The sequence below is a fragment of the Sphaeramia orbicularis genome, chromosome 24, assembly GCF_902148855.1.
Source record: "Sphaeramia orbicularis chromosome 24, fSphaOr1.1, whole genome shotgun sequence".
NCBI classification, from domain to species: domain Eukaryota; kingdom Metazoa; phylum Chordata; class Actinopteri; order Kurtiformes; family Apogonidae; genus Sphaeramia; species Sphaeramia orbicularis.
The window spans coordinates 2914326-2986414 of NC_043979.1; the positions used below are offsets into that span (position 1 = coordinate 2914326).

At 37.4% G+C, this 72089-nt stretch overlaps 2 protein-coding genes and 1 long non-coding RNA gene across 5 annotated transcripts in view; all 3 read left to right on the forward strand.

Moving 5' to 3' along the window:
- Positions 1-941: 941 nt before the first annotated feature.
- Positions 942-46666, forward strand: slc5a6a (solute carrier family 5 member 6a). Of its 3 annotated transcripts, none has more exons than XM_030128697.1 (18): positions 942-1042; positions 28856-28957; positions 30251-30494; positions 30582-30803; positions 32028-32093; positions 35306-35357; positions 35464-35531; positions 37665-37819; positions 37898-38038; positions 39430-39559; positions 39639-39727; positions 41243-41355; positions 41448-41515; positions 41638-41724; positions 41817-41998; positions 42106-42209; positions 44049-44170; positions 45217-46666. In XM_030128697.1, exons 3-18 carry the CDS (start codon positions 30369-30371, stop codon positions 45412-45414), a joined length of 1923 nt encoding a protein of 640 aa, XP_029984557.1. In that variant the 5' UTR covers positions 942-1042; positions 28856-28957; positions 30251-30368; the 3' UTR covers positions 45415-46666. The 3 variants fall into 3 exon arrangements, with proteins under 3 accessions (XP_029984557.1, XP_029984559.1, XP_029984558.1); XM_030128699.1 differs by having other exon boundaries at positions 28856-28953; XM_030128698.1 differs by lacking the exon at positions 942-1042 and adding an exon at positions 1766-1831.
- A 621-nt stretch (positions 46667-47287) lies between these two features.
- On the forward strand, positions 47288-48689 carry LOC115415223 (uncharacterized). Its single transcript, XR_003934777.1, has 2 exons — positions 47288-48336; positions 48544-48689. It is a non-coding gene; the product is annotated as an uncharacterized LOC115415223 (long non-coding RNA).
- Positions 48690-71666: 22977 nt separating this feature from the next.
- The window catches only part of LOC115415546 (uncharacterized), a 2294-nt gene continuing 1871 nt past the window's right edge, over positions 71667-72089 (forward strand). The window contains exon 1 of the mRNA XM_030129142.1: positions 71667-71759. Within this exon, the coding sequence (XP_029985002.1) occupies positions 71667-71759 (93 nt within the window). The remainder of the gene's footprint in view (positions 71760-72089) is intronic.

Here is a 72089-nt window from a genome sequence, read left to right on the forward strand (position 1 = left end):
TTTATCTCAGAATTTTGACTTTTTTTTGTCAGAATTCTGACTTTTTTTCCCCCTGGAATTCTGATTGATTGATTGATTGATTTTAGAATTCTTACTTTAATCTCAGAATTCTGACTTTTTTCCTCAGAATCCGGACTTTTTTTTCTCAGGATCTTGACTTTGATCTCAGAATTCTGACTTTTTCCCTGGAATTCTGATTTTAGAATTCTTACTTTAATCTCAGAATTCTGACTTTTTTCTTTAGAATTCTGACTCTTTTCTCAGAGTTCTGTCTTTTTTCTCAGAATTTTGACTTTTTTTCCTCAGAATTCTGACTGATTTCAAAATTCTGACTTTTCTCAGGATTCTGTCTTCAATCTCAGAACCTTGACTTTTTCCCTCAGAATTCTGACTTTAATCTCAGGATTTTGTTTAATTGTTGAATTTAATTGTCAGTCCTCTCCTGTAGTTTCCCCTGGAGTTATTAAACAAAGCTGCACCACCACAGTGAGGAAATTACCACTAAATACATACGCATTTTAGCCTAAATTTTCAAGAATACGAATGTCTTCAATGCTAAACATCATAAACTGAACAGATAAATAACAAAGCTAGAATTATTCCTCAAAGCACTGTAGCATTTGCTCGTGGTTTTGTGCTTCCTGGGGTGTTAGGTGTACAGTTTTTTTTTTTTTTTTAGGTGTACAGTTTTTGTTTTGTTTTTTTAGGTGTACAGTTTTTGTTTTTGATTTTTTAGGTGTACAGTTTTTGTTTTGTTTTTTTAGGTGTACAGTTGTTACAGTTAATTCAACTCGACACATGAGTCACCGCTGGAGGAGGGGGAGGAGGAGGGGGAGATGTGGCAACCCAGCTTCTACAGATGCGCACTGGGAGAAATGGAGGATGTCGACGGGGACATTTCATGAATGTCACTGATGTGTTCCTTAAATGTGTTCCTTAAATGTGTCCCTGAACAGCGGCTGGGTTCATGTGGTGGACAGGCTGACACGTTGAAAGACAAACTGTCACGGTTGGCTTGAAGGTGCAGGACGTCGCAGAGTAGGTAAGAAATTGTCTGCGTGTTGGTGTTTGTGTGAAAGCAGACGTATGGGGTCCATCAGCGGCCATCGCCATGGCAATTAATTACAATGATAGAGATTCCTCTGAGCGGCTGTGGCTGCAGAACCGCACCGTTTATTAGGGGTAATTATCATGAAAAACTGACATTATCTTCCGCTGTCATCTTGTGTCATGACAGAAAAAAATATCGTGGCTTTTGTCAGTGACATTCCTGCTATGTGTCCAATTGCACAGTAGTTTAATTCTATTTAATTTCCAATGGAGCGAATGTACCAGTGGAAAACCTACATTCATGGGTCAATATAATAATCCATATTCCAGCCGAAGCACGTGTTGAGCTGCCTTCAAAAATGTCGGAAAGGTCGTGACTTGCGATAATGACTTGCAGATTGTGACATATAAGAGCCGAAAGCACGAATCAGTCAAATAACAATAAACTCTTAAGGAAATAAAAGTATAACCTCTACAATGGTAATATTCAGGTGGTATGTGAAGTTTGTAACAAAATAAACATTTTTAAGGAAACAAATGTAAGAATAACTCGCGATATTTGGTTGTTTCCGTGAAAAAGGTTTTTAAGTGGTAGAACTGTAACGGTTTAATGTACGAAGGAGTGCGCAATATGTGACAGTGGAGTTTACGAGGCGCACATGAACGCAGCACCATATCTTATGTCAAGGAGAATGGGCGGGGCTTCAATGCCACACACACCACGAGTGTAGGTAGAAATGATGTTCCGGAGCCGCAGTTCAGCAGCAAACCGCGGCCAAAGGTAAGTTAATTTCCCTACTTTCTAAGTCAAGAACATACCCATTGAAGAATCCCATTTGAGGTGTGTTTCATCATCGGTAAATAGTCAGAGGTGACCGGAAAGCACAGATTAGGTTGACGTTGGCGCACGAGGCAGATGGGAAAGTTAGTGTGATTGGACAACAGAACCACACCGAACCGGTTCCGTCCACGGCCACTGGGTTTTACTGAGATTTTAATGAGGTGTTTAACGGCTGGCAACGGTCTGACGGTACAGCCCGGTCCTCATGCTAACCGTAAAGGCAGGTTAGCGACCGAAAGCCGGTTTAGCTAGCACACCGCGTCCAAATGAATGACCTGTGGCAGCGCGTGCACAGGCTAACAGCCCGCGTGGATGGAGGAGCGTGTCACCGGTACTGTTTATTATTCTGTCAATAAGAAGGAGTGTAGGGGTCAGGACAGGGCTGACCTGCCATCTGGAACCAAAATGTACACAGAGGAAGAGTTTATGCAGTTATTACAACACTCTTATAGTGTCTTGTGTAAGATAACACAGGCATAGTCAACATTAGAGCTGCAGCTACCCATTATTTTTGTAATAATATACTAATTAACCCTTTCAAGCATGAATTATGAGAACCTTTGTCAAGGTTTTTTTTTCCTGAGAGTTTTTATTCTTCTGTAGGCATTTAAAAAGAAAAAATGTCCACTCAGCTGGACACCATGCGTTTAATTTTAGAGGCACAGAAACATGTATTTACTGATATACTGTGTGAAAACTATGAAATAAAAACATTTTTAGGGCTGTTAATCTGATGTTTTCTCACATTTTAACATACCTGCATGGAGATAATATGCAAAAAAAAAACACTTTTTGTTTAAAAAATAAAATAAAACAAAGCAAAACTGTTAATTACAGTCTAATAACAATTAGCAATTTTTAAAACTCAAACATGTTAGTGCAGATCAGGTTTATCTAGAGCAGCACAGTTACAGTAGTGGTTTGAATGTCAGTGTATGAGATGATGCATAAGTGTCCACTGTGTTGGCTGATATGGAACTAAAACAACAAAATCCATGAATATACAAGAGAACACCTTAAACAGCTGTCCACTGTGGTGACCACTATGCATGAAAGGGTTAAATGACAAGTTACAGCAGGGGTGTCAAATATGCGGCCCACGGGCCAAAACCCGCCCACCAAAGGCTCCAATCCGGCCCACGGGATGAAAAGATATTAACATCCAAGGGTATTAAACTTGTTTTAGTTCAGTTTCCACATACACACCAATGTGATCTCAAGTAAAATAATAACATAATAACCTACAAATGACCCTAAATCTTGGTTTAATGTGGAAAAATAATATTACATTATGCCTATAAATAATGACAACTCCAAAATTTTCTTGGTGTTAGTACAAAAAAAAGCATTAAAATATGAAAATATTTACATTAACAAATTATCTTTTAACAAGAAAATGTGAATAACCTGAAGAAATATGAACAACCTGAAATGTCTATAGAAGATTAGGTGCAATTTTACCAATATTCTGCCTATTACTAAATGTTTTGTTCCTTGGTGGATCTGATCCGTAATGCACAAGTATAAATGGCAAGTTGAGGCATAATATTGTTAAAATTGCAGTTAATTTTCTTAAGGAATTTCAGTTTTTCAGGTTATTAACATCTTTTTTGTTGTGATAGTTTGCAAATGTAAATATTTTCACAATTTAATGGCCTTTTTTTTTTTCCTTTTTTTTTTCTTTTTTTTTGCAGTTAAACGAAGGAAAATTTGGAGTTATTATTTATGTTATGCTGTTATGTTACTGGTCCGGCCCGCGTGAGGTTAAATTGTGCTGAATGTGGCCCCTGAAAGAAAATGAGTTTGACTTCCCTGTGTTACAGGAAACAAAAGACATAGTGTCTGTGTTTCCAAGATGCATTTTGAAGGTTGGAAAGTCGGAAAAATATCCCCAATTTCAGATATTAAGTGATTATTATTATTGTTATTGTTATTGTTATTATTATTATTATTATTATTATTATTATTATTATTATCCTTTGACATCACAGTCTATTGACACTAAACTGCCTCTTTTATTCACTACAAACCAGTTGATGAAAATGTGCCTGACACACTTTTTTTGTATTTTTGTAGAGCTGCAGCTATCAGTTATTTTGTAATCTCTTATCTATTGTTTATTTCCTTAGATTAAACAATTATTTAAATAGATGAAAAAAAAAAATAGTAAAAATGTGAAAAAGACATGTCTGATAATGACAACTTGTCCTTTATTCCAGAACCAGCTGAAACAACAGCCACAAAAAGTATAAAAGTAAAATGATGTATAAAATATATCTATAAAGAAATAGCAACAACAACAGTATGAAAGTATATATAAGTATATCTATAAATATAAACCAGTCTAATGACCTCTACAAACTGTATGTGCACTACAGTCTTCAACACATTAGGATCCAACTTATGAACAACTTAACATGGAACTAACGAACACCTTTATGCTGATTCTGGCGTTGTGTGCGTCACAATAAGCGTTTGTGTGAAACGCAGCAGTGGAACCATTGTTTAGCTACAGCGAAATTAAAGAAACTAAGCTTCAATTCAGGAAAATTGTGATCTAATTTTTTTAATTGATTTGAGTCGATTAATTGTTTCAGCTCTAGACCCTGTGCTACTTTTGTGGCAGTTTCCGAATGATTTTTTCCCCTCTATTTAACCTTTTGTAAGGGATTTATCACCAGTTATTGTCATATAATCCTCTGTATTTTGCTTTTTTCTGTGAAAATCTGGTATTTTCCTATATTGAATTTATTGATCATGTTCATACGGAGTCTCTGAACGTCCAAATGGGTCATATGTGATGACCATGGAAAAAATGACAAACTGCAATTTATACCAATTATTTACATGTATTGATTGGATTAGTGGATCAACAATATTTATTTTAATTTTTTTTAGTAGATGCTTTTGGTTGCAAGTGACAGTTTTGGTCTTTAATTATTAATATTTAATCACTACCTGAGACTGTCAGATATCAAGTGTTTATTCTTTTAACCTCCTGAGATTCAGGAGAATGCACATTTCTGAATTTTTTTATGAAAAATTGTCTAGACTGAAAACATCATGACACTGGTGCATTTTTTCAGATAGATTTTCTTTTTTTCCACTGAATGTCCTTTGCAGTGGCTTTATTTAATTTATTTATTTGTTTGTTTGTTTGTTTGTTTATTTATTTATTTGAAGATAAAGCTGTGGAACTCTTGTTCACAAACATGGACAAAAAACATAGCTGGTTCTTAGGAGGTTAAGGTTGGTTTGTTTGTCTGACAAATAATGACAATCCTAAATCTTTCCAATTCTGCCATAACATCAGTTGACTTGATCCTACCGTCAACTCTCTAAGACTGAACATATTGATTTCTGCTGAAAATACATGTTGAACCTAGAATCATTTCATCAGAGTCACTGTTTTTGTCTCATTTGGAAATTCTGAACTTTATTATTTATGCCAAAAGATACAGTTTTTGTTTTTTCAACACTAATCTTTAAGTGCTTATCCATGAGTATGTTCCGGTAAAACCCAAACTTTGCTTATCCCATGTTTTTATTCCACATGATATACTGACACTGGGGGTTAGCTTCATGTCTTTTTTTTCTTTTCTTTTCAGGGCTGATACTGATTATCAAGGCCAGTAACCAATATTTGGAACCAAAATACATTTGCAGTAAAAATGAGCAGTCATGGTGTCATCTTGTAAAATAACTCCAGCATAAAATGTCTGATAAAGAAAGTACAAAAATAATATGCAAAGACAATATGGACTACAGATTCATATGTTTACTGTTTATGTTTACCCTCAAGCAGACTATAAATTACTACATGTAAAGACACAGTTGTTCTTTTCCAATATCAGCACTGATGGGTTATTATTTGTGACTATAACCAATCGGGTAACGCTCATTAATTCTACAGAAATGATGAGTGTCACACATTGCTTATTAAACTGGCATTATTGGCAATTGTTTAGCACCTATGAATCACTACTTAATGGTCTATTGCGGATTAATTTAAATGTTTCATTATCTCATTTCTCACCTATAGATGTGAAGAAAACACAAGTACATTTTCAGCAGCCCTGGCTACCAGCAAAGAAATAACTCTGAAGTATAATATATCACATCATCCAGAGACGACCAAATAGCTGTTTAGATCTCAGAAAACTGTCACAGCTACTGCAAGCTATTATTATACACCAGTTCCATTCAAGCACCATTCTTCTATAGTGAAATGTATGTGTTATTTTTAAGAGGCCCTTCACAGCGAGAGAGAAGCAGATACTTGGTCTTTTTTAGTCCATAATTCCCCTCTTCTCTTTCTCTGCAACACGGCCCATAATGGAGAGTTTTGGGGGCAACTGAGAGGATTTTTACTAAAAATGTCTGGTCAAATTTCAAGGACGATACCCATTTTATGAGACTAGGGGTGTCAAATTTGTTTTTGTTGCAGCCCAATTTGACCTGACGTGGGCTGGACCAGTAAAATAATAACCTAACCTAGAAATAATTCAAAATTTTCTTTGTTTTTAATGCAAAAAATTTTAATTATGAAAATGTTTACATTTACAGACTATCCTTTCACAAAAAATGTGAACCTGAACAAGGAAAATAAATGAAATATTAAAGGGCTCATATTAATCTAAACCCACTTTTATTAGTCTTTGGTTCATTTATTTGTGTATTTGGACCCTAATAGTTCATAAAGTTTGAATTTGAACCCTCCAGCTGCTGCAAAGCTATCTTTATATTCATTTGAGCATTCATTTTATAACTAGTTACATCACAACATTTGCACATATAAGGTCCAGCCTTCAGACCACCATTTCTCCAGTATTTCTCCATAAGTGTTTGTCAGCAGCAGCAGTTGTAGTCCAGACTGAAAATATGTCCAGACTTGGAGCCCATTACCTCAAATGTTCAGTTGTTGGTTGAACAGGACAGAGCAGCACAGCCAACAACCTGGAGGGGGCGGTGCCTGAAGTGGCTCATTTGCATTTAAAGGGCCAGCGCTCCAAACCACCTTTCTGGTGTCATTACTGAGAAATAGGGTTGAAGATGGACCTGTGGAGTTGAATGAATGAAGAATTCAGACCCAAGCAGAGCATTTACAGTTTATGGAAACCACAGGGAAATGTGGGAAAATGCAGAATTCCATTTAAAAAAACAAAATATCACTCCTTTTAGAATATTATGCCTAAAGTTATTAATAATCATTAGCCTCCATAGCATCATTGCCAGAGTCATATTTTTGGCCGAATTGTGATATCTGCGTAACTTTACTCTGTAAACACTGCTGCTTCATTATGTGCAGATATCACAATTTGGTCAAAAATGTGACTTCTGTAATTATGCTATGAGACTAACGATGTGCATTATGGATCACAATGGACCTACAAAGGCACAAAACATTTAGCAACAGGCATAACATTGTTAAAAGTTTGGAACTAAAATGAATTTGACACGCTTGACTGTTAATATCTTCAGTATAATTGTTACACTTTGCAAAATTTCTCCCACAGGCCGGGTTGGAACCTTTGGTGGGCTGGTTTTTTGCCCACGGGCTGTATGTTTAACACCCCTGTATTAGACTGCTCAAACAGTCCAATATCATAGTAAGTGTATATTATGTAGATAGTTAGAATTGTAGTTTATGTATCCTATCATTTGGAACAGAGAGAACAGAAGATTTCAGTTTCAAGACAGACTCTTATGAACTTTGACTTCTCTGTGAACACCATTAAACATTCTCAGTGTTTCAGTTGGTGTATCAGCCTTCAGTGCAGTAGCCAGTGTTAATATGTTGTCAAATAATGACACATTGATGAAGACTTAGTGTTCTTTTATTACTGTTCTTTTTTGACTTCAAAACCTGTAAACGTGATTCTCAGTGTCTTCATGTTGTCCCAGGCTACATGTGGCAGTATATACCAAAACAGGCCAGGGTTCAGCTGAAGAAGGTTTAATGATTGTTCAGATTATTGGCCTTTGAAGTTGCTGAGATACAAGTAAAGCTGCGTGCGCCTGTGAAACCAGAGAAGATGACTGAGGACCTGCTGTGTGTAGACCTGCATGGCTGTAATGCATACACATCCAACTATGGCAGGGTTTTTCAACCTTGGGGTCGGGAACCCACATGGGGTTGCCTGAAATTTCTAGTAAGTGATAAAAATAATAATAAAAAAAAACCTTTACTAATAAAAATCTGTGTTGAGTTGACAGAGACAATCCCAATCCATACCAGACAAACTGTGGTTGTGAAACTGAAGCACTGTGGTTCTGTTTATCTGTCAAATGTTCATTGTGGTCAGTTTCAGATGCTGCAGCTCTTTCATAATTCATACTTTGAATTCTTGTTTGTTCAGTATTAATTGTCAGCCTTGTAAATCCAAGCTGGACTGACTGTACATATCCTGACCAAGGAAAATCCAAGTCTCCCTTTGTGCAGTAATCTACACCTGGCTTTTCTGCCTCCATCCATAATAATAAACATTATATAGACTAAGTGTCATCTAAAATTAACATTTATTCGCAACATAGTATAGCAAACTATTACGTGATCAAACACAAATGAATTTTATAAAAAAAAAAAAGTTTCTGTTTTGAATGTCTGGGGTCAACAGAAATGTGTGATGTTAAAATGGGGCCATGAGCCAAAAAAGGTTGGAAACCACTGAACTATGGGCTTGTTTGCAGTCAGTATTTATCATATCACCAGTTTAAGGGAGATTAGTGAAAGTGTAATTTGCAGTTTATGTGTAGTTCACCTACATTCATATTCTTGCAAATTTTTTGGTCATTAAATCAGAATCTAGATAGATAGATAGATAGATAGATAGTCATTTGTACTATACAAGACTGTAGGTGTAGAGCCATAAATGAAAAGTTGTTGTTTTTTTTTTTTTGTACTATTGCTTGTGTACTGTAACGGAACTCTTGAACCACCCTGCCACACTTCTTATTTCATCCTGACCATCAGCCACCACCACTCACTTGACCTTTGCGAGAGCATGTGATAAAAAGGGCAGACGCTGCTCAGTTCTCACGAAGGAATGTCATAGCAGTCTGACGAAACGACTCAAACCCAATGCTTTAACATTTGCAGGGAACATTTTTTGTCTTATTTTTTATTTCTGTATTTAAAAATTTTTTTTGCTACTTTGTATCATTAACATGCTTGTCATCCGGTGCCAAATTGCATCTTTTATGGATCCCATTAATGCAGAATATTGTCTCTATGGAGTTCAGACTTAATGCTTTAGTTGCCAGTGTGTTGTCTGTGCTGTCCATTTCAGAGAAAGACAAAATAAAACAGTGTATGTCAATACATCCCCCTTTTAGGACACACATCTGAGCACAAACTGAAGCCGTACGCTTCTGTAAACGGAACAGTTTAAACAGTATTTGTACACTAAAAAGGATGGACTAAAATATCTATCAAATGTATCACCATATTCAGGTTGTTGTCTTTGTTTTTATTCAATATTCTGAATATTTCACTGTGTCCGTCCATTAAATGTGTTCATGTGGACTAAGATCTACTGCAGGTACAAAACAGACTGTGGGAAATTGCATGTAAATTACTGTATTTAGATGACTTTAGCGCCCCCCCAAGCCTTAAGTGGCCTCTCTAGAAGGTCTGTCATTGATGACTGTTTACATGACCATCAAAGTCAGATAACTGTTAGTAATCAGATATTTGTAATAATCAGATTAGGGCTGCACGATTTTGGCAAAAAAAAAAAATCCCGATTTTTTTCCTGTAAAAACTCGATTTTCGATTTTGATTTCGATTTTTGGGTAAAACTACAAAAGACAACAGAAGTCAGCATGTCGTTTTCGTGAGCAGCCCACAATGCAAGGCACTGCTCTGACCTCAAATCTGTGATGGTATCACGTGATGAACCCCCAGAAGTTTATTTTTTCTTAATTAAATCTTTATTGAATGAAATAGAGTATATGTATGCAACAAGAAAATAACATAAGTTTGCCGGGGGAATACACTATAATACAATGTCCAAATCAGAGCAAATACTTATGTTTTTTATAGCCTTTTTGTTTCCAGATTTATCTAACAGCTTTAAATAAAGTTCAACATCTTTCAAAAAATAAATAATATTTGTTTTTGTGTTACAGAACTTACATTTGTGAATGAAAAATTTAGCAAGTAAGAGGACTAAATTAATTATTTAAATTTTTATATATATATATATATATATGTGTGTGTGTGTGTTGTTGTTGTTGTTGTTTTTAATTTTATTTATTTATTTATTTTTTCCTGGGTATCTGGGCCCACAGAAGTGATACCAATGTAAGTCAGTGACAGGTATCAGTCGTGCGTGCGTGCGTGCGTGCGTGCGTGCGTGCGTGCGTGGACCAGGTTAATATAAGTGATCCACATGCGGTTCTGTTTAAACTGAGGGATCCGTGCGTGGAATAGACTGACCCAGGACACGCTGGAGGGATTCTATCCTGGAGCGGGTGGATGTGTGTGGGCACAGGGCTGTGTGGGCTCCTCTGCTGAGGCTGATGACCCCGAGACCCGGACCCGGATCGGAAGAAGACAGTACGGTACGGATCCGGGACAACGGAAGATGAGTGATCCGCATGCAGTTCTATTTCAGTTGCGGGATCCGTGCGTGAAGCCACGGCTTACATTGCTATAAGTACTGCGGGCTCATGAACACATTTAAAGTCCGGCCATTGCACAGAGTTCTGTGACAGACCGCTGTCACTGATAGGAGGAGGAGCCTACGGGAGCCCGCAAGCGCACGGCCCGCAGGCACGAGAGAGATGAAATCGATTTTACGATTTCCCTTTTTTAAAAATCGTCCTAATTAAAAAATCCGATTTCGATTTAAAATCGATTAATCGTGCAGCCCTAAATCAGATCTAACGCTTTTACATGCACTTAATGCGATAATCAAAAACCCTGGTTTAGACGCTCCAGTCCTTTATCTCATAGTCCCATAGTGATGGTAAACTCAAACGTCCTGTTATTGTCTTCCGCTCATGTTTGACTACATAACTTCTCTACAATTTTAATTGTTTTTACACATGCACAAGTATAAAAGAACAAAATAAATCAGATTAACCTTATACATGCAGGGAGACATCTAGGTGTGTTAATCTGATTTATTATACTCTGATTACAGCTGTTATCTGATAAAACAGATCAGATTATACTATTTACACAATCACTGGAATAATCTGGTTACTCCAGAAATCTGATAATAATTGAAATATTAATGTGAATGTTATCAGGCTCATTGATGACTGTTTGGGCAGAGAAATGTGTTTTACTGTACCATGACGTCAACAAGTGTATTATGTCTGGAAAAAAATAATAATAATTTTAGACCTATTAAATTTTGAATATAAATTACTTTGATTAGTCAGATTGAGGTGTTTGGTGGTGGTGATTAGAGCAGTGTTTTTCAACCTTGGAGTCAGGAGCCCATATGGGGTTTCCTGGAATTCAAAAGGGGGCGCCTGAAATTTCTAAATCTAAATTTCTAAATCCAACCTTAAAAATAATTAACACTATAGACCAGGGGTATGTAAATCCAGTCCTCAAGGGCAGGTATCCTGCATGTCTTAGATATTTCCCTCTTCCAGTTCACCTGGTTCAATTACTGATCAGCTCATCAACATGCCCTGCAGAAGCCTGATAATGATGTAATGGCTTCTAGGTGTGCTGGAAGAGGGAAATATCTGAAACATGAAGGATACTAGCCCTTAAGGACCGGATTTGAATCCCCCTGCTGTAGACTATAATAGAGCTGTCAAACTTATTTGAGTTCAGGTTCCACATTCAGCCCAAGTTGATGTCAAGTGGGCCGTACCAGTAAAATAATAAAACCAGTAGCTCACCTTCACCCAGTGTTTTTCAACCTTGGGGTCGAGTTATATGTTGAGTTCACAGAGACAATCACAAACATAAAAGACAAACTTAGTGTGAAACTGCAGCACTGTGGTTCTGTTTATCTGTCAAATGTTCATTGCGGTCAGTTTCAGATGCTGCAGCTCTTTCATAATTCATAGTTGGAGTTCTTGTTTGTTCTGTATTAATTGTCAGCCTTGTAAATCTAAGATGGACTGACTGTACATATCCTGACCAAGGAAAATCCAATTCTCCCTTTGTGCAGTAATCTACACCTGGATTTACTGCCTCTGTCCACAATAATATACATTATATAGACTAAATGTCCTCTAAAATTAACCTGTATTTGAAGCATAGGATAGTACGGAAGCGTATTGCATTCGCACAAAAAACTAGAATTTGGTTCTGTTTTTCCGAATTGAGATAATTATCTCGTAATTACAAGAAAAAATAAGTTAAAAAATAAATAAATAAAAATTTGGTTCTGTTTTTACGAGATAATTTTCTCATTAATTTGGAAAAACAGAGCCGAATTAAACATTTTTCAGAAAACAGTATCTCGTTAATTAGTTTTTTTTGTGTGAATGCAATACGCTTCCATAGTATAGCAAACTATGACATGATCAAAAACAAATTAATTTTAGCAAATAAATGTCTCCGTTTTGAATGTCTGGGGTCGACAGAAATTTGTGATGTTAAAATGGGGTCAGGAGCCTAAAAAGGTTGGAAAGCACTGGGTTAGAATCAGAAAAACTTGACTGACCACTGTGACTCTCTTCAGGGCTGATGCTAATAAATAGAAGACCAGGAGAACACATAGTCAATATTTGGAGCCAATGTAACTATCAAGGGCTAATTGTAGAGTAACCTCGGAGTAACCAAAATTTCAGTGCCAGTCTTAAAGCTGGACTGTTTAATCAAACACTGCCGCCTGGTTTGTGTTTAAACTGATTCTGTTCTGCAGTGAGTGAAAAGCCTCCATGTGCTGGGAGCTGTTTGATCCTTTTCATATTGTATCAAAGTGGCGTATCGTGTGCAGCTGCAGACCTTCCCACGTCCTGCTCAACCTGCTCACATCATCAAACAGCGCGTTTCAATTTTCCACCGTTTGCTCAGAGGACGAGGCTGTAGGGGTAAATTCAGCGACTCCACCAGCTCAGCCCTGAATACCTCTCATACGACGTACAGTCATTGTCCGTTCCCCTGTTGCTAGGCAACTGTGGGCTCCTTGACCTCTTTGTATGTATGATGTTTAGTGTAGCTGATGACAGTGACCCAACACACACAGCTCAAATATTAAACAAAAGCACTTTAATTTGTTGTTTTTTACATTTTTTGTTGGACTGAAAAAACAGTGTGGGAAAAATGAGACAGTGAAGCGGAAAATAGAGTTAAATATTTGTCAAGTAATGTTAGGTTTTGCTGACCTTGTGACAGAAAGTCTAAATATTGATTGCATATCACATGATCACACTCAGAGCAATTGATTGTGGCTTTGTGCTGCAGTCGTCTGTTTTCATGGTGAAGTTGGTTAGGTGTTCAGGGGAAAAACACAAAACCGTACAACAGTCAGTTATTGGTGTTATGAGAGTGGATTTTTGTCTGGTTTAAAGATTTGAGTTCTTGTACTTCTTGAAAGTTTAATTAGTATTTATTTTACTTTTTTTTCCCATTAAGATATTTAGTATTACACCTGCCTATCATTAGCCTCATAGCATAATTACCTAACTCATACACAAATGGACAAAAAAATGTGGACATTTTGAATCCAGGTGTTTCTTTTCTAACAGGGGTCTGGGATACAAAACAACAACAAATGTCATAATATAGTTTTATATTGGGATAAATATCATAATAATTATTAATATTGATTTTTCTATGTCTGATCCTCATGAACTTCTATGTCTGATCCTCATGAACATCTCACAGCTGGAGACATGATGTGTCCACATATTTATATCCATATAGTTTAGAAACATCAATATTTCCTTAAAGTTTAATGTTAGATTTTTCTTCCTCAGTGAGATGTGATGAAAGTAGATGGTCATTTGTGGAAGAAAATTATTTATAGTCAGCAGGAAAAATATATTAGAAATTTAGAGGCAGAACATTTAATGTATATTAACTCTTTCCCTCCAGAGCATTTTCCAGTGAGTTGGTAGCCAGCGCCAGCCGTTTTGGTCATTTTCTCTAATCTTTGGAGGCTCACTGAAAATGTTGTGTTAGGAGTATGTGAACACTGAATATATCAAAAGAAAGAACAGAACTTCAACTTTTAAACACAAAAAACGATTTTATTCTATCTTTATTTGTTCATGAGATATGAACATTTGAATATTGGTTATTTTCCGGAAAAAACAATTTTGAGCAAAAAGCCGAGAAAATTGCATTTTTTTCAAAGATATTGATTTTCAAGATAAAACTGATTTCCTATTTACATTGTTGACTTTCTCATTTACCAACAGTAACACTGTCTTCAAAATCACAAAATAAAATAATAACAGCAGTAATAGTAACAAACAACTCTAAGATATCCCATCATTCCACAAAATGTTAGTGGAATCAACACCAAACTTTAGACCAAACATCTTCTAAAGCACCAGGTTCCTTCTAAACTTATCACATTTACATACAGCAGTTATGAGTTTTTCACATATTAATTTAGTTTTTTGATATAAACACTTCCATGTTCCTCATTTTCAAGAAAAAAAGAAACAAATTCACCAAATACTGTAGATTTCTGGCCTTTCCTTGGCTGCACCAGGTCCTCCTGTTGGACCACCTGCTGTGTTTGATCTGGAAATAATTATATGGATAATTATATTTATCTATGTATGAATATATGTATTTATTTATTTCCTACTAAAGCCAAATCCAACAGTGTCTTCCATGTGTCCTGCTGACATTCTACAGCTGAATCTGTTCTGTGTCCTCAGTCTGAATCTGAACTCACTCTAACAGATGAACACTAGCTGTCCTTTGTCTTGTCCCATGTCTGTGTGTCTGTCTTCTCCTTGAATGTCCTCTAGAAATGTCTCTTTTCTCTTCCTCCTGTCTGTCATTTTCTCCGTGTCGCTCCGTGCCCCCCCCCCCCCGTGCGCCGCTCCGTGTTTCCCGTGTCCGTCTCCCTCACCTTCTATTTCTCCGTTGCTGTCTCTAAATGGTTCTTCTGTAGCTCCATCATATACTGAATTGTCAGACTCTGTCTCCATAATCATCTTTAAGGCTTTTGAAACTGTGTGCGGTTCCTGCACAGTCTGCATTTCCTCATTCAGTGACTGCCGCTGGATACGTTGCCATGGGATACGGAGACTCCAGTGCGAAAACGTTAAACCCGGTCCATCATTTTTCCGAAAAACCTGCTTAATTGTTTGTTTTTGGACTAAGGAAAGTAATTCACATGATCCGCAACACCTCCAACAACAGCATAATAGTGAAAACACGGATTGACGGAAAATCTCGTCATTGGCGGGGAAGCGTTGGGAAGCAATTGACGGAATATCTCGTCAATGGCGGGGAAAGAGTTAAAAAAAATAAAAATAAAAAAATGTGGAGAGAAATGAAGTAAAAACCATCTCTGAGGCATTTTGGAAGCAAAGATAATGATTTAAACCAAACTAACCAATGCAGTGATATTTATCCCATAATATAAAACTATATTCTGACATTGGTAATTATTGTTTTGTATCCCAGACCCCTGTTAGAAAAGAAACACCTGGATTCAGCAGGTCCATGTGGTGTATTACTTTGGCAATTATATATTAGGCAAACGATATATAACTTTATTTTTATTTGAAGAATTGTCTTTTACTTTTGGTGAAATCCTTGATTGATAGACGCTGAGATGATAAATTTGTTTTACAAAAGTATTGGACACTGGGCCAATAACCTTGGGAGAAAACTAAGCTGATTTTACTTGCAAATCTGTGGAACAAGTTAAGTTGTTCAATGCTGCATTTGTAACAGTCTTGTTTTTCATTTCAGTTATTAGTTTTTCTTCTCTAGTCGCTCTTCCATTGGACATCTGCGCAAAACTTTACTGATATTTACTAAATGTGTAAAAAACAGAAGTGCGTAATGTCCATTTTTCCATTAGCTTAAATCACAAATCCAATGATTTGTTTATTGGACACGAGAAGTCATTCCATAAACATGGCAACGTAAATATTGTGTTGATTTACAGATGTATTCATTATTATTATATATTACCCCTCTATCTCGTACTAAATTAAAAAATGATTGGGTTTTCTGGTGTGTCCACACATGCTGCACCATATTTCTTTTAACACTCTTCTTCTTTTATCATAATGTCCGTTAACATTTTTTTTTTTTTTTTTTTGTAATTCACGTGACTCTAGTTTGCGGAAAAAGGTCTTTCCATTGCAGTTTTGTGTGATATACCATTTGTGCTACGCCCGAAAAAAAAACTTCTTGCCAGTGCAAAAACTTTTCATCAAAAAACGAGACTTTTGGTGAAATTGTCGTTTTGTATGCATAAGTTATATTGCCGCAATTTGAGGGTCAATGGAAAAGCGACTACTGCTAGTTTTAGCTCTTGTCTGTATATTTATTATATATATTGAATAACCCTAGTAGAGGTAGACAGGAAACCCAGCTACAACCACATATGAGATGGATTGAAGGTTCTAGTTTGTTCGGTCATATAGTGTGTGTTTGTCCATTTTCTTCTCTGTGCTGAAGTAGACCAGCTCTTGTGAACTGTGCTTCGGCCTACTGATGCACAAGTAAGTTAGTGCTGTAAGCCATGTTCCTCTTTGTAAAGCTGATCTCATGCAGTGACCCATTAGCTCTACACTATTTCACATGGGCCAACCTGAGGGGATATTGCTGAGAGTACCATTAAGAAAAATACCAAGTGAATGCTCTGAGGCCCATATAGCCTTCTAGTAAAGCTGCCTCTTCTTCTTTATAGTCAGAAGTTACTGCTTAGAGACAAGTGTTGGATGTTGTGCAGGGTTTAAATGTCTGATCAGGATTCACTTCATTGTCTGCACTCTAAGAAACTTGGCTCTGGTGTCAACTTGGGCCACACCCATTAAAATACAGAAAAGAAACTTTGTGAAATTAAATCTCAGCACATTTTCTCAGTGCTAACCCTATTTCATCTGCCACTAGGCCTGTCAATTTTCACATAAACGCAGAAATGCAATTTTTGTATAATGCTAATAATGGCCTCCTTCCAGCTGGATAAAAACAGCTGAATGAACAAACAGAAATATCCTATTTCTTCAAAATTTCCCACATCATTTGCCACTGTTTGAGAATTGACTGGTGCTCTGTTGATGTCATTTCATTGGTTCTGACATTATCAGTATTTAATTTATTCATGACAAATTTTACAGTGCGAGTTTTATTAACAAAGCCTAAAAGGCAAACACAAATGTAGTTTGTAGTTCTGTGTTTGACTGTTCAGCACCAATAAATGACTAGACTTCTTTTGTAGATGTCCTGTGTGTAGAAATAATCTACTCTTAGGTTTAAACCAGTGGCATTAAAATTAACAATAGATGAATATTGATAGTTAGAGGTGTAAGAAAATACTGGATCTGCAATATATCGCAATATTTCATTTCACAATACTGTATCAATATTAAAAAGTACTGTATCAATATTTTTAGGTATTTTTTCAAATGCAGATTTTGTGGAGAATCATTTTAGTTTTTTTATTTTTCTTTTTTGTTTATATTTTTTGTATTATTATTTAATACTCTTTTATTAAATAATGTTAGTTCCTTTGTTGGGATTGCACAAAAATAATGTTCTGATGTTAGTTCTGAACTAATAGAATATATTTCAACAGGATCTTAAACTGTAATGTCTGTAAAACAGAATTTAAGCTTTAACACAGGAAAATTTTGTAATACAGCGTTAGATCCTGATCTGATTTAAAAAAAAAAAAAAAAAAAAAGAAAGTGTTTTGTAGTTGTGTATATTTCTGGTGTAATACAATTCTTCAAGGAAATAATCATTTAGAAAAAAAGAAACAAACAAAAAATTGCCTTTTTAACAGTATCATGATATCATGATCCTAGTATTGTGATTTGTATTGTATCACCAGATTCTTGCCAATGCACACCCCTATTGATAGTTAACATGAACTAAACCCTTATTATTATTATTATTAGTAGTAGTAGTAGTAGTATTTTTAGTATTATTATTAGCCCAATCTGTCAGCATTAAAGATATCTTTTGATGTTTAAGTAAGAGTTTCTGAAAGGGTGTTTGACAGTACACTGCAGGATGTAGATGCAGGTCATTTAGTCTGCATATGCTGGACTACTTTTGACTTCACTTACACAAAGAAGTTGCTGAACCAAACTATGATGCCGATGGTTACGACATTGTAGTCCACTGAAGAGACTATGGATATGAACCCATAAAGACCCAAACAGCAACTGGCAACCAAAAGCATCTACTGACATAAGCTGTTTAATACCTGTTGATCCACTAAACCAGGGGTGTCAAACATGTGGCCCGTGGGCCAAACAAACAGACAAACAAACAAAACTATCCTTCTACAAAAAAAAGTGAATAACCTGAACAAATATGAACAACATGACAGTTAACAGTATTCTGCCTGTTATTAAATGTTTTGTGTATTTGTAGATCCACTGTGATCTGTTAATTGTAATGAACATGTGTAAATGAGAAACTGAGGCAGAGTGTTAAAATTGCACTTAATTTTCTTGAAATATTTCCAGTTCATGTTATTCACATTTTTTAAAGGATACTTTGTAGATGTAGGGACGTAATGATATGAAAATTTCATATCACCGTTATTGTGACCAAAATTATCACGGTTATCATTATTATGGCGGTATTGTTAAAACGTGCTCAAAATGTTCAAAAAGTAATTATACACACACTGAAATAATTTAACCAAGTTGTATTTTGAGAAAAAAAACAACAAATAAAATAATGGGCACAATGTACTTTCTGTTGCAGAAACATTCAAATATTAACATGTGAACATCAAACATACAAATGTGCATTAAAGATGGAACCTTATGCCCATTGTTTGACCATTTTCCATATCAGTGAGTTGTTTTGTGTTTTGTCTCTCTCCCTCTCTCTCTCTCTCTCTCTCTCTCTCTCACACTGTTGGGAATTTTACCACGGTTTATCATTATACTGGTAATCATTACATTCCTATGTAGATGTGAACATTTTCATCATTTAATTGTATTTTTTTTACTGGTCCTACCCACTTGACATCATACTTGGCCTTATGTGGCCCATGAACTAAAATGAGTTTGACACACCTGATCAACATGATCAGTAAATTAAAGACAGGAAAATACATGATTTTCACAGAAATACGCAAAATACTGAGCATAATATAATAAATGGTCATAAATCATTTAAAAAAGGTGAAATCTAGAGTTAAATTAATTTGAGAATACCACTGAAGTAATACTGTGTCTTTATGGATGTTAATGGTCCAGGTCTAAACAGGTCAGCTTTCAGTACAAACACACTGGTGTTTGTACAAGGACACTTCCACTGTCATGTTTCAGCAGACCTGCTGAGGCTCCAACAGCTGAGTGGGAGAAACACACACCTGTCCATTGTTTTAAGGGAAATGAACCTGTTAGTGGGAGTTCAGTCCACTCTGTCAGCTTTACCTGATAGGACAGTTTCAAGGAAAACAGGAACATATTTGAACATTTTATAGAGTTGTGAACAGCCCAAACCAGCTTGTCAAGGAACTGACAAAGGAAACAAAACCAGAGAAGAAGATGGGTGGAAGTTATGGGTTCTGTCTAGTTTGACTGTAAATGGTGATTGTTCGTTCTGCTGCTGCTGTCTATGTCAGTTCTTTATATGTGGCAGTGGGGAGTTCAGATGAACGTATGTTTGATTGTCACTTTATTTCTTAAATAATTCATGCCTTTTATGAGGGTCAAAGTACCTGCTCTGGTCATTAACCCTTTATAGGGCACTTATCTATACTCTGAAATTCAAAATTTCAAATTTATATGTTATTGGAAGACATAACAAGACTTTATTACTTTTGTGAAATTTTTTCTATTATGTAGAAAATCAAGGTCAAATGTGGTACATTTGGTTCCTCACCCATAAGTGGCAAAAAAAAAATCCAAGAAGTATATGAACCAGATCCAGTGGTGCCACGGGGACACATGTCCTGTTCAACAGTGTCTGTGTTTGAACTAAAAAACTGATCTCCATGTTTAATACATGTATGAATAGGTCTGAGTAAGTACTGTCACATGACACATGCTACAATTTACAGAAATAAAATTTTGGGGTAAAAATACTTAAATTCCTGCTGCGTGACACAGGGACTCAAAATGAACATTATTTTATTCACTTTACTCAAATGTCCAAAACATGCTGTTCTCATCATAAATGGATCCTAAATGAAACACAGGGCTTCAACTCTGATGTTAAACTACAACTGGGATCAATATTGAATCAAAATGTTGAAATGATCAGTTTGGATGAACACAAATGTGTTGTGACACGGGGACAGGTGGGAACTGGGACACGGGGCCAGCAGTTTGGACCTTTGTTCAGTATCACAATAAAAGACTGACTGGAACTAAACACTACAAATAAGATCATAAACTTTTATTGAACAGACATATTACAACTGAAGTGATATATACAGATAATAGCAGAACATATTTGACTAATAATTGGATTGGACAGAACCTTTGAGTATTCTTGTAGTGTTGAAGAATTAGTTCAACACATTCACAGACTGAAAATATCACTGATACAAGAACAAGGCTTTACCTCTAATAGTGCATTTACATATATGACTCTGGACAAATATTATTACTAAAGTTAATAGTGCACTTACATATATGAGTCTGAACAAATATTAAAGTACATTTACATATTTTTGTGCTTTTTAGGTTTCATTTTATATTGATTTTATTTTTTTTCTACAAGTGATACTGAAATTTTGTAAACAGTTCCATAAAATAGAATTCTTAAGCTAAAAAATGAGCCTGTTTGGGAAGTGATAGGAGAAACTTTAATTTTTGACACTGGTGTTCACTTTGGCTTGGTCTGGCCTTTATATAAAAAAATACAAGAAAAACACGTGAAGTGAAAGGAACATGTATTTTAGAACATTAGAACATCACGTTTAGAACATTAGACCCCCATGTGTGCTGGTCCAGACCCCTGTCCACTTCCACATGATCCCTTTGAACATCATCCCTTACGTTAGTTCCATTACTTCATGGAACCGAACAAAGCAGGTCCACTCACTGTTCATGCACAAGTGGACCTTGCAGACCCTAGAGACCACATTAGACCTTACAGACCCTAGAGACCACATTGGACCTTACAGACCCTAGAGACCACATTGGACCTGACACACCCTGGAGACCACATTGGACCTCAGATTGTTGACTCACTGTCCTCACTGGAACTGTTGCTGTCAGTGTTGTGATGTGTGCAGAAATTGGCAGAAATAGTCACTTGCCTGTTAAAGGGTTAATGTTGCCTTTTTTTATTCTAAAGGGTTAATGTTGCCTTTTTTTTATTTGTTAACCTGCCTTTTATGTTGCTGTTTTTGCTCAAAGTTCTGTGTAATTCAGTGAAGTGTCAGGAATATTTTTCACAGGCACAAAAGCCAAATCAGTGTGGTATTTTAAGTAGCTTTACTGTTGTAATTTTCCATTAACCCCCCGTGCAGTGACTCGACCTGACGGCACAGCGTTTCATGTTTTTAGCTTCTTGAAGGAATCCTTTCTTTCAGTGGTGAATGTTCCACTAATGCTACACATGGAGTCTAACCAGTAGTGGAAGTACAACAAGCCAAGGTGCATGAAGGCACTATAAGCAAACACTGCAGCAAATGTTTAGGTTCCAGTTTAGTTAGGAGGTGGTTAAAGTTTATTTCCTTTACAGTCAACGCTACATACTGGTCAAACCCAATAATCTACAACATCATACTTCATTATTACTAATGTTCACTGAAAATGAAATGGTACAACATGTTATCACCCCTACACCAGCACTTACACATGCAAAATGTAAACAATAGCAAACACTGAAACTATAGAATAGAACAGAGTAGAGTAGAGTAGAATAGAATAGAATAGAATAGAACTTTGTCATTACACAGGTTATGCAATGAAATTACAGATTCAGACTAAGGCTCCGTTCACACAGCAGGTCTTAATGCACAATAGGGCATTAGTGACTTTTTTCAGATCGACTTATTTGTCAAAAAATTTGAAGTCGAGTCAACTTGTCGTATGATGACGTCATCACATTGACAGCAGACACACAGCTGTTCAACAATGAGCAACTTGTACTAACGTTCACTGTAACATTAACAATGTACAGTGACGAGCAGAATAAAATACTGGAAAGACACAAGCATCAACAGTCCTCAGACATTTAACCAAAACTAAACATAGGTTAACACCTTGAATTTTCTTTTAAATTTAATTGAACAACATAAAGTGGGAAAAGGTTCAGACGGCGGTAGAAAAGACGCACAGCATGTTAGAGAAAAGAGTGCATTGTCTTCATGAAATAAATGAACAGAATAATCCAAACACACTGGCTGTCCAAATTATTATTCAGTATTGGTGGTGCTTGCGTGGTTCACAGAACATTACTTAGACCAGAGTTTTCCTTGATCAGTCAGTTTAGTTCCTACTCTGAGTCGTCTTCTTCCTTCAGTCTTGGCCTTGCGCTAGTGACGGGTGCACGGGTGTTTTTTTTTGTTTGTTTGTTTTTGTTTTTTTTAACCCACTTTGTGGAATTTTTTGACCCGCCTCGCAAATAAAGTGACATTTTTTGGACCTGCACCAACCCGACCTGGGTCCGCTGATCCACACATCACTACTGCTCACTGTGCTCTATGTTTTCATGTATGAAGATGAGAGTATCGGCATGCGCTGAATGACGGCTCACGAGCTGTTGGGTGATGGAAAGGAGAGAGAGAATAACACACGACTAGTCGACTCCTCCAAAGTAAATCGACTTGTGCCACAGATGTTGATGCGTTGACAAACCCACTTTTCAGTTAATGCCCTAATGCACAATTCAAATTTTTTTGGTGAGATCCCATTTTTTTGTGTGCTTGTTCATATTACACCAGTGATTTTCAACCTTGGGGTTTTGACCCCACATGGGGTTGCCTGGAATTCAAATGGGGTCGCCTGAAATTTCTAGTAATTTCTAAAAATAAAAAAAACTTTCTAATTAAAAATCTATGTTGAGTTGACAGAGACAATCCCAGTCCATAGCAGACAAACTGTGAGTGTGAAACTGAAGCATTGTGGTTCTGTTTATCTGTCAAATGTTCATTGTGGTCAGTTTCAGATGCTGCAGCTCTTTCATAATTCATAGTTGGAGTTCTTGTTTGTTCAGTATTAATTGTCAGCCTTGTAAATCCAAGCTGGACTGACTGGACATATCCTGACCAAGGAAAATAACATTCTCAACCTGGCTTTTCTGCCACTGTCCATAATAATATACATTATATAGACTAAATGTCCTCTAAAATTAACCTTTATTTGTAACATAGGATAGCAAACTATTACATGATCAAAAACAAATTAATTTTAGCCAAAACATGTCTCCGTTTTGAATGTCTGGGGTCGCCAGAAATTTGTGATGTTAAAATGGAGTCACGAGACAAAAAAGGCTGGAAACCACTGGATTACACATTGAATGCGACTTCTATCAGTTTTGAGTATAAATTGAATTTGTCCCTGAAGTGACTCGCATGCGCAAAAGAGGTCCTGACGTAATACGTGAGCACGCAGACCTGCACTATGTTCACGGAAGGAATATGTTTTTCCCAATACTTCTCCTCCTGGAATGCAGAATTGTGACGTTTGTCGCATTTCAATGACATAAAGGTCTGATAAATGTGACCTGGCCGTTTAGACTGACGTCACATTGCAAACATATCGGATATGTATCGGATTTAGGACCACATATGAAAGTGGTCTGGGTCGGATTTGAGAAAAAAAAAAAAACAGATTAGTGCTGTTCAAACTGTCTTAAACAGATCAGATACAGGTCACATATGGGCAAAAAAATCGGATTTGGGCCACATTTACCTGCAGTCTGAACGGAGCCTAAGTGTATTGGATTTTTGAATCTGTATTAAATGAACTGGTCTCAGAAGAAGTTCACAGTCTTTATACTGATTGAGTTGTTGATCTGGTCCAGTTAAATCATCACTGCTCCTCTGGACTGAACTGCATTCACCTGCTTCTGTTCCCATCCACGCTCAGATTACACAGTCATTATGATTAAAGGGGGGTTTAATGGGGTATTACATCTTGGCCAGTGCTTGATCAGACCTGCACCCAGTCTCACACAGACAGGCCTGTCCATGCAGAACTTTCTGTGATGAACGCATTCAGACATAAACACACACATACACATACTTACTACCCCGTTAGTTTTGGTTACTATAGAGCAGGGGTGTCAAAGTCATTTTAGTTCAGGTTCCGCATTCAACCCAATATGATCTGAAGTGGGCTGGACCAGTAAAATAATAACAGTGAAAAAAGTACAATTACATTATGAAAATGTTTACATCTATAAAGTTCCCTCAAAAATCTGAATAACACGAACAACCTGAAATGTCTTAAGAAAAATAAGTGCAATTTTAACAATATTCTGCCTCAGTTTATCATTTACTCATGTGAATTACAACTTACATTACAGTTACAAATAGGGCTGTGTATTGGCAAGAATCTGGCGATACAATACAATCACAATACTAGGATCACGATACGTTATATCACAATATATCACGATACTGTTAAAAAGCAATTTTTTGTTTTGTATCTTTTTTTTAATGATTATTTCCTTGAAAAATTGAATTACAACAGAAATCTGCACAAATACTAAACACATTTTTGTTTGATCCCAACAGGATCTAATGCTATATCACAAAATGTTCCTGTGTTCAAACAGAAATTCTGTTTTACAGACATTACAGTTTAAGATCCTGTTCAAATGTTCATATTCTATCAGTTCAGAAATAACATCATAACATTATTTTTGTGCAATCCCAACAAAGGAGCTACCATTATTTAATAAAACAGTGTTAAATAATAATAAATAAAAAAGAAGAACAAAACAACAAAAATGAACCTCCACAATATCTGCATTTGAATAAATTCCTAAAAAATATCGATACAGTCCTTTTTAATGTCGATACAGTATTGTGAAATGAAATATCGCAATATATTGCAGAACTGATATCTTCTTACACCCCTAATTACAAATACACAAATATTTAATAACAAACAGAATATTGGTAAAATATTGTTTAGTACTTCTCTACAGACATTTTAGGTTGTTCTAGGAGTGTGCAATATAACGGTATTAGATTGTGAAGGATTAGAACGTATTGATGATCCAACAAAGACGTGGTGGAGTCATTTATAATCTGATGTATTCAGAGCCATAGAGTATTCAACAGCTCTGGGTGTAGTTATATGCTGACACAGACACATCACATCAGTTCACATCCATGTCAAATGGATTTCGCAAACGTTGTGTAGCGGGAGTAATGGCTGACAGTGACACGGTTGAGTTGCTTCCTAAAAAGAACTGCACTTCCATCGTATGGAATTGGTTTGGCTTTTCCCCAAATGGCAAAGCCTAAACAACAGTCATTTGCAAAATTACCAGCCACCTGTTCTGTAAACCTGGAGGATGATTTCAAACAGGCGTTTCCTCATTGATATTTTGTTCTGTTTTTACTTTTCATGTTTATTGAAAGCTACTTCAAAAACCAAGTGCAATTTAGTCTTTATGTTCAAGAGTGAACTTAATCTGAGTGTTGTTGTTTCCATTTTAGTGTGCATTTATGTTCTTGGGACATGTTGGTAAAATTCTACAAACTATTTAAATTAAAATGTTCTTGAAGGTTCTCTGGGCTAAATTGTCTGTTTTAATTTTTTTCTTTTAGGGCTATATTTTACTTAAGGAAATCGTTTGGTTGCACTCTTCAGAAACTTGCAAATTAGTCTCAAAGATCAGTGTAAAGATTCGTGATAAAATCAAGATAATGATTTTATTTTTGAAAAATTGCGAAATGATCTTTTTGCAATATCGCCCACCCCAAGGTTCATATTTGATTCAGGTTATTCACATTTTTTGTAAAAGGATACTCTGTAAATGTAAACTTTTACTTTTTTTACACTAAAACAAAGAGAAAATTTGCAGTTTTCATTATTTATAGGTTATGATTTTTCTGGTCTGACCCACTTGAGATCAAATTGGTCTGTATGTGGAACCTGAACTGAAATAATATCTTTAATTTCTTCGGTGCAATTTTTGCATTTCACAAATTTGTCCCACGGGCTGGACTGGACCCTTTTGCAGGTCGAAGACGCCAAAATGACACCACCTTTTTTCTATTTGAAAGAGTCTCCTTTCAGCAGGATGTGAGAATGGCCAGTGAAGGACTTTGCTGAAGAGTGCTTTAGGATGTCCGTGACTGATGGCCTCATTTTTTATTTTTATTTCTTTATTTTTTTTAAGGTTACTGTGGTAAACCAGCTGGTGACATTGAATTTAGAAGAACAACAATCTAATCTCAGTCAGGGTTTTCAGAAGGCTTAGTGTTGTCGGAGGTCTGGGGACAGTTGTGGATTTCATATTATTTTATTGTTATACTTGGTTAAGTTGTTAATGTTTTTAGCCATTATGCTTACGGTATTTCTAAATAAAGCTGGTAGACCTTTTGTACTTAGTCTAATTTTGTCACAGATTTACAGGACAGGGTGGATGTTTCTCAATAATCCATACTGCAGTAGCCTCAGATGTCCAGAGTCCGGTCTCATTCAGACCCTCATCCACTCGAATGTATTTTTCTTTTAAGAGTGTAACGTATACTGTGTGTACTCCTAACATCCACACTACTTTGACAGCTGAGACTTTGGAAACCCAACAGACTCTGTTTTAGTTGGAGTCGGTTTTCAGACCTGAGCTCGGTGTTGTGGTGCAAAAGTATAAACGGATTCAGCGCCTGGATGCTCCTCATCAGTCACTGAGCCTGTTTACATGTACACCAATACTCCAACCATTATCTGATTTCTGGAGTTATCAGATTATTCAAGTGATCGTGTAAACAGGATAATCTGCTCTGTTTTATCAGGTAATGGCAGTAATCTGATTATGAGAAATCGGATTAAACACTTGGATTTGTTGTCAGTACTCCCATGTCTTAATGCATATATACAGGTTAATCTGATTAATTTAGTTCTGTTACATCTGAACATGTGGACAAAAAAACTAAAACAAGCAGCATTGGTCAGGACTTGGCTTTCTGACATGGTTCCAGCTCCCATCCATGTTTTTTTGCCAGTTAGAAATGCATATATATATATATATATATATATATATATATATATATATATATATATATATATATATATATATATATAGCCTAGTTATTAATGCTCATTATTTAGCTTTTTTAATGAGGCTTTTGTTTTGAAAAACCCTAGTGTGTGTATGTATGTGTGGGCGCACGCAGGCATATGTGCACAGTGGGGGAAAGTTCTTAATACTCATTATTTAGCGTTTTTAATAAGGCTTTTACTATGAAAAACCTTAGTGTGTGTGCATACATGCACAGTGGGGGAAAACTCTTAATACTCATTAGTTAACATTTTTAATAAGGCTTTTATTTTGAAAAACCCTGGTGTGTGTGTGTGTGTGTGTACATACATGCACAGTGGGGGAAAGTTCTTAATACTCATTATTTAGCATTTTTAATCAGTCTTTTATTTTGAAAAACCCGTGTGTGTGTGTGTGTGTGTGTGTGTGTGTGTGTACATACGTGCACAGTGGGAGAAAGTTGTTAATACGCATTATGTAGCATTTTTAATCAGGCTTTTATTTTGAAAAACCCCTAGTGTGTGCGTGTGTGTGCATACGTGTACAGTGGGAGAAAGTTCTTAATACTCATTATTTAGTATTTTTAATTAGACTTTTGTTTTGAAAAACCCGTGTGTGCATACGTGCAAAGTGGGGGAAAGTTCTTAATACTCATTATTTAGCATTTTTAATGAGACTTTTATTTTAAAAAATCCTTGTGTGTGTGTGTGTGTGTGTGTATATGTGCTCAGTGGGGGAAAGTTCTTAATACTCATTATTTAGCATTTGTAATAGTGTGTGTGTGTTTGTGAGAGAATCAGTTTGAATGAATTGAAATTGTACGAACAGCTGAGCATTTGTTCATAAAAGGGAGAAAAGTTATAGAAAATGGAAGTTGCGTAGTCAAACAGAAGTGGAAGACAATAACAGGAAGTTTGAGTCTACTGTCATTACGTACGTAGGTACTCCGAAAGAAATTTGATGGACTGGAGCAGCTAAATAAGTGGTTTTCGATTATTGCATTTCTCAAGTGCATGTAAATGCATCACATCGGGTTATTACAATGATCTGAATGCTCTCAGTTATGGGATTTTTATGGTCATGTAAACAGGCTCAGTGTGTGTTCAACATGGGTATATTACAGGTCATTCTGTGCTCGTCTTTGTTAGCAGCTGTTGTGCAAGTTTGCAAACTGTTTCACACAACGCGTCCAGCAGAGTTACCAACCCCCTTGGTCGTGTGTTTTATGTGTCGGGCTTTTGGAGATGAACTCTTTTAAAGCCTTGTTTTAAAAATGAAAACGCCTCGGTGTTGATGTATCCTGAAACAAAAGACCAGTTTATGTTTTCTCTCCTCTCTATTGTTGTGACCTTCTAACCTGATCCCACTCTTCAGATTTCATGTACATAACTGACCCTCATTGGAGATTCTCTTCAGAGGCTGCAGCGTCACATGTGGTGGTGTGTGTAGAGGAATGTGAGCCTTATTATGAGCCAAGAACCAAAAACTCAAATGTACCCCCTAATGGGAAACGTTGAGAAGAAAACGGTCACATGTATATTGTAAATATGTAACAAAGATCTCTGTAACACAACAAAAAAGACACTTGTTTTTTTGGAAAAGACTGAGTAGGTATTCATTCATTTTCAATTGTAGCAGCAGTTCATACTCTCATAGGGAGCAGTGTTTTACTTCATCTCTTTCTTTATTTTCTACAGTGACTGTGATTGGATGCTGTGATCAGATCCTCCCTTCCACTCCGCCTTAAATCCAAGTGGACGGCGTCTGTGAGCAGGAGGCAGCTTGATTTCATTAGGTCGGTAAGTCCTCTGTACCTTTTTTCCTGGTATATTCACATTGGCTGGTTTATATTTGTCCTTTAAATGCAGTTAATGGAGTGAACCAGGTTGTGAAGACATCTGCAACATATAGAAAAAGGTTTTATTTTAATGTGTAAAGCTTATTGAGGTAGAAGTGTATGTGTTTTTGTTGCTCATGATATGTCATTTGATCTTAAGATACAGTTTAGGTGTTATTCATGAATTGATTGTCTGTATTGTAATGTTAAAATGTGCTTTTCTTCACTGTTTGCACTAAAGACACTCCTGTCTGACATTTGCAAGTTCTCCTGTGGTTTCCCCACCAGCTGTTTTGGCTGGTTTTGTAATAATATTAACTTAAGGGGAACATGGAGAACTATCAGTGCTGAAGATTACAGCCAGTTTACCCTGTATAGTTGCCCTGGAACTTGTATGTTGACTCTGATAATTCCACTGTACATCCCAACAACAACAGAACTAAAAGCAGACGTGGCAGGTTGTTGAACATCATTCATCACTACAAGCGACCACTAAAGTTAACAGGACTATTTTATCTGTAACACTAACAGAGACTGATAAATTGCATGTGATATGAACATGCTAACAGCTGTCACATTGCCCTCATACATGATGCCATCCTGTTCACCTGTTCACTGGTGTCTATGCAGAGGACCTGGCATCAGCAGGACTTAGTGTGTGTCTCCCAACATCTTCAGTGCCTCTTTCCTGCTTCCCTTCAGCAGAAACAGTGTAAAACACTGTCAGCACAAGATATATCCCAACACAACTTTCACATAAGGACACAAGCATGAATTAATATTTAACCCCCCCCCCCCCCCCCCCCCAGAATAGGGGATAGAAACTGATCAACATCCGCAGTGAAAGCAATATCTTATCAAACTATACCTTTGATTACTGTTTAGATCAATAGAGCCCTAGTGGTAGAAAATGCTTACAGTGCTTTTAAAACAGGTTGTTACCACTATTAAAGTAACTTCATCAATATTCATATTCAGTGCAATAATTCAACATCAAACTAGTACAGTGTTTTTTTTATACTTTATGACAGATTTTATTATGTGCATTTTTTAAATGGATTTTAATATATTTTTATACTGACTATTTTATTCTGTGTTCAAGTGTTTTATCTCTGTGTTTTTTGAGACCAATGCATCATCATTTCGTTTTTACAGTACACCTGTGATGGAAATGTTTAAATGACAAATAAGGAATCTGAATGTGAATACTTGATGACACAAACTAAATGTCCTTTTTGTGTTTGTTTTCTTCCAGCTCTGTGAGTCTCCCTATGGGTGACAGTGTTACTTTATCATCGTGATACCCCCTAGAGGCCGTGCTTCAGCGGCCCTCACTGCCCTGACCCCCCCACACCACCACTTCCTGTATCACTATGGGGGAGGTAGTCCAGATGCACTTTACTACCATTGACTACGTCATCTTTGCCTTACTGCTGGTGGCGTCAGCTGGTATCGGCCTCTTCTATGCCTTCTCAGGTGGCCGCCAGCGCACGACACAGGTAATGTTTCCAGTTTGGACACAGCAGAGCAGATCTATTTGGACTGTCGTTCCCTTCTTTATTCAAAATGTGTTTTGTCTTGTGCAGGAGTTCCTGATGGCCGACCGCTCTATGAGCTGCCTGCCCGTGTCGTTGTCCCTCCTGGCCACGTTCCAGTCGGCGGTGGCCATCCTGGGCGCTCCTTCAGAGGTCTACACCTTTGGTACTCAGTACTGGTTCTTGGGCTGCTCCTACTTTCTGGGCCTGCTCATCCCAGCTCATGTATTCATCCCAGTCTTCTACAGACTGAGGCTGTCCAGTGCATATGAGGTACACGCAAAACCACAGAAAGGGACATTCAGCTTCAAAACACTGCATGGATTAAAGCCTGCTGTCATATTTCCTATGATTAAATGTGCCAGACTGAACCAAGTATCAGTATAATAATACATTCTGTTAATTTGAGTCAGGGTTGCACCAGCAGGGATCAATTTAATTTATGCCCAGGTCAAATCAAAATTCAGTAGGACTAGGTTTAAAATAGGTAAATGTCTTCATTCATTTTACAAACTGCTTAAAAGAGTGATATTTTGCACTGGCCCTTTAAATGCACATGAGCCATTTCAGGCCCCACCCCCTCCAGGTTGTCAGCTGTGCTGCTCTGTCCCATTCAACCAACAACTGAACATTTTAGGTAATAGGCTCCAAGTTTGGACATATTTTCAGTCTGGACTACAACCGCTGCTGCTGACAAACAATTATGTCGAACTGGAGAAATGTTGGTCTGAAGTCTGGACCTGATGTGTGCAAATGTAGAGACGGAACTAATTAAGAAGGAATTAAAACAGGTTGTAGAAATCCACTGGATTTTTGCCCAAATGAATATAAAGCTAGCTTTGCAGCAGCTGGAGGGTTCAAATTCAAACTGTATGAACTATCAGGGTCCAAATACACAAAGAAATGAACCACAGACTAAGAAAAGTGGGTTTAGACAAATATGAGCCCTTTAAATCATTATTTAATAAGGTTTAAAAGTCAAACCTTGTTTGTGCAACCCTGCTGTAAACTGCAGAAGGTCATTTTTGTTGATGTATGTACTGTTTAATGTTTTTGTCCAATCATTTAATTGTTATGTCTTTTCCTCTGTCTGCCTGTTTTTACTGTCGTACACGTTCAACCCCCTCCTCCTGCTTCCTCTGTCTTTTATCTCTTCCAGTATGATCTCAGAGGCCACTTTTACTGTCTTATCTGTCTTATCCTTGACAAGTTAATGTCTGAGGGAAACGAATGGTCTTTCTTCAAGAATTAACCTCTTTAAAGGTTTTTTATCTCCAGCCAGATAAATGGTTTCACTCTTTAACTTCAAGGACGCTGATCAGTCATTTTCCACAGAGCAGTTAGTGCATTAATGTCATGTGATGAAAAGATGAGCACTAACTTTGACATGTACCCAAACTCTCTGTAAACCACAGGATGACTCTGAGATGATATAAAATCACACTTTTGCATCATTGTTTTTTTCTTTTTCCCCTCCCCTTTGTGTCCTCTTGACAGTATCTGGAGCTGCGCTTCAACAAAACAGTCCGTATATGTGGGACTGTGACCTTCATCTTTCAGATGGTACATTTGTTTCCTTTTTATTTTGTGTATTTCATCAGATTTTTGGGCTGTCTTATTGGTGACACTTTATTTGGATAGTTCACCTACGGAGAGTTTAGAATAATCATATAGCCTTTCACTAGTGTTTAAAGGTGTGTACAATTTTAAGAGGATTTAGTTACAGAAATGGAATGTGATATTCATAGTTCTGTTTACATTAATGTGTAATCACGAAAAATAGCTTTCAGTATATAAGAACAAGCCATTTATATCATCATTGAGTGAGTCCCCTCTACAGACTCTATCATGTATGAATGAATGAATGAATGTTTTATTTTCTGGCGTATAAACATTACAATTAAACCACCAACAAAGTAAATGATCAACAGGAAACAACCAAAATAAAAAAGGAAATGTATCCTATTATACAAAAGAAATTCTGAATATCTACTTAATACACGTTATTTACACATGCGAAAAGGAGTTGGAAGAAGTAATGTCATGTTTAGACAGTAGCTGTGAATTGACTACCCCCACCCCGCTCCCACCCCCACCCATCCAATTTCCCCCTTTTTTTCTGTTTTCTAGTGGGTAGTGTCCAGTGTGAAGGTGTAGTACCGTAGTGTATATAACCTCTGGTTGTCCCTAAATATCACACATTGAATTTTGTTAATGTGTCATATAACAGTTTTCAACCAGTATGGATGACTTTTTTCTTAAAGGGTACCTGTAGAAAAAATTATTCAATCATCAAAAGTCATCCAAAACAATGGTTATGTAATGTAGTCCTAACTCCTGTGTGTATCATGTGACTAAAACAGACAGAAAAGAAAACATGGAATGTCTAAAAGCACTGTTTTTGTCAGTACAGTGACATAGATATTGATGGAAGAACTGAAGTGATATTGGTTATTATCAAGAAAACATGTTAAATGGATAGATATCAGCTCTGAAATTCAACTACTATGAGCTATTTTTGTAGGTATCATTATATTTGTCCAAACAAATGTACCTTTAGTTGGACCAGGCATTAAAATGAACAAGAAACTGAAGAAAACAAGGGTGGTCTAATAACTTTTTCTGCGACTGTAAATGGGTACATCCATTTCAAACATCTTAAGCATCACTGTCTTCATACTCAGATGCATCCTTTGCATTGTAATGAATGTTTGTCAATTAGACCACCAGAGGGCGCTGCTCTTAATTACCATACTGGCCAAATACCATGAAGAAGAGGAAAGTTTTTTGCAAAGAAGAAGAAAGTTAATAATAACTAACATGGCAATGACAGTAGAGATATTACTAATGTTGATATTGATGAAGGTAGTTGGCGTAAATCTTTTGGTAGTTTTTCACTAACTCACGCAGTCGCTGTTTCAAAAGTTCCACCAGTTCTGGAAAATATTCTCATCTGCATCTGCAACATACAGGGTTATTCAAAAAGAATGAACCAATTTCATTACGCAATATTTTAATAAGGAAAAGCAATAGAAATCTCCAGTCAAGTCACAAGTATTCTACTCACAATCAACTTTTATTTCCTGTCTTACAAGTGTTCAGTGTGTCCACCACCTGCAGCACGGACAACATCAGTGTGATAAGAGAATTCCTCCCAGATGTGTATCAGCATATCACCATCCACTGAGTTGTTTGCTGTTGTTATTTGATGTTTAAGGTCATCGAGGTTAGTGGGTAGCGGTTGAACATGAACGCGATCTTTTACGTATCCCCACAAGAAAAAAATCACAACAGTGAGGTCTGAGGATCTCACAGGCCAAGCACAGAGAGAAAGGTGTTGGGCTCCCCTTCACACCAGTCCATCATTGGGGCACTTTTTCATTTAAAAACGCTCAAACTTAGAAAACTCCTCTTTCAAATGGTCACTGACTCATACTATGACGATGCTTGAGAACTGAAGCTTTGCGTCATGAAATCGGTTCATTCTTTTTGAGTAACCCTATATTCTCAATTTGGGTTTGCATCTACAAACTCCCAGAGTACGGACAGAAATACAGATGTAATGAATGCAGAGGACAGACAGAACGTTCCATCCGTATATGTATGCGTGTTTAACGTAGCGCATGAATGGGCCTCTATCAGCCGGTGTTGGGTCGTGTCCCTAGGATAATGGCGGATTGCAGAGCTAATTGTTACCCCATAGTTTGCTTCTTGAACACATGCTTTCCACTCAGTCTGTCTCACTGACTGCTGCTAACGGCTGCTCCCCATAGGTTCTGACCATGCACATAATTCACATTATAAAAAAGGTCCAGTGTGATGCAATTATGGTGATTTTTGTTTGTTTGGTTGGTTTTTGTTACTGAATTTGCACCTCTCTTGCTTATAAGAAATACACAAAGCATACTTACTGCCGGGTACAGGTTCACTTAAAATGCAATAAAGGGTTTTTTTTTTAAAAGTGAATGTTGAGCTAATTTAAGTTGATTACCTGGGACACTTGACAGTGAAATATCTGAATTGTTAAATTATTAAAATAATTGTTTAATTCCTGTTGAGGTCTTACAAATGTTCTGTGAACTCCAAGGTAAAGATGCATCCATTGTTAGATTCTGGACCCATATCAATATTTAAGATGACAGTTTGAGGTCAATCCAGATATTATTTTCTCTGTTTATTTTGCTTTTTGTTATTCATCCTACCTTTTGTACAAGGGAAATCCTCACTATATACAAAATACATACATTAATAGTTTTAAAGTCTCATTGTCTTTGAATGAGCATAAATTCAACCATAAAAACTCTTGAAAAACCCTTTTAATGTAACAGAACAGATAAATATCAGCCACTGCCATCAATGAAAAGGCCTTTTTTGTTGATTTTACTGATATAGGTGGACTATCCAAATAAAGTATTACTATGTGACTTACCATAGGTCTATTTTTGTGCTGTTTTTTATTATTTTTACTCAGTGAACTCACCTGTAGAGCTACTCTGATGTATGATGATATCAGCAGTTCTTTACAGAAATGTAATAGACCTAACACTATTTATGAGCCAGTCGTATTATAGCCTGAAGCAAAACTTGGCCCTGAAAATGTCACAGTGACCCTTGTAAAACAGCCCATGTGACTTGTCTCCTTTTTATGTAGATAATATTTGGTTTATTAACAGTAGGTTGTTGTTTTTCCTTTCTCCACCCACTTGTCTTATTATTCTTTAACTCAGCAGTACAATAAACAGGACTTCTGAACCCACTTGTATTCTCCTCTGCAGGTCATTTACATGGGCGTGGTCCTTTACGCTCCAGCTCTGGCACTCAATGCAGGTAAATACAAAATAGTCTGCATCATTTTATGACATAAATACACTTCTACGCAATATCCAAGCTGTGTTGTTCTGGTTGGTAATGAGTCCACTGTTTTCACCTGCAGTGACTGGTTTTGACCTGTGGGGGGCAGTGCTGGCCATGGGATTGGTGTGCACTTTGTACACTGCACTGGTGAGACACAAAATCTGTTCCTGACTGATCTGTTTTTGTGTGTGTGTGTTTTGGTTTGTTGGTTTAATTATACTTTTATATTTTTTTTCCTTTTGTTCAACATCTAAGAATTTTACCTTGTCAGAACAAAAGAAAAAAGAAAAGTATGATCTTCCTTGGCAGCGGTCTGCACTCTCAGAGTGCTTTTCTAGTTTTGTTTTGTTGTTTTTTATTAATTTTTGGTAACAAATTAAAGCTCAAGATCTTATTAAACTAAATTATATAATACTGCAGCATTTTACACAGTATGGTCCACTTTGCAGATATATTAAAGGAAAATCTTTGATTTATATTCAGATCATTCTCCTGTCTATAATAGTGTAATATTTCAGGTAGCCATAAATTGAGGTTTAACCCATAAAGACCCAAACAGCCACTGGCAACCAAAACCATCTACTGATGTAAACTGTTTAATACCTGTTGAGCCTCTAATCCTATCAATACATGTCAATATTTGGTGTAAAATACAGTTCTTCATCTTTTCATGGTCATCAGATATGACCCATTTAGATGTTCGGAGGCTCCGTAGTTACTGTGGAAACACCGTCATCTTCTCCAACATTGATTCACCAGTAAAACTCATGGAGTTGGATCAGTGACAGTGGATGGACACACTGGGTTTATGTTCAGTTAATGACAGATTTTTACTGAAAAAGACAGTTTAATCTGTTTCTGATATAATCAGCGTCAACTTTAATCTGAGCTTTAATGAACATCTACATGATCAACAAATTAAATAATGGAAAATACCTGATTTTGTCTGAAAATAATGCAAAATACAGAGGATAATATTACATTAAATGGTGATAAATCACTTAAGAAAGGTTAAATAGAGAGAAAATAATTATTTGTGAACTGACACAAAAGTAACAGTGGGTCTTTATGGGTTAAGGTACTTTATTATCCCTTAGGGACAAATTACTGTTCAGACATCACACATTCACACACTCTGGTGTCTAATGATGTCCGATGTTAATCTGGTTTAATTAGTTCTTTTACATCTGTGCATGTGTAAAAACAATATAATAGAAAATGGAAGTTTCAAACATGAGCAGATACAGTGAACCTGTTACCTGTACATGACCATTAAAAATCTGATAACTGGGAGTAATCCGATAATTGCTGTAACCAGATGTGATGTGTTTACATTCACTTCAGAAATGCGATAATGGAAGAACCCTGCTTTACATGTTTCAGTCCATTATTTGATTTCTTTCAGAGTATGTACATACATTATGATGTAAGATGTGCGCTTCCTGTCATTTTCAAACATCTGGTTTTGTCTTGTTGAATGAATGAATGAATACTTTATTTCAGTTATGTACAAAAACACATACATATTAAAAAAAAACAACATAAAATTAACACAACTGGTAACTGAAAAACGAAGAAGCTGTAGCCAGAGGCTTATTTCTGCTTCTCCTACTTCCATCCTTACTCCAACTCCGCACCTGGCAACACCTACAGTGTCAGTGTTAGCTGTCCTAATGTGGGAGGAGCTAATAAGACGACAAAATAGATCACAAGTTGCTGCTATCCTTCATTTCATTGTTTGTTTACCTTTTTCCTAAGGCTCACGTTGTCGCTGCGTAATTTCCATTTATATAATATTTTAAAATTGATTTTATTTTTTTTTAACACATGTGCAGATGTAAAAAAAAAAAAAAATACACATTAACCTGTATATGTGCATGAAGACATTGGAGCACTGGGGAGAAATCTAGGTGTGTTAATCCAATTTCTCATTATCCGATTACTGCCATTATCGGATAAAGCTGATCAGATTATCCTGTTTACATGATCACTGGAATAATCTGAAAACTGCAGAAATTGGATAACGATGGCAGTATTGGTGTGGACGTAAACAGGCACAATAACAGGAAGTTTGATTTTAGGAAGTTTGTATCTACAAACCCCAAAAGAAATCCGATAATGGACTGGAGCGTCTAAACCAGTGTTTACAATTATTGCATTTCTTAAGTGCGTGTAAACGCATCTGATCCGATTAATCCAATTATCTGAATTATTAGATTTTTGTGTTTGTGTAAACAGGCTCGTTGTCAGAAAGTCAAAGTGTTTGTGTTTATGTTCCAGGGGGGTCTGAAGGCGGTCATCTGGACAGATGTGTTCCAGACAGTGGTGATGTTTGCGGGTCAGCTGGCCGTCATCGTGGTGGGGGCGGGTCAAGCAGGGGGCATCGGTGAGGTGTGGAGGAAAGCCATCAATGGAAGCCGTGTTGCAGGACTAGAGTGAGTAATCTGCATTTACATTATAAGACGATGTATTCTCCATTGTGCTCTGCCTGAACGCCTTCCCTCTCTGTGTAGCTTGAACCCTGACCCTCTGGAACGCCACACCTTCTGGACGCTGGGGGTGGGCGGAGTCTTCCTAATGCTGGCTTTGTACGGGGTCAACCAGGCCCAGGTCCAGAGATACCTCAGTTCCCGTACAGAGAAGGAGGCTGTCATGTTAGTATTAGAAGTTTCTTAAAGCATGGTTGACTGATTTTCTCTGTGGTTTGTTTTTGTCTCACCATCTAAAAATACAGGAGCTAAAAATACATTAGCAATTTCCTCAAACATCTTGTCTGACAAAACTACTGGTCAGATTCATTTAAAAATAAATGATGTAGCTTCCTTGGGACAATATCTACAAAGTTTGTTCTAGTGTTAATTTTGTCGCCCATTTTTCAATTTAGTCTTTTGTCAAAGTTCCTTATTAGTCTTAGTCATATGTAGCCATTCACATATCATTTTTTGTTAGACATGTTTTAGTCGACTGAAGTCTCAACATTTTAGTCTAGTTTTGGTCAAACAAGAACTCAAGGTGTTTTAGTTAAAACATTTTAGTTTAGTTTTTCTTTTTTTTGCTTCAGGGATGATTTTTGTTTATCATTCCAGTCAAGTGTCATAGTAACCTGGAAAATCTTGAATGAATTGATACAAAATTTTATTTAGAATCACCAACCAAATTGGAAAAAAAACCTGTTAAATGGTACAGCTCTGTTACAGACTGGTTATACTTTAGCAGACACAGGTTAAAATATGATCAAAACTTAAAAGGATAGAACTACTGTCGACCTAAAATACAACCAATCTGGGTTGGAGTTCGGTTCTGTGCTTGAGATTACAGTAGATCAAATGCAATTTTGTTCTGAACAGAAATAATGATACAAAACTAGAATAGACCCATTGTTAAGAAAAATCCATTACGAGATGGAGATCTAGAAAAAAATAAGTGTCTTTGAATTAAGGGTTTTTAAAAGTGAAAACTTAAACACAGCAGATACCTACAAACAAACTGTCAGAGGTCACTCAGTACACACAGGAAACCAAAACTGTCTTTGTCTGGACAGGGGGAATGTTGCGTTACCTGTTGTGTAGATGAAAATGAGGAAGGAGTTTTTGTTTAGTTTTTATTTCATGCAAAACATTTTTGTCTTTACTGGTCAACGATAAGGCACACTAAAACAGTCGGTGCAGTCTTGTCATTGTCTCGTCTTCATCATGGGAAAAAGGGTCGTTGATGAACATATTTCATCTCGTCAGATGAAATTAACACTGGTTTGTTCACAGTTTTGAGAAATTTAGACTTTTATTCCAGGTATCAGCCTAGTTCCTATTGATCACTGATAGAAGTCATATATGGACTGTGACTGAATTAGCTGAGTTCTCCTCCAGTGAAAATCCCGCCCACTTCCATTGTTAGATTGATCTGCATCCAGACCACAGGACTGGAACATAGAACAAAACCTGACAACCTCACACATTCAACTTATTATTGATTCAGATAGAACATGACGCTGACATACAGGGACGCTGGACCTATTTTATGTCTGTCATCTCATCCCTCCTTCCAGGTCTTGTTATGTGGTTTTCCCGTGCCAGCAGATCGTCCTGTGTTTAGGCTGTCTCATGGGTCTGGTCATGTTTGCTCGCTATGGTGAGGACAGCCCACTGGATAAAGGTTACGTTAAAACCAATGACCAGGTAACCAGTGAAGAGCGCTGCCAGGGCTGTTTAGGTCCGTGCTAATACTTACACTAACACCTTTTGTGTCTTTGTGCAGATGGTGCTGTACTTTGTCATGGATGTGTTCAGGGACCTGCCGGGGCTCCCTGGTCTGTTTGTAGCCTGTCTCTTCAGTGGAGCGCTCAGGTAAATATGGACCCGCAAACCAAAGGAAAACAGGAGACATGTTTTCTAATAGTTAAGTCTAGCTTTAAGTCATTTTTATCTCACGCTGCGCTGTATTAAAGGAGTGATATTTTGCTTTTTTAAATGGATTTCTTCCTTTTCCCACATCTCGCTGTGGTCTCCATAAGCTGTAAATGCTCTGCTTGGCTCTGAATTCTTCATTAATTCAACTCCACAGGTCCATCTTCAACCCTATTTCTGAGTAATGACACCAGAAAGGTGGTTTGGAGTGCTGGCCCTTTAAATGCACAGGACACACTTCAGGCCCCGCCCCCTCCTGGTTGTTGACCGTGCTTTCTGTCCCGTTCGGCCACTTGTGTTTATTAATGCAACCAACATCTGAACATTTTAGGTAATGGGCTCCAAGTTTGGACATATTTTCAGTCTGGACTACAACCGCTGCTGCTGACAAACAGTTATGGAGAAATACTGGAGAAATGTTTGTCTGAAGTCTGGACCTTATATGTGCAAATGTTGTGACATAACTAGTTGTAAAACATTACAAATTATGAAGGAATTAAAATAGGTTGTAGAAATCCACTGGATTTTTGCCCAAATGAATATAAAGATAGTTTTGCAGCAGCTGGAGGGTTCAAATTCAAACTGTATGAACTATTAGGGTCCAAATACACAAATAAATGAACTTAAGACTGATAAAAGGGGTTTGGGTAAATATGAGCCCTTTAAGGCTATTTTTATGTAAAAACATTACAATGTGCAGAAGAAGAGGCACTAAATGGGTACACCAATTACACATTAACAGAACACAACTTTGTTTTTAATGGCAGGTTGCAGTTTTTATGTTTTTATGTTATGACCTAATGATTTCATATCTATCCAGAATTGTAGCGACATACTAAACAAACAAGCAACAGCTAATTTTGTTGGATTTTAGTGCGTCTTCTCTTTCATGATAATATGTTTTAATAAAAATGATTCTATAAAATTGTCCACATATTCCATGTAGGTGCTTTTTCTCATAATTACAAGATCGTGATGTCGATGTTATCAGATTCAGAGCTGTGTGCTGAATGTTCTTCTGTTACACACATGAACCCACAGTGAGTGAAACTGAACAACAGCACTGTGTAATCCAGAATAAAATTACATTGAAAACTAGAAAAGCACTCGGAGGGCGCAGACCCCCGCCAAGGCAGATCAGTGTCGTCGTTGTTCACCCCCCTGATCACCACCAAAACTTAATCATCTGTTCCTTGTGCCATCATCAACATTTCCTGAAAATTTCATCAAAATCCTTCCATAACTTTTTGAGTTATCTTGCTAACAAACAGACAAACCCCAATGAAAACATAACCTCTTTGGCAGAGGTAATAAAACGATTCACATTTACATGATGGACAGCAAGAGTTTATCAGAGACCCAGAGACTTTTAACTGAAGCGCATTTTAGTTTAGGAAATTCTGTGATGTTTTTAATCAAATCCTTGTTTTTCATAAGGACTTCTTTTCTCACCAGCACCATCTCATCAGCCTTCAACTCCTTAGCAACAGTAACAATGGAAGACCTGATTAAACCTCATTTTCCAGCCATGACTGAAGCCAAAGCCACTCTCCTGTCCAAAGGACTGGGTAAAAATGAGCAGTTTGTTTGTTTAGGAGTGTGTTTGAAATGAATGTCATATCTATTGGGATGGTACTGAACAGTTTTATATCCTCCACAGCTTTAGTCTATGGTCTGGTGTGTCTGGCCATGGCTTATATTGCCTCTATAATGGGATCGGTACTGCAGGTAAGTCGCATGTCAATGTAAAGGCTGGGGTCAGGTGTCCTGTTCTGCCTCCTACACTACATGATGCTTAGTAAATATTGTATATGTGTGACTGCTTTCTGTCCTGTTCTGTGTGTCCTCAGGCGGCCTTCAGTATCTTTGGGATGGTGGGAGGTCCTTTGCTAGGCCTCTTCTGTCTGGGAATGTTCTTCCCCTGGGCTAACTCCATCGTAGGTCCCATCTGAATGCAGTGGACTCTTCCTGTTCTATACTTCTTGCTATGCTTTTCTTTACACTGCTGTTTACTTGTGGGTCTCCTCAGGGTGCAGTGGTGGGATTAGTCGCAGGCCTCGCCATGGCCTTCTGGATCGGCATCGGTAACTTTGTGATGCGCATGTCCACCTCCACAACCGTACCAACACTTAACAGCACCACATCGCCGCTGATTGACAACATGACTACTACTGTTGTGACGTCTCTGCTCAGCACCACCGCCAAGCCAAGGTGAATATACAACTACGAGTACTACCCTTTACATACGCGTTAACTTTGACTAGATGCACCAGATGGAGTCTGCGGTGCTAATACTTGTCCCATTATTCCCTCTGCAGACCAACAGGTGTGGAGGCGCTCTACTCATTGTCCTACATGTGGTACAGCGCTCATAACTCAGCCACTGTGGTGGTAGTGGGACTGCTGGTCAGCCTACTAACAGGTATTCTCTTCTGCTTTTATAGCTTCAAAAACAACTACATACACGTTATGACTGCCCTTATTGATTGATTGATTGATTGATTGATTGATTTCGAATATGAATGTCAAAACAGAAGAAAATAAATAAACAAAACACTTAAACTGAAGATATATAATACATAATCGAAAAGCAGGGAGAAGAAGTATGACTTATAAACTCCCACCTCTTCCCCTTAAATAATTAATAACAGTACTGTTCTTCCTAGTCTAAGCAGATCTATACTATATACTATAATATGACTGATACTTATTATTAAATAATTTGATTTCTGGCTTTATATTATTATGAACAAACAAACACACACACACAATCAAAAGCACCTGTACATACATATACATACCACATACTTGGATTGTCCATCCTTACAACCCCCAGTGATAGCCAACACCTCCCTCATCTCTGTACCTCTTAAAAATTGTGTCTTTGTACCTCCTTTATTCCCACAGCTATGGAACACACGTGAAATTTGAGTATTGTTTAGCTCTTTTACGACGGCTGTATCTCCAGCGCTATATTCAAATGATATTGGAAAGCTGAGATTTTGAGCTTCCCATTGTTACATAACTATTTACAGTAGGAAGATGGAAGATTTTTATTACTTTTAGACCCAGCAGTGCATGTTTGTCCTCTGTCGGAGACAAGAGTTTCACAGCTTTATACACACAGAAATGCAGTCCCTTGCAAAGGACATCCCATTAAAAAAAAAAAAAAAAACGGTTGCATTATGCTGTTTCCAATTAAGACATTATTTAATGTAAAAAAAAAAAAAAAAAAAAAAAAAAAAGCCAAAACTGTTACTTTCCTGGGTCTCAGGAGGTTAAGTGTACATTGTAAAAATACTAACAGGCAGTGGTGCTGCTTGCCATTAGGCAAGGCAGGCAGCTGCTTGGGGCCCCTAAGCCAGCAGGGGCCCCCAAAGGACCAACAGACTTGACACAAACAGTCTAAAGAATAAGTTCACTGCACAGTGGCAGTGAGAAGTTGTAGTAACAACTACCTGTCTCAAATTGTCTGAAGGGGCCCCCTGAGTCCAAATTTTTTATTTATTTTTTTTTTGCTTGGGGCCCCAGGGGACCCTTTCTGCGCCACTGCTAACAGGTAGAAGTGCTGCATTAAAAATATTTATGTCTCTGAGTTTTACCAGTAAAATGTACCTAAGGTATAAAAAGTCAAAATAGTCATTGAGTAGTAAACATGTGATATTTTGGGTTCTGTAAGGTCATAATATGTCCTGTGAGAACCATAAAAAGTCAACTTTTCAGGAGCTCAGAAAAATGAGATAATGCACTTTCCAGTTGATCCAACAGGGTTTTATAGAGTTTATTTCACTTCACTGAATTTTAAACATGATTGCAACATTGAAATTCACCACATTTAGGGATGGTGGATGTGGACAAGACAGGGATGAGAATTGTAACCTTAACAGGAACTAAAGCTTTCAGACAAATGTAGTGGAGTAAAAGGATAGAACTGCAGAAAATGGAAATACTCAAGTACTACCAGAACGTTATATTTGCACTGGAATAAAACAACTCATTTTCAGCCATCTCTGAAAAGAAATTATAAAACATCAGTTTTTCACTTTAGTCAGAGTATGTTTCTGCATCAGACAGTTGAAATGTGGTCAAAACGCTGTCAATTACCCAGGATTTATTCAAACAATTTGTCAGTCTTACTTGGTTTATACAATAGCGTATTGACACTTGATAACACTACTGATCAGTTTTTTGAACCAGGAACAGTTTTTCATACATGCTATGTGTAAATAAGAGTTTTGCAAACCTTTTCATCCCATATCAGGGCCCATGAAGGAGAAGGATCTGACCCCAGGGACGGTGTACCCAGTCCTGGGGAACCTGCTCTTCTTCCTGCCTGATCGCTACAGAGAGAAGCTCTGCTGCATCACCCCTCTGGCCCCCAAGGTAAACTCACACTAGCAGCGATTCCACATGATAATCAAGAACATTAGAAGCTGAAACACCACAAAAAACATTAGAGCTGAAACCATTAATTTGACAAACTCCCTGAATCAAAGCCTCATTTCCTTAATGTTGCTGCCGTTAAACATTGGTTCCACTGTTGAGTTTCACACGGACACTTATTGTGACGCACTTGACACCAGAAACAACACAGTTGGATGTTAGTTCCATGTTTGGTCATTACAAGTTGGATCCAAATGTAGTAAAGACTGCAGTGGCATATAGTTTATAGATGCCTTTGGACTTTGTTGTTGTTTATATCTATAGATATTTTTATGTGTACTTTTATATTATTGTTGTTGTTTTTTCTATATACCTGTAGGTATTTGTTATGCATCCTTCTACTTTCGTACTTTTTTGTGGCTGTTGTTTCAGCTGGTTCTGGAATAAGGACAAGTTGTCATTTTCAGACTTGTCTTTCATATTTTTACCTTTTTTTTTCACCTGTTAAAATAATTCCTTAACCGAATCAAAGAAAATAATCAACTGATTAATCAATTACAAAAATAATTGTCAGGCACATTTTCATCAACTGCTTTGGAGTGAATAAAGTAGGCTGTTTAGTGTCAATAGACTGATGTCAAAGGTTAATAATGATGATGATGATGATGATGATGATTTAAGGAATATTTAAGGAAATCAACTACAATATGTATTTTTTTTATATCGTCTTTCTTTTTTTAATGAATTTTGAATGTGTTTGGACTATGGAAGTCCCATAACTTTTATAATGTGTATGTATTTATAAGGTGGAGGCTTTAAACAAGCTGTTTTAGATTTTTCTGCACCTTTACTGTTTTATTATGTCTTTGAGTAATGTTATGTATGTGCAAAATAAATGATGATAATAATATTGATTTGTGAAATTGGGAATGTTTTTCAGACTTTCTAACATTTAAATTGCTCATAATAAAGACACTGACTATGTCTTTTGATCTTTTGTTTCCTGTAACATGTTATTTGATTTGTGTATGTGTTTTCATCACCAGCTCAAAGAAAGCAACAGCCAGCCTTATCTGATGGCCAAGAAAGACAGCAATGGAGCAGCGTTCTGCAAAGAGGACATGATCACTGAAGAAAAGGAAATGGAGAGCGACCGAGCACCGACTGAGGACGAGGACGAAACGAGGAGCTTGCCTCCGTCGTGTGAACTGACGGGTCACACTGTTCAGGAGACGGCACTGTGATCCTCCTCCTCTTCCCAAACAAGCACACACGCTCACTTTGTCAGAAGAATGCACATCGCTCTTCCTCGGGGAGAAACACGAAAGGTAAAGTGAAGAACAAAAAAAAAGTTCCCAAAACTCTGCAGCTTTTGGGGGTGATCGTGGTTTTACAGTTTTTTTTTTCTTCCAAAAATAACACAAAGGAAATCGACACTTGCCAGGCTGGAACTGTGCACTGACCGCTGGGAAAGGAGTGTGCTGATTTCCAGATGAGCAGCACAAAGACAGATATATGCAGGTTTAGAGAAGGGACTGGGCAGCTGCTGTTTACTGTGAGCAGCTGTGGATCCAGTCCTGTCGACACAAATGAAAGAATCAGGTCGTACACAGACACAAAATGTAAAAAAAGATATTTTTGTATAGAAGATGGAGCTGTCACATTTCAGAATATGTCTAAGAGAATTTAGTATATGAGAACATTGTGTCTGAACCTAAATAGAAGCCAGGTTTGTGCTGCTGTGATGGCCTTCGTCCCTGTACTCTGTAGTCTTTTCCATGGCCTTGGTTTAACACTAATGTTCACCTTCTAGCTGCTACAGTATGTATTTAAAGTACAAGTCCACAGAAGCAAAGCGGTGCTCAGATGAGGGCAGAGGTTACATCAAGAAGTGACATGAAGTCAGAAAACATGTCCCATTGTTCTGTCCAGTAACTGACCTGATCTTCCATTTTTTATTTATTTTTTTTTACTTTTCATGAGGGCATAAAATGTAGATATTGTTAGGGAAAGGATGTTAACATGGACTGTGAAAGTGACTGTCACACATTAGTTTGTGAATTACCATTTTGTAGTTTCTCTCTATTTTGGCCTCTTTTGTCCTTGTTGGGCATCGGGGGGGACTTGGGGATGAATGGGTGAAACCAGCTAAGTTCCAAACACTGGACACCCTGCTAACCAACAATAGTATTTTAATAATAATAATAATAACTAATAATATAATAGTTTAAAAACCACTAAATAATTTCAGCTTTTTGCTAACTATTAACACATACAGCTCTACAATGTCATCTTCGTGCCAGAAGTAACTACATTCAATATGGAGAACACAGTGCAACATGTCAAGCTAATGCTAAAGCTAATCCAATAATACAAAACACTGCAAAGTAATGTCAGCTTTGCTAAAAAAGTTAATTCAAAAATCATTTTAATTCATGCTAACACAGTCCTGTTGGTGTAATTTCTAAACTTCAATTTAAGTATAGCTATCGGGGGGAGGGGGTGTTTTTTTATTCAATAAACAAAAAAATCTGGATGTGCTTCTTAGCTAGCAAGCTAGTTATTAGCCAAAGCTCTCTATTAGCCCCTAAAACTTTATTAAATGAGCAATAATTTACAAAAGAGCCACCAGTGCAGTTATTAGACCAAATAAAACTAGTGAGACTAAAGCAAAAAGACTTATGCTATGTTCAGACTGCAGGCAAATGTGGCACAAATTAATTTTTGGGGTTTTTTTGCCCATATGTGACCTGTATCTAATCTGTTAAAGACAGTTTGAACAGCACTAATCCAATTTTTTTCAAATCCGACCCAGACCACTTTCATATGTGCTCCTAAATCCGATACGTATCTGATATTTTACAATGCGACTTCAGTCTGAACGGCCAGATCACATTTATCCAACCTTTACATCATTGAAATGCGACAAACATCACAATTCTGTGCCGAGACAAGATGCCTCCATATTTCCTTCCGTAAACACAGTGTGTGTCTGCGTGGTCACGTATTACCTCAGGACCTCTTTAGTGCATGTGGGCACTTCAGGGTCGCATTCAGTTCAGACTCAAAACTGATAAAAGTCGCATTTAATGTGGAATGTGAAGGAGCACACAAAAAAATCCGATTTCACCAAAAAATTGAGTTGTGCATTACACCCTGCTGTGTGAACGCAGCCTCAGTGAGTTATGGAGTGAAGATGATGTCTTGTGGATGTTGACTTTAAAATGCTTCAGCAGTGGCTTTGTTGTTTCACTTTGGTCGACAATTCTGAAAGTCCAAGGTCGTTTATTTCGTTGACGGTGCAAACACCTTTAACTCTGCACCACTCATCTGAGACAAACCAGGTAAAATGAAAACCCAGACAGTCTGCCTGGCCTGGTGCTGGTGGGGGGGACAGTCCTGTTGAACATGTTTCAGTTGGTCTTTGGTTTTTCTTTTTTACAAAGTGCCTGGTTTAGTTTCTGTCCATTACTTCCTGTTTTAACCTCTGCTCTTATCTGACATGCCTGCCCCCGATGAAAGCACAGCGCTGCTTTGAATCACTGACTAAAGCCATTCTGGACCGTTTGAATGGACCGACTGGACCTGAACAGTGAACATCATTCGGTCTCTAGTGTCTCTGTTTGTATTTTTAAGTGCCCATCTTCTTCTTTTAAATGAATCCACGTTGGTGTCGTCAGTGCCAGTGTGTACTAGTACTTAAATAGTCTGTGGTTTAATTTATTCTTTTTTTTTTTTCATAATTTTTGATTCCTGTCATGATTTTTGGAATCACAGAATTCTTGACCATCTTGACCACTTTGACAGCATTTACATGTTCCATTTTAGACAGATGTCGTGGCTGTGTGTACAGTTATTCTGGTTTCAGGGAGACCATAATGTGATTGTGTTTCATCATGTGACTCACCATGGTTTTAATCCCAAACCAGACTTTACATTTATTTCTGAAACACAGGAAGCTCATTCAGAACATCTGCTCAGTTCACAGGTTACCCCCCGCTTTACCTCAGCTGTAAAGTGTAGCTGCGGTGAAGGGCTTTTAGAGCCACATTGAGGATTGGAACAGTTATTCCCAGAATAGAATATTATTTCAAGAAAGCAGTAAAACTTTACTAATGTTTCACAGAAAAAGTCATGATTAAAGACAAAAATCTATCAATAAAGTTGTAATGCTTTAGTTTAGTTTATTTCAAATATGCAACAAAACAAAATAATCCTACGTAGTCCTTACAAATTAAACAGATTATAAGAAAACAAACAAAAAACAAAAACCTATACATGTACATGAAAACAAAGTATGACTTAATTTGACACTCAGAAAGGAGTGGCAGGAAGTATAACTTATTTAATCCTACCCCTTCTCCACACAACAGTCTATTGTTTTTTAGAGAAGAATGTCATAATAACACAAGAATAAAGTCTCTACTTTGAGAAAACAACTCACAATATTGCAGGGAACAAGTGAATTATACAAGTAAAGACAGTTAGTTGAATAGTACTGGAAGAAGTCAATATTTCACAAAAGACAGACAGGTTTTATTTGTCATTTAAATTTAAATCAAAATGATTTTTCAATGCAAAAATGAACCAATACATATGGATATAAAAACTGTATGAAGTAATAAACTCATGATTCAGTAATGGGGGGGGGGTTGGGGGGGGGGGGGCTGGGCTTCTCTGCTCAGCTGATGCCTGGATGGATGGATGGATGGATGGTCGGTCATCCAGGGTTTCTCATTGGACCGTGTGGAGATGTTTTTAACCGCACTAACATCCTCCCACACACACACAAGTTATTACATGAATAAAGTAATATATTGAGGGAAAAATATACAAGAGTTAAGACCGATTATTTAAAAAAAAAAAAAAAAGTTAGAATACAGAATAAAGGCATGACTGTTTGTGTATAATTGATAGATGGGTGCTGCTATGAACTGGTCCTAAAAACTGGACATGGGGCTAGAAATTCAAGGTCAAAAGGACACAAAAATTACATATTACTATTTTTTTTATATCTTTTTTATTCTCTCACAGGTACATTTTGGGAATTGAACTAATTATGCAAGACGGAGTGTTTCACAAAAATGACCACTGTTGTAAAATCCTTTACGATTTATGTGTTTAAATGTTCAGGTTCTGTATGTAACACCAGTGGACACAATAGGTTCCACACCAAACCTGGACTGAGACTCTGAGATTGATGCCAAACCCACATGTGTGGATTAGAAAAACCACTAGGATCCACACATTGAACACAGTGTCTTTATTTAGAGTCTATAGAAGAACATTTACACATGTTTACACATCTAATGCACTGACACCTAGGGAGATTTAATGTCCATATTTGGGTCCTATTTTTGGACCCAATATTTGATTAAAAATTCATTAATTATGGGATGGATCAGAGTAAGAGTATAATGTTTTTGCATTTCTCTGAGGTCATCATTCGGTCCATCCTGGGTGGAAATCTGTCTATATTTACCTTTTATTATTGGGTCTAAAAAGATGGAAAAGTGACAGAAACTAAAATAAACCCAGTTTCAGAGAAGCACCCAGATTATAACTCATCAAAAATGTTCTAAAACAGTAAAACTGACTCATAATAACTGAATTTCTGAAACACAGTGTCTGGACTCAACTTTTCTTACAATAACACTTTCCCAAATAAGTACAACCTTATAAGTTACCATTATAATAAAATAATCGTATAATATTAGGACTTTTCTGGTCATTTTTGTTTGATATCCTCAGTGTGAATGTAATACTCCTAAGTGTTAAATACAGGTCAGACAATCAGTTGTGGACAGTTTAACAGTAGAGAAACACCAAACACATCTCATTGATTCTAAAGGATTCTAAAGACCAGCAGAGTCAGTACAGAAACACGATGAGCCCCTTTAAAACCATGTCCAACAGTCACAGAACCTACATGTGTGTCTGTACCATCATCCCCCAAATACCTCGATTTATCCAAAGCATATAGAATATGACTCATGTTTTTGTTTTTTAACTAATATATATCTATATATTTGAGATCGTATTTGTATATTTTTGTAATTTCACACAAAGCCTACATGTTTCAGGAGCTGAAATGTAGAATTCTATATGCAAGAACCATGAAATGTTTTGTTTTTTGTGAATGACAAACAGAAATGGGAATGTAGCAACTCTGTCAGCACATGGACGCAAGAAGACGACCATGAACAAGTGTGTTTTTGGTTTTGTTTTGTGTGTTTTTTCTTTTATTATTTACAGCTAACTCACTTGTTTTGCCTTATATAATGCTACATCCCATATTCCGGCCATACCATTCACAATTTTGACAAAAATTTCAGTGGTTCCTAGAGACTTTAAATGTGCAATATGTAACACCTTAAAATATTTACACATATAATCATTTTATATTTACAATTTCAATGAGTGATGAACAAATATTACCTTCCTCTATTTTCACATTTGCCTTTTATCCACGATAACTGGACGACCTCGATAAAACACATGACTAGCTCCAAGTGCCTCCATAGCTGCGTTTCCATCAAATGTTCAGCAGAATTTAAGCATCACAAAGACATGTTTCAGTAAATGATTATTTAGATAAATAAACGAGGGTGCCATGTTTCACACTTATGCCAGGAAATACCAGAAATAAGTTCGATGATCAGTTCAATTAATCAGATACGTCAGAATTTTATCCAAAAATGTGTTTGTGTACACAGGTATAACTCTAATGCGAAACACTGATAATGCGTTTGTATCTGCACATCATCTGTATGTTTCGGCATTTTAATACAACAATGCACACGCTCACAATCACAAAAAAGAACTTCTCTCCCAGCACTGTTTTCTAAAGGCCTTGTCTCTGTGTCCTACACGCAGCACCGTGTAAAAGACACAGTTTTAATAGAGTTTTACTGCGATCTGCAGCACTGGTACTGAGACTAATGCAGGTCTACCCTTTCCTTATTCCCAACATTCAGGCCTGATACTGATGTTCAAAAGAACACTTGATTTAAAATAACCCAGAGATTATGCAAATGATTTATATTTGTTTTACTTTGTTTTCATGCCTTGTGGCGCTAATTGGTAGCATGCTAACCAGCAGCACGCTTAAGACCCTGTCCATACGAAGACGGCTTCGGTCGTATCCACAAAAGTTTTGTATCGGATCGGCCTTTCGTCCACATGAAAGCACCGTTTTCAGTCTCTGAAACCGCAACTGTTTGAAACCAGGTCCCAGAGTGAAATATTTAAAAAATGACAGTTTTGTGTCTTAATCTGTACGACCAAACTGCAACTTTTTCAAAATGATAATGTCATAGCCCCGCCTCTCTGACCTTTCACCCCTAGAAGCAAAACGCCACTTTCACAACAACAACAACAACAATAATGGTGGACTACAGAGTAGAGCTGGTGCTACAGCAACTATTGATCTGATTGGAAATATTGAATTCAAATCTTCATCTATGCTTCATTACAATGAGCACAAACAACCAGAGCTACAATATTCACCACATGCTCTTAGATCTACTGAGGAGAGGGGGAACCAGGAGGAAATACTGGACCAGACCCAGTAGAACCAGTTAGATTTATGCACATGCTCCACGTCTTCTTCTCCGTTTTTTGCGGGACCATTACAACGCCACCTACAGGCCTGGCATTGGAACTTCAACGTTTTCAGTCGTCAGTCGTTTCATGTGAACGCAGATATTTCCTGAAAGGACTTTTTTGAAAACGACAAAGAAAAAGATCTTAAAAGATGCGGTTTCATGTGGACATGGCCTTAGCCAGCTAGTTTACATCTACAGTAGAACCTCACAGTTTAATCTATTCCACGACTGAGCTCATTGGCAATTTACTCGTTTTACAAAACAGTTTTCTCTACTGAAATTAACTGAATTATAATCAATCCATTCTAACCCCCAAAAACCACCTAAATCATTTAAAGGGTTTTAGAACAGAAAAAGTGCAGTTAGAAAGAAAATATCAATTATAAGAACATGATAATAAAAGAGGATGCTAAAGTAAACTTATTCACCTTAAACATGAGACGATCTGTGGGTGAGGACGATGGAGGAGGAGGAGGAGGATTAACGTTTGGAAGGACAATCGAGATCATCTTTTCTCTCACAATCACGATATTGCCTCAGTGAGACAAAACCGAGAGCAGAGCGACTGAAGGCTGCTCCACTGAGCATGTGCGAGCTCATTACTGACTAGCAGCGGATTTCCACTTGTATTTCAAGACAAAAATACTCAAAAGCCGCAGCTCATAAAGGCAATTACAGGTACAGTGGTGCTCTGGTTCTGCCGGGTTCTACTGTACTGACTTTATAAGATATGACTATTTATTCCACTGTGGGGAAATTCACAGTTAACAGCAGCAACAAACAACAAGCAAGTGCAGGAAAACGACAGGTAGAAAAACAAACAAGTGGAAAAAGTGGTGGGCTGTCACTCCTTCTTAGACTGGGGGTGTAGTTCCACCTTCCTTGCTATCAGATACACAGTTTACACTGCAAAATCTAAATCTACCAAGATAATGTTTAATCCTCCGGTACTACCGTGACTCAGCTCTCCGTTTAAATAGGGTCCTGATCTCACGTCACTTAGGCAAGGGTCTTACCCTAGAACACTAGTCGTTGAGATTACTACTTAAGCTGAACTTAATTTGGAACACTCGCCTGTCTTCTAACTACCTTTAATTCCAACCTCTGCCCCGCTAACTCTGATACCAGAACTGCCAGGAGAACCCACTCTGTGGTCAGTAATAATACCATTGTTTTTGGTGTGTTCCACATGGATTAGTGCGCAGAGTGACAATAATTCTCTTGTTCCATTGGAAAAAATTTTTTGCGTAATTCAAGCAAAAAAAATCTTGAATTAAGCAAAATCTGCCAATGGAACAAGTGAAAATTATCTTGGTAAGATTTCTTGAAATCAGATTTTCCAGATTTATTGTCTAAAAATCAGTTCTTATACCTCACTGAAAGTTCCTCTTTAGGTCACAGGGTCAAACATGCAGCCCGGGGGCCAAAACTGGCTCGCCAAAGGGTCCAGTCCGGCCCTGGGATGAATTTGTGAAATGCAGAAATTACACTGAAGATATTAACAATCAAGGATGTTCAAATCGTTTTAGGTTAATTCAATCTCAAGTGGGTCAGAACCAGTAAAACACTATCATAATAACCTATAAATAATGACTACTACAAATTTTCTCTGTTCTGGTGTAAAAAAAAAAAAAAAAAAAAGTAAAATTACACAAAAATGTTTACATTTACAGACTAGCCTTTTGCAAAAAGTGAAACCTGAAATTTCTTAAGAGAAGTATGTGGAATGTTACCAGTATTCTGCCCGTTATTAAATGTTGGTGTATTTGTAGATCCACTTTGATCTGTAAGTTGAAATGATGCATATGTAGAAATGATAAACTGAGGTGTAATACTGTTAAAATTGCACTGATTTTTTTTAAAGAATTTCAGGTTCATATTTGTTCATGTTATATTCAAGTACGGTTCGTAGATGTAAACATTTTCATTATGGAACTGGACTTTTTTCACTGAAAAACAGAAAAAAACTTTGGAGTTGACATTATCTATAAGTTCTTTTCCTATTTTTATATTATTTTACTGGTCCGGCCCACTTTAGATCATATTAGGCTGTATGTGGAAGTGAACTAAAATGAGTTTGACACTCCTGCTTTAGGTGATTATGTCTGATTTTTAAGTGGGATGAGATATTCGGACTAGAAATGAGAACAATCCACTTGGTCAGATTTAGATTTTTTCCAGTGTAGGCCATAAGGACCACTGCTGCTTCAGATCAGACCCAGATCAGAAGAACATCCATGGGGTAACACATGGACCTGCCGTCAGTAAATACCATCTTATGTGTGGAATTAAAAAGCGACTGCGTCTGTATTTACTGGTGCATCCCTTTAAGAACAGAGGTAGCCAACATTTTAAAAAAACCATCCGTCAGTACAACACAGATATGGAAACACGCCCAACTTTTACATATTGCACCTTTAAGTTCTTCTAAATTACATCCAGTGTCTAGTCTGTACTTGAAGATTTTGATTTCTGATTTTACATGGACTCCTTCTGCTTCATACCTGAAATTACTTGAAGTGTGTGCCTGTACCGTTCCCTTAACGATCCGCTAATGAATCCCCTTTACACTGTGAGGGAACATCAGTGAAGTGCTGACCTAATAATAGATTTCTGAGTGGGTGCAGCACTGTGATACTAATGAAGACTAGAACACCCACTAAAGCACAATGAGGTCAGTACAGTCGTCCTGAGATTGACAGAGGACGTCAGCTGGTGCGAAACAGCTTCACCTTTATGTGCAAGAATTTTCTTTTTTTTTGAATGTTTTTTTTTATTTTATATAAAACAGTAAAAGCCTCAGATCTTATTTATTCATTGGTGGCCTTTTTACTGTGAATCAGTCTGAACCACACCTTAACCTGCCTGGAAGGAAAGCACAGCACCCAGTAATTTCCAGCATGAATAAATATTGCTCAGAACAATATTTATTCTCTTTGTTCTTTCATCCACAAGAATTCTTCCTGATATGCATTCCAAAAAAAATTCCAACCCCATAAGCACTGAAGTTGATCCGACTCCTCTGCTTTGGCTGTGCCTTCATTTTGTGATGATCTCTTTTGTATCCTGATACTTTTCCGTTTTCATGAACAGTCCAGGTGTGAATGTGAATGAATACGAGTCCCAAACACGGGGACGGTTCAGTGGAAATGATCCAAAGAGCAGAGCTGTTGTTCAAACACTGCACGGTTTGTCTTCAAAATGACCGAGACGAGTCCTGTGTCCGACGATCGGGAGGAGAAACTGGTCCGTGCACTAAGAAATTCAGTGACAAAGCAAACTGACCGCATTTAATGTGTGAAATGTTTCACTGTCGTTTGGATGTATGAATATTATTTCTAAGTTTGATGTACTTGAACTGAAATTATATTAAAATAAGAATGATAAATGTTATGGTTTTCTCTGAGTTTTTTGTGTTTCCTAAAGACATTACAAAGTTAGAAGACATTTTTAACCCTTGCCCAAAGCCACCCACCAAAGGGAGGCATAAGGGTCAGATCAAGCAAAAGTGAACATCAGCAGTAGGGATGTAACATTAACAGTATAACGATAAACCGCTGTAAGATTCCCAGTGGTTAGTATTACCATTTAACCCTTTCATGCACGAATTATGAGAACCTTAGTCACATTTTTTTTCCTGGGTGTTTTATTCCCCTTTATGCCTGAAAAAAAAACAAAAAAAAAAAACCAATGCAATTTAAAAAATTTTTAATAAACATTTTTTTTCATTGAGTTGCAAAAATGTCCACCATGTGTTTAATTTTTGAAGCAAAGAAACACGTATTTAAAACGCAATATCAGAAAGTGATACACTGTGTGAAAATTATGAAATAAAAACATTTTCAATGCAGCTAATCTGATGTTTTCTCTCATTTTAATCCTTAGGGGTCATACTCTAATACTAGCTATTACTCACTTCATGGAGATAATACAAAAAAAATATTTAAAAAAAAATACTAAAACATGTTAGTGCAGATCAGGTTTATCAAGAACAGCAAAGTTACAGTAATGGTCTGAAAGTCAGTGTATGGGATGATGCAGAAGTGTCCACTGTGTTGGCTGATATGGAACTAAAACAACAAAACCCATGAATATACAAGAGAACAACTGGAGAAGAACTGTCCACTGGAGTGACCACTGTGCATGAAAGGGTTAAATTCTAATTATCATGATAACCGTGTTTGATTACCGCACTTTGAAAACTAATGGTACTGCTCATTTCCTGGAGAAGCCGCAGCACTCCAGGGTCGGTCAGTCGGTCCCTCCCTCCATGGCCTCTACAATTCAAAATCTGATCAGACAGATTTACGTCCATATAGAAATGAGACAAATACACTTGGTCAGATCTAATGCTTCTAATAACAATTTGGCCAAAGCTTCTGTGAATACTATATTTTTTATCTGTTTGCTTCATTTTCACATTGTTTTGTAGCTAAATACTAGTGAAGTGTTTTTCAACCTTGGGGTCGGGACCCCACGTGGGGTCGCCTGGAATTTCTAGTCGTTGATTTAAAAAAAAAAATTCTAATAAAAAATATATGGTGAGTTGAGAGAGACGATCACAAAATACAAAAGACAAACTGTGAGTGTGAAACTGCAGCACTGTGGTTCTGTTTGTCAAATGTTCATTGTGGTCAGTTTCAGATGCTGCAGCTCTTTCATAATTCATAGTTTCAGTTCTTGTTGTTCAGTATTAATTGTCCTCCTTGTAAATCACAGCTGGATTTACTGCCTCTGTCCACAATATATACATTATAGAGAAAACGTCCTCTAAAATTAACCTTTATTTGCAACATAGTATAGCAAACTATTACATGATCAAAAACAAATTAATTTTAGCAAAAAAGAAAAAAAAAGTCTCTGTTTTGAATGTCTGGGGTCGCCAGAAAGTTGTGATGTTAAAATGGGGTCAGGAGCCAAAAAAGGTTGGAAACCAGTGTACTAGTGAGCTAAGCGTTAGCATGCTCCTCCGTTAACATGTTAAAGTTAAAGTAAACTGTAGACTTTACTCAGCATGTTCAGCTCAAATACTGTAATTAAATCAAATAAACATTAGGGCTGTGTATTGGCAAGAATCTATCTGTCTATGAAAAAGAAACTCAACTCAAACTTGATCTGGAAAATGGTCAAACAGTGTCCATAAGGTGCCATCTTTTATGCACATGTGTATATTTGATTGTTTACATGTTAATATTTGAATGTTTTCTGCAGAAAGTACACTGTGGCTATTATTTAATTTTATTTATTTATTTTTCAAAATACAACTTGGTTAAAATATTTCAGGGTGTGTGTGCATTAGTACTTTTTGAACATTTTGAGCACAGTTTCAACAATATCGCGATAATAATGATAACCATGATAACCATGATAATTTTGGTCACAATAGCTAACCGTGATATGAAATGTTTCTGTCGTTACATCCCTAATCAGTTGTGGCTTTTCCATTGGACATCTGTGCAAAACTTTACCGATATTTACTAAATGTAAAAAAAAACAGTGTGTGTTACTCCATTAAATCACAAATGCGATGATTTGTTTGTTTATTATCACAAGATGACAACAGTCGATAATATTATAAGAAATGATGATAAAGCACTTAAGAAAATTTAAATAGGGGGAAAAATGTATTTAGAAACAGACACCAGAATAACACTGGGTCTTTATGGGTTAAAGCATTTCTAGCGTTAGCTCATTAGCAGTGGCTGCTGTACCACTGGGATCAAAATGTTAGTTAATTATTTTATTCAGAAGTAAAACACATGACCTCAGATGGGCTGAAAGGTCACAGATTTATGCTAATTAGTTACTGAGTAGTAACTATGGTAAATAGATCTGCTTAGCATAAAAATGTTAGCCGTGACATTTTCAGCCTGTTAAATTGTCTTTAGCATTCAGAGAAAGGAAAGTTTCTTATTAATGACCCTTTTTTTTTTTCTTTTTAGTTTATTTTGAACATGCAACAAGTCAAAGTAATCTTACTGAGTCCTTAGAAATAGAACAGGTAGTAAGAAGTCATAGAAGAAAACAAAAAAACAAAACTTGTGCATATACATGACTTCATTTGCACATTTGTAAAAGAGTGGGAGGAAGTAAAATATTATTTATTATCATTTATCAGGATCATATGAACTCATTTTTGTCGTTAACTGGTTTTGGTTTGTTCCAGTTTCTGTGTGAAGAAGCTGGTCTTTGTTCAGTCGTTTGTTTTTCGCTCTTGTCCTCCTGTTCCCTCTCCATCCTCCTCCTCCTCTTCATCCCTCTCTCCTGTCATTCTTCTCCTCCTCTTCTCTGTTATGAACTCTCCTCCCTCATCTTCCACCCACTTCCAGCAGAGGCCGATCCAAAGCAGGGGGAGTTTGAATGCAGAGCTCCATAAATCCAGCCTGTAATCAGCGTGTACTGGTCATAATGAGAAGGAGATAGAGAAAATATGTCGATTATCTCCCAAAGAGAGAGTGAGGCGGTCCCGGGCTGGACGTGTTTTCTGGAAGCCTTTCCAGTGGTTCAAAATGCCTTTGTTCATGTAGAGAAAAGATAAAAACACACAAATACACTGATCAGCCAGAACGTTCGAACAGAAGTAGTAATTATATGGACTATTCTGTTCATGTTTTCTTAGATTTTTCATTTAATAGGTCTTATTTATTACAGATTTATTGTATTTTATATTATTGTCATTTTTTCTGCCCAGTTTACTCAGCTCTGGTTCTAGTTATTGTTACCATTATAATTATCACCACGGTTCTTAGTCCAAATAGGTTCATACTGTCTACTAGAACTTATACAGATTTCCTTTTCATAGATAGATAGATAGATAGATAGATAGATAGATAGATAGATAGATACTTTATTGATCCTTTACAGGAAATTGTTTGGTTACTACAGCTGTTCAAAAACAAGAACACCCTGGCTCATCACCACAGACATCCCACATACAACCAACAATGGAATGTTAAAGTGTTAAAAACAGAATAAAAGTATAAAAATATAATATGTAGGGGAGACCGGGGACAGTTGTAACATTTTGGACATATCTGTCTCTAACTTTGGGCTCTTTTAACCCAGTGTCTTCAAACTGCTATGTAAACTAGCTTCAAGTGTCTGCTAATAAATGACTTAGAAAATGTCTGTGCAACACAAATAGAAAATGCACGACTTCATCTCAAACACAAGGAGTGAAATGTTACAGCTGACCCCATAGTCCGGGTCAGGTGTAACATACCTTGGGGTAAAATGTAACATTATAAAATCAGGACCATGACAGTGACTTCAGGTATGGACTGACTCATGGAAAGAGTTGGGTTTGGTTTCATAAAACTGATCTGAACAAGCAGCTGAAGTCTCATCCCATAACTTTGGATGTTTGCAGCCATACTTTTCTGCAAACTGATGCAACTTCTCTTACCTGTAATGTTAATCCTATAAAAAATGTAAAAAAAAAAAAATGTCTGTATTTAATCTGTATTTTATCTACTGCCACCAGTCTAACGTTCCTAAATTCAGCCTGACGTATCCTTCACCAGTTCTTCTGTGCTTATGTCTGTGGGACACAGTCCATAGTCTGTGTTAGCAGAACCTTTCAGACACTCTGTCCAAATCTGTTCCTGTTCATCAGTGAACACCTTTGTCGCAGAGTTGTAGCCTACTCCTGGAAGTTCACTTGATCTTCTAACTTTTTCCTCCCTTTGTAGAATCTGTGTAGTGCCATGGCGTATGCCGTACAGTTTTACCACAGATGTGACTGACTTTCCATGGACCTTCACATCAGTCAAAATGTCCAGGGGCACCCCTCTGTCAGTCTGTCTCCTCTGGGACCTAGGCACATTAAAATTTAAAAAAAAAACAGTGGCAGGGTTCCCATGGTCATGAAATCCTGGAAAAACAATTGAATTTTAGCTTAGCATAAGTTGTAACATTTTAGAAAGTGTTCCAATCGACCCCAAGCAGGTTTGTTCCAGCTGTCCCAGAGTGCATTAGTGATGAGTTAGCTAGACTTACAGCTAGAAGCTAAACATGAGCACAGATAACCTGAATGAAAGATCGCTAAACAGACACATGATCAACATGACAGACCTTCAGTGAGTCCAACTGCACAGACAGCTGTCATCACAAAAGTCATTTGAGCAAAAATAATTACTTTCTTACCACAAAAATGTTTCCCCTCATGAATTCAATGTGTCGCCTCACAGAACTACAACTGCCCATGTGGACTAAGGACTAAACTGAGCATGTGCAGAGTGAATCAGGTGAGTCCTAACTGTTCCTGATTGGAGCGATTACAAGTGTTACACCTGACCCATGTTACAACTGTCCCCGGTCTCCACTACAATAAAAGTCAGATAAAATAATACAATAAAACAAAACACCTATAGTATGCACAGCTACAATAATTTATCGCACAGCGATATTAAAAAGTTTAACAGCTGCCGGCAGGAGGGACCTCCTGCTGCGTTCAGTCCTGGACTGGGGGGGGGGTCCGTCTGTGGCTGAAGGTGCTCTCCTGAACACCTTAAGGTGGTGCAGTGGGTCGGATGCATTCCTCAGAATAGAGTCCAGCTTCCTGAGCGTTCCGAGCCCGTCCACCTGCTGAACTGGGTCCAGTCCGGTCCCAGTGATGGAGCTGGTTTTCTGTCAGACAGATGGAAAAAGAGTTCATGTTTTACCTTGACATGTTTCTGCTCCAGCCTGTGTCCTTCCTCAGAAGGGTCCCTTGTTCCAGTGACGGGCCCGGAGGACCATGACCAGGGCTGAGGGACCCTCCACCCCACCCCACCCCACACCTGGGATGCTGTCCTGTGGGATGCCTGGCAGTAGGGGGCCCAGTCAGCCCCTGATGTCTGACAAATAAGAAAAGGAAATCTGCACCATGGTTGTTACTGTTAGTATTGTTGGTATGTTCTTATGAGGGTCTTCACCACCCCACCCATCCCCCTTCTCTCTTCCCTCTTTCTTCTTCTTCCCCTGTTCCTTCAGGTCAGGTCCTCATCCACATGTGGTTCAACAAACCTCCAAACACAGACAGTAGAATATCAAAGGGAGCCTCATGTACTTTATGAGGTTTCCTTTGACAAAGCAAATTTGTTCAGCACCAAAAACAGCCAGACCACCATTCTGCTGTTAGGATGATGGACAAGACCAGCTTAAAAAAAAAAAAAGAAATTGACATTGACATATATCATTGATATTGATATTGACATATTTCATTACAGCGGTACCTTTGCATATACAGTATTAGACAACAAAGGAACATTCAGTCTGCAAAGTTCATGTGTTGGAAACAAATGAGCAACAGAAGAAACTGAGTGACTTTAACAGGGTCCATCAGACCTGAGTTTAAAAAACCGTTTAAAAGTGATGAAGTCAGCCTGTTACCACCTGAAGACCACCGCTAGAATCAAGGGTTTTCTGTCCAAACAAGACACAGAAAAACTTGTTCATGCATTTATTTTCACACACCAAGTAAGGATAAATATTTGATTAAAATCCTTTTGGTAGCATCTAAAAAAGCAAACACATGAAAATGGTGTAAAGAGGCACACTTTTATTATCTTGTTATTGATATATTTTGCTGAAAAAGGTCACGTTTTCTTCAGTTTTCTCTGTTTTTGATCTAATAACCCACAACTTTAATCTGAGCTTTACTGAACATCTACATGATCAGTGAATTAAATATAGGAAAATACATGATTTTCACTGAAAAAAAAAACATAAAATACAGAGGATAATATGATAATAAATAGTGATAAATCACTTAAGAAATTAAAGAAGTTAAATAGAGTGAAAAGTTCATTTGCAAACTGCCATAAAAGATGCAGTGGGTTTTTATGGGTTAAAAAAGACAAAACCTCACTTTTACTTTCATAGATATTTAGGTTTGAGCTTATGAACATTTCAGATTGAGGGAGAGTGCTGTAGATGTTGAATATTAAAATTAATCCTCCAAAATACAACTTGCTTAATAATTGTGCACCATGGTGCATTTCCATCCCAGTAAAAGGTACCATTGGATGAACTGGTCCAGGGGTCGGCAACCTTTAACACTCAAAGAGCCATTTCGACCCACGGAAAAGACAACACTGGGAGCCGCAAACACTTTTTGACATCTGAACTGAAGATGTTAGCCTATATATATCATAAATTCCGGACTATAAGCCACTACTTTTTTCCCACACTTTAAACACTGTGTCTTATACTCCGACGCGGCTTATACAACGATTTTACCGGTACCACAGCTTGGTGCCGCAGCGGCGCACCTCGGTGCTAATGCTAGGTGCCGTTGCACCGCTGTACCATGGCTCCGTGCCAGGTGCCGTGGCACCGCGGTGGTGCCTCGGCTCGAGGTGCCGGTGGTGCCGCGGCACCGGTGGCACCCAGTTGTGGCTCCGCAGTGCCATGGCACCTGACACCGAGCAGTGGCACTGCGGTGCAACGGCACCCGGCACCGAGGTGCCACGGCACCTAGCACTGAGCCGTAGTACTGCAGTGCCACAGCACCTAGCGTTGGCCCCGAGGTGCCGCGGCACCTTGGTCGTGCCATGGCACCTGGCATCATTAAATGTTTTGTTTTCTTCAGATATTTTTCTTTTCTTAGATTTCTCCATACTTGGCCTACCTGGGGTTGAAAGTCTTGATAAATGTACGGCATTTTGGCGGGCTGTCGGAGAGTGTGACGCATATTTTGAGCGACGAAAAATATACTATATTATATATATACTTATATATATATAATATATATATATATATATATATATATATATATATATATATATATATAAATATTTCAAGATCACAATAATCTTACAATTTACAACTACAAATAAACAAACGAACAAACACAAATAAAATACTTTGTTCAGATATTGTGCAGTTTTGGTGTCGCAGGGCATTCCGCGCATGCCGGCTGCCGGCTGACATGTCAAGTTCTGTCCAACGTCTCTGAAGAAGGCGAATGCTGATCACCGAAATTGCACAAGGTCTGAAGAAAGAAGTTAAAAACTTTGACTTAATAAGAAGACATGATACACGTTTTTGAGACAAATAACATACACTTCAATCGGACACTTATAATTTATTTTCCCAAGCCACGCAGAGCCGTAACATAAGGATGAAAGAGCCGCATGCGGCTCCGGAGCCGCGGGTTGCCGACCCCTGGACTGGTCAGTATTTTTAGCCCTTCTCCTGTCTGTGGATAGTATACCTGTACCTACTGGATATTCCCCTTCACACTTGTTTGCTGATTTAATTACAACCTCATTGAAATCATTCTTTCATACAGTGACGCTTTATGGACAAAGCAGATTTTCTCACTGAAACATCACAAACAGTAACTGGAGCAAACTGTCTGTAAATCCGACTGTTTGGACTGAGTCCAGCCGTCTGTCCAGTCTGTAGTCCAGAACTGTCTGACACCCCTTTCACCTCCCTGTGGAACACCACTACAGCGATCCAAGTCTATATTGGATCTGGACTTTTCAGTTGAACTCCTTACATTTTAACACATACTAATAATAATAATAATCTTTAACCCTCTGGTATCCCGTCCACTAAGGCCCTTACTAAGCACCAAGTGTGCCTTTTTGGCACACTTGTGGAATAATGTCAAAAAAAATGTATACAGTTTGTTTTTAATTCTTTTACACTTTTTTCTATTTCATCAACTTGAGCTGTAAATAAAAATACCAAATACTCAATAATTGTCACATTTTTAATCCTTTAAATGCTGTGTTTGTAATGGAAACAAACCATTTTTTTGATGCAAAAAACACAAAAAAAATGTTTCAATATACTCCATAAAAAGTGGATCACATATTATTTGAATTTGCATCCTGGCATATGTCAATGATTAACTCCAACACTGGTTAGTTTGCATTATCATTTTTGGCGCTAGGTCAAATGTTCAAAAATACTAGCATCTGTCACCAAGTGTGCCAAAAATGCACACCAATAAATCAAACTATAAAATATTATTTATTGATTTATTTTTCTGCTCTAATTTGGTTTTATTTTTGTAAATCAAGGTCAGCCCTAATCATACATATTAAATAATCATTCATTTTAGATTTTTTTAACCCTTTAAATGATCTCCTTTCATCATGATGTCACTACATTTTTTGATGCAAAAAACAAAAATGGGGGGGTGGTTTCTTCAGTATACTACATAAAAATTGGATCACATATTATTTGATTTTTGCAGCCTGGCATATGTCAATGATTAACAGCAACATTAACAACATTAATAAATTAATTTCGACCCTCAGCTCTCAGGTGAAGCCCAGATATCAGTAAAAGCAGGATTTATGCCTTAATGGCTTTTGGATCAAAAACAGTGGTTCTAATGGAAGGAATAGTGCGTTTTATGCACACTTGGCAGACAGATGCTAGTCTGGTCATTTTCTTTGTTTACAATGTGCACATTTTAGTTGGTGGACAGAATTTTAAAGATCATGCACAAATGAACAACTTTTGAATTTTAACCTGATTTAAATTGTGAAAAATAATCAGTATTTTTTTAACACGAAGTGCAAAGTGTGCCTAAAAGACGCACCTGGATACCAGAGGGTTAATCCTATAAAACATTTAAATGCAATTTTCCATGTGAGTTCAGACAGTTCTGTTCGGTCCCTAACGAAGCCTCTGCTGGCTCTTGTCCTTCTGTTACCTCTGCCTTAGTGCTCTCTGAGTCCAGCAGCTCCAAATTAGTCTTGACTGCACATGGGAAATGCCCCCCCCCCCCCCCCCCCCCGCCCCCCAGGACAGATTTATAGGAGCGGCCTTGAACACTGGGCTGTTGCTGGTGGAGCTGAGCCCATCGTGTTCAAGAGGGAGATGAATTTAGTTCCTCTGGGCTCTCTTCCCTGCAAACAAATCAGCATGAATTATGAGTTTGGATTCAGGCGCTGAAGCCCTGGTTTTTGCAATTACTGCATAATCGTACAGCAAGAAAATATGATGCATCATAAATTCAGAGCTGAGACACAAACTACAAATTCTGCAGAAAAGGAGGAGGCTGCAAGGGTTTAGTTTTGAGGTGTTGTGTGGTTTTACTACGTTAGTATCAGAGGACTTTGTGTAAGTGCGGTAAATAAAACACCAATGTTACAAATTCAGCCTTTTGCAAAAAATGTGAATAACCTGAAATTTCTTCAGAGAAGTCTGTGGAGTGTTTCCAGTATTCTGCCTGTTACTAAATGTTTGGTGTATTTGTAGATCCACTGTGATCTGTAAGTTGTATATGATGCATTAAATGAAACAAGAGGATCGGTAAATTTCCCAATGTGTCGCAAATTAGCATGAGAGCTGTTAGACCAACCTGTCGTGCCTCCTCCTACAGCACAGGTGTCAAACATGCGGCCCGGGGCCCAAAACCGGCCCGCCAAAGGGTCCAGTCTGGCCCGTGGGATGAATTGGCAAAGTGCAAGTTAGGGCGTCAAACTCAAAAGTAATACCATAATAACCTATAAATAATGACAACACCAATTTTTTCTCTTTGATTTAGTGCAAAAAATGTTAAATTATGAAAATGTTTACATTAAGAAACTATTCCTTAACAATAAAATGTGAACAACCTGAACAAATATGAACAACCTGAAATGTCTAAAGAAAATGAAGTGCATTTTAACCCTTTCATGCACACTGGTCATTACAGTGGACAGCTATTCTACAGCTGTTCTCTTGTGTATTCATGGATTTTTTATTTTTATTTTTTTATTTTTACACATATCTTTATTAACGTTTTAAGACACTTCGTATCTTTTCTGACATGAATTGGTAACCTTGTGTTGATCTCCCCTGAGCATAAACCCCCAGAATCACAAGCCCCCCCATAGTTTCCACACAATTTATCAGTAAATACATGTTTTGTTGCTTCAAAAATTAAATGCATGGTGTCCAGCTGATTATTATTATTATTATTTTTTTAACTTTTTTTTTTTTTTATCTTTTTTTTTTACTTTTTATTTATATTATCTGTTTATTTATTTTTTTTTTTTTTATAAGAATTTTTTCAATCACATTATTTTCATGTTTAAAGAGAAATGAAAACACTCAGGGAAAAAATCTTGATTAAGGTTCTCATAATTCGTGCATGAAAGGGTTAACAAACGTTTTGTGCCTTCGTAGATCTGATCAGTAACACACACGTAGCCTATAAATGATAAGTCGAGGCATAAGGTTGATAAAATTGTACTTATATTTCTTAACAAATTTCATTTTGCAGGTTATTCACATCCTTTTTGTTTGGATTGTTTGTAAATGTAAATATTGGCATAAATGAATGTTGTTTTTTGCACTAAAACAATTTGGAGTTGTCATTATTTATTGTGTGTCATGCTATTATTGGACTGGTCCGGCCCAGTTCAGATTAGACTGGGCTGAAAGTGGCCCCCCCAGAGGAACATGAGTTTGGCAGCCCTGCTCAACAGACAGTATACTGCAGAATACTGTATGCACTTCATGTTCCCACTCTCCCGTCTGTGCTGGTGTACCTGTGGTGGTCCGGTCCAGGGTGGAAGTTTCCAAACAGACCTGAAGGACATGAAACATCTGATGACATCTGGCCACGGCAGAAATGCTAAATGGTTTCGGCGCAAAGCACTGACCTGCAAAACTGAAAGCTATTCTTGTCAAAAAGAAAACAAAATCAAAGCAGACTTCATCACTGTTATCAAGATGGGACGGCGGTGGACTACAGCTTTACAAATACAGAGCAGCATGGGACTGAGTTAAGCACCGACTGGATCCACAGCACAACAGTGGAGACCAGAGGAGTTCTGCTGTGTAGTGTATGACCATACAGGGTGGGGAAGCAAAATGGACAATATTTTGAGGCAGGGATTGAAAGACAGTGTATGACCAATTAGTTTATTGAAAGTCATGAGAATTTATTTGCCACAAGAAAATGTCCATAATAGAAAATGTTTTATTCTATGTGTCCTCCTTCTTTCTCAATAACTGCCTTCACACACTTCCTGAAACTTGTGCAAGTGTTCCTCAAATATTGGGGTGACAACTTCTCCCATTCTTCTTTAATAGTATCTTTAAGAAAGTGGACATTGCTGTGTGATGTTCTATTGGTAGCATGTTCTAAAACGCCCCAAACAGCAGAATCCACAGGGTTTAGATCTGGGCTGGAAGGCGGCCATAAACATGATTCCCAAAAATTGCTGAAGTTGGATTTGTTGCTGTTGTCAACAAGTGTTTTGGTGTTTTTCTGTAAGATTTGAACTTCAAATCCTATTTTACTGCATTTCTACCTCAAGTTCAATTACCATTTTTCTCATGGATTTGGTTGGATCCTTTAGGATTTTGGATTTGACAGTTTTAATAAAAGCTTTGGTACGTTTTTTGTTGCTTCCTCCACTTCCAGACTTTCTGGTAATAGTTTTGCTCATAGTCATTCTCTTCTTTCCATTATAAACAGTCTTTATGGACACTCCAACTATTTTTGAAATCTCCTTTGGTGTGACGAGTGCATTCAGCAAATCACACACTCTTTGACGTTTGCTTTCCTGATTACTCATATGGGCAAAAGTTTGTGAAAAGGTATGGATAATAGTGTTAGGTATGATTATGACATCAGTATATGTTTGGTTTCAAAACAACTGACGTAGTGCCTGCTGAGAAAAACAACTACATGTTCATTGTACATTTTGCTTCCCCACCCTGTATGTTCAGTAAATGCCATACAGAGGGGTTCTGCGGGGGTGTCTGGTGTTTAGGGGTTCTGGGGATTTTAGGGTTTCACCCATGAAATTTGACATTTTTCAATTAAAAAAGTGACAGTTAAAGACAGTTAAAGTTAAATCCACTGTCCTCTGCATTGACCCTGTCAGCACATCCCTTCTGTACTGGATGGAGGCTTTGACAGGTGGAGGGAAAGTGGAATATGCACTGTTGGGGATTTATATTCAAGGTAAATCTGCATCATTTCAGCAACTTCAGGGAAAATCCAGCCTGCCAAGAGCAGATGTTTTCAGATTCCTCCAGATTAGACATTTTGTAAAGACTCACCTCAAACATTTGGAGAGCATAATACCAAATAAGTTCGACCAATGTCTCAGAGACTGTAGAGCAGAAAAAAGTGCAGTTTCATATGTATACGCAGTATTACAAGAACATGGACAGGTGAACATGGATCATATAAAAAAGGATTGGGAAAAAGAACTGGGAATGGGAATAGCTGAGGATGTCTGGGATAAGGGCTGACAGTATGTAAACACCTGCTCCCTTAATGTTAGACACCGTCTGACCCAGTTTAAAGTTCTACATAGACGACACGACTCAAAAGTGAAGCTGCACAGAATCTATCCACAAACATCAGCTATTAGTGAAAAATGTCTTCAAATGGACGCAGACATGCTACAGCTACGTACTATGCCCAAGATTAGAGGAATACTGGAAGGCAAGGTTTTCATTCTTTTCAAATGTCTTTAACCCTTTCATGCATGAATTATGAGAACCTTAATCAAGATTTTTTTTCCTGAGTGTTTTTATTCCTCTTTTTAGGCATGGAAAAAAAACAACAAAAAAAAAAAACAATGTGATTGAATTTTTTTTTTTTAAATCAACCTGTTTTCATGGAGTTACAAAAATGTCCACTCAGCTACACCATGAATTTTATTCTTGAAGCAAAGAAACATGTATTTAAAACCCAATATCATATAGTGATATGAAAACAGTGAAATGAAACCATATTTAATGCAGCTAATCTGATGTTCTCTCACATTTTAACATATTCTAATACTAGTTATTACTCACTTCATGGAGATAATATCCAAAAAATAAATATTAACAATTGATTTCCACTCAAGAACCAATCAAGAACAGCAAAGTTACACTAATGGTATGAATTGCAGTTTATGAGATGATGCAGAAGTGTCCACTGTGTCGGCTGATATGAAACTAAAACAACTAAACCCATGAATATACAAGAGAACAGCTGGAGAAGAACTGTCCACTGGAGTGACCACTGTGCATGAAAGGGTTAAGGTTCAGCTCAGACCAGATCCTCTACTGGTTGTACTGGGTGCTTCAGAAAGCTCCAGAAATCTGCAGAAGGTCCAGCGCCACCTCCTGCACTGAAAAAAATGATTCTGACCCTTAGTAAATGTTACATATAAATATCAAGCATATTTTAATAAAATATTTGTGTTATTTGACTCCACTAATAAAATATAAATAATTCCAACATAAAAAGTCAAAATTAAGGCAAACGTATTTCATTCAATTAAATCTAACTCAAAAAAAATTAGTTCATCTTAATGTGCCCATAATGCTGCGTTCTTTTAGCACTCGGAACTTGGAAAGATCCGGGTCGGAAATTCCAACTTCTGAGGTAAATGCGTTTCATTGAGCAACCTTGGAAAACATGGCGGGCCATAGTAAGTTGATGTTTGCTTGGATGTCTTTAGAGTATTTAAAAACACTTCTGGAGAAGTACCTCAGCTACTTAAGGGAGAGAGATAGAAAGAGAAATGTCATACGGTGAAAGTATGACTTCTCCAATACTCATGAACGCACCAGCAAGGGGACTCCTGTTTGGGAGCTTTGAATTTGCCGCATGCGCACACACATACCGCCTTTTCAGGATCTTGCCACATACAAGTCGGTTAGCCTCCTCACTCCGGACACCTGCCACCTACTTTGGGTAAGTCTTTAATATTCATTAATGTGTCTTAGTTTTACTTTAACCACAGTGTTTGTACATTTTACTTTACTTCAACACTTCACGTTTAATTCGGCTCTAAGACGCTATTTAGCCGCTATCAGAGATGGTGAGGTGAGTTAGCTAGGACTGAGCCAGACTGTTTCAGACAACTGGACTCCTGCTCCAACAATCTATGAATTTTTTCAGTGTTTCGGGTGCAATAAGTGCCTGGCTTGCTAAAATCGGAGGGCCTTTGTTTTTCTGGGCGGCAGAAGCGGTGGTGCTGCTGCTGTCCACCGCACACGCCTGTGCGGCGTTATCACCTCCAAGTTGGTCTTAGGTTAGTACTATGTCTGGTTTGGTTCTGCGGCTCACTTATTTACTGTGTGTATGTTTATGTATTATAGTTGGATAAACACTGAAAGAACCGACTCGTTTCAAAGGTGTCTGACTAGCTCCCGTATAGTTTATAGAGAATTGATGTTAATGATTCAGTGCATGCTTTGGATGCTGAGAAAAGTCAGTCTTATGCTATGAACAGGTTATTTTTAGTATGCACAGGTTTGACTCACTAGATGTGGCCAGTACAGACATGAGACATACAGCAAGAGACATGACATTACAACTAAAAAACAAACATAAAACCTTAAGACTTTGTTTTGAACATGAGAATTATATGAAAATGTATTTACTATCAATGCATTTCTTTTAATTTGTGATTTAAAATGTTAATAAATACGTTAAAAATGTTCATTTTTTAAAATGAAATGTGTGATAAATGAATGCTGTAAGGTGAACTATAGCCATTTCGCAGTAGTATAGCACAGAAAGTAATCTAGTAGTGAATAAATACCGAAAATAACATAGCACCTTTTTCCTTACTTAACTCTAATCTGTCTTTTGTTATGCATGTATTACTGAGGCACAGTTACAATGTAGACTTTTTACTCACGATTTTGTATATTTGTGTTCTTATCTGGCAAGGTTTAACTCATTGGGTTTTCAACCCAAGGTTGGGACCTTTATTGTCTGGGTAAGTACACTTAAGAAAAATATTCCTCACAGCCATGTTAAACTTGGAAGTGATACATCAATCAGTCAGTTTAAATTGAACATTAATCTCATAATAGATCTGCCAATTGTGCCGAGGATAGATAATAAAGTATAGGTGTGTATAAGTGTGTGGTATCTTTCTTAAGGTCACTCTGTGGTCAGAAAGGATGGGACAAGCTAAGAATGCTGTGAATTTAAAAAAGTTAATTAGATCATCATCAGGTTGCCATAAGGTGTAGTCATGATTGTCTATACACATAGAGTAGGTTGAACTACATGTGCGTTTCATTCTGTCTGTATATCAAGTTGGTTTCCCTGAGGTGAAGTAATGTGTGATTTTGTCTGCTCTTCTTGATAGAGATGATGCCTAATACTTTCTCATACAGAAGAAAAGAAGTGGTGCATGGAAGTCCGTGTGCTGGAGAGTTTAAAGTGAGGTGGCCTGCACTTTTCTATGTTGATGAGGTAAATACAGGCTTGCTCCCTCCTCTGTGCCTTTTTTTGTTGCTTTTTCACTGTGCATTATGATTTAAAGAATTGTTTTCTCTGAATGGATTTGAGGCAGTTGACTAAAACATGGTACACAAATTCTTATGCTATGAAACAACCTCAGCTGATGGTGGGGTCTTGGATCATCATTACATAAATCGCTAAACACAGTACTCTTTGTCTTCTGCCACTTTCTTTTACGTGTAACAGATAAATGCTGAGTTTCGGCGAATTATAACACATCCGCTGGAGATGACCTTCATGGCACAGTTGGACAGTCTTCAGCCTCAGCTGAAGAAGGGAGGTGTCACAGGCCAGAAACCAGCCAAACATCTGCACATCTGACAAGAGGTAACTATTCATTTAATGTTGTTTAAAATTAGTAGTATGTGTGCTTTGATATACCTCTAAGTGTTTGAACCTATTTTGGTTTCAGTAACAGCCTGGATTATTACTGTAAGACACTTTTCCACATAAAGGATGATGAAATGTTATAGCAGCAAAATCATCCCTGTTTTCTCAGGTGGGGAGTGAACATAAACTACCATACATGTCACATATTACATAATCACACTTTACTATTTTGTAATCAAAGAAATAAGGTTATTTACAGTATAACCAAAGGTTGAAAATGAAAATTCCAAATATTTTTATAATTATTCAAGTGTTTGGAAATGTTTATATGGAACTCTTCACACAGGGTATGCGTGATGTTCATTGGAGAAGGGCAGCAGTCCTCAAGGCACTTTGCCTCTACTTTGGTGAGGATGACGGACATCTGATCCATGAGTATATGGTAAGTTAGTGTATTTGCTTCACATTTTTGAATATAACTTGTATTCTTTACCTGTACAAAGTTTCTAAAGTTGTTGCCGTAGCTGCGGTTTGCCACTGGTTCTTTCATATCTGACAGAGGTGTCTAGTGTGTGTAAAAGAATCAGTTATTGTTACAGTGCATGATAATAGATTACTTGACATGTAGTGTAGCTTCTAGTGCTGCTTTACCTGTTAAAAGTCAGTATGGTAAAATATTTTGTTCCTGTCGCTTGAAGTATATTATAGATCCTAGCATGGAGTTGAAGCACACCTTACACAATACCCATTAAACACTTGATGCAAAAATGTT

Excerpts from the sequence above, each read along its gene's own strand:
- slc5a6a (XM_030128697.1), top strand. The coding sequence starts at position 30,369 with ATGGGGGAGGTAGTCCAGATGCACTTTACTACCATTGACTACGTCATC. Across the intron at positions 41,725-41,816 it reads TCCCCTGGGCTAACTCCATC|GGTGCAGTGGTGGGATTAGT; the intron begins GTAGGTCCCATC and ends GGGTCTCCTCAG. Across the intron at positions 44,171-45,216 it reads TCACCCCTCTGGCCCCCAAG|CTCAAAGAAAGCAACAGCCA; the intron begins GTAAACTCACAC and ends TTTCATCACCAG.